A 59,397-nucleotide genomic window follows, 5' to 3' on the forward strand; every position below is an offset into this window, starting at 1 on the left:
ACTCCTCAGCAGTTCGCGCTCCATTTCCCACAGAAATCGCGCTTCACAGAAACCGTTGAGAGACTCAAGATGGTACCAAACATGGATGGAAAAACAAGGATTGCTGGGATGTGAAGCGATGCATCCTGGGGCGTAGGGACAGGAAGAAGAATGACTCGCACCATCCTCCCCCTTCCCACAACCCATGGCGCCAAAATGGGACGAGGCGCTCTGTGGGATAGCTGCCCATAATGCACCACTCCCAATACCACTGCAAATGTGGCCACGCTGCAAAGCTGTCAGTGTGGCCACACTCCAACACTTTCCCTACACAGCTGTATGAACACAGCTGTAATTGCCAGCGCTGCACACCTCCAAGTGTAGCCAAGCCCTGGGAGGGGGGATTGATCTAAGATACACAACTTCAGCTATGCTATTCGTGTAGCTGAAGTTGAAGTATCTTAGTTTGACTTACCTGGCCATCCTCACAGCAGCGAGTCGACTGCCACGGCTCGACACTGCTTACTCCTTCTGCTGAGGTGGAGTACGGGCGTCGATTTGCAGATCGATTTATTGCATCTACACGAGATGCGATGAATTGATCCCCGATGGATTGATTACTACCCGGATTGATTAGTACCCACCGATCCGGCAGGTAGTATAGATGTACCCTTAGTAAAGACCAAACTAAAATCCGCTTTTGATCAAGTTTCCTATCAAACACAGGTCTCTTGCATTATGAGATTGTCTGAATGGTGCTAAAGACTTATTAAATATGAGATGCTTCTAAAAATGTCTCTAAATAAATCCCAGGTGAATAATTGGATTAACTGTCAATGGAATTTTTAGATCCACAAAACGTTTATCTGGTTAGAATACACACATTGTTCCTGGCTCTGTCACTGACTTGGCACGAGACCTTGTGCAAGATATGTAGCATGCAGAAGAAGGGCTTTGTGTGTTTGAATGGGGACACTGAATTAATAGATAAAGTCCTATATTAAAATATTTTGCAGTTATTATATGTAGTATTAATAGGTCATCATCCATTTTAGAAATGTTAGATGTTTTTGTTTCTCTTTTTCTTTTCAAACAGCCCTCAGGCATGCTTTCTGTTTTGGGATGATATTGTGTTACATTTTCTATAATAAAAAAATATTTGAAGATACTATCGAAACCTCATCAGCTCAAGACTGATGGTTTATTTGGCCTTTTCTTTGACAATACACATTAGGTCAATACAAAATCAAAATAACCAAATGAAAGTTTCTCAACAATAGTTGGATGGCTAACTGTGACCAACCCAGGAACTCTTTAGCTCCTCCTTCAAGAACTGCCACTATGGGAATCTTAAAGCAATTTAATAAACTTTAATAGCACAGAAATATTGAATATCCTTTGACTATTAAACCAAATATTGATAATACCAAAACAACACCAAAAATTAATGGCAGATCCAGATTGGGTCACCAGGCATTTACCTAGTCACTTTAGTGGATTGGTATGCTTCTACATGTGGTACAGAATGGCAGCACTTTGTGCTCCACTCTGTCTGCTCTTGTGTAACAGGCAGAGGGAGCGAAGCCCAGGTCAGAATTATCCCTTGCTCGCTATGCTTCATGTATGATGCTCAAAACCCCTGGACTGAAAGCCTTTCTAGTGCCTTAACAGAGGAAAAAGCTTTACACTTGGAGAGTAGTAGAAAGATAGTCCTTGATGCTCCTGTTTCCTTCCCTTTATCAGTAGCAGCAGCTGCCCCTTTTCAAAGACTGGGGGAAAGAATCCCATAGCTTTGTTGCTTTTGTCCATTGTGCTATAGAACCAGAAAATAATTTGCTGGTGGTGCTAATCATGTCAGCTGCATTAGAGAATGGGAGGCAAGGAACACACTCCCAACGGTGCTGCCCTTCCATGATGATAGGGTGTGGATTCTTTTGGACCACAATTTCAAATAGGTATATGCACAAATATTCTGATACGTGCATAAATTAAGATTGTGGGCATAAACAGAGTATTTAGTGGAGTGCAAAGCTATCTACTGTACTATGAGCTATAAAAGTAATATGTCAGAAATCAAAGTGAAAACTACGCAAAGAAATATAAAGAAAATAGTTTCAACGTAATCAATGATTTTGTAAAACACATTAGAAATGTTCTGCCTTTTCATTAGTGTGATGATGTGTTGGGGTTTTACATCTGTCAGTATCTTTCATTCCATTTCAGGATTGTTCTTGAAGAGATATTCTGCCTATAGACAAAAGATTGACAAAAAGTAATGTTAACAGTGTTACAGACTCTTAAGTGTTAAATTTTAAACTTCCCCAAATTAACAGAAGTTTAGAGGATGACACCACTTTAAATAAAACCAAAGCAGCTATTATGTAGGTCCAAGATGGTAAAGCTGTAAGCCCTGATAGATATGCCATCAATTTCTATAAGACATTTTTTAATATTATCACCCCTCTTTACACAAAGTGTACAATTACTTCAAGCAAACAAAGATTGTACCACCTATTACTGAGGCCACATTGTCTTTCCCCATAAAGATAAAAATCCAGGAATGCGTACATCTTATCTCCCATTTTTTTTTCCTGAATGTAGATCATAATTCTTGCCAAGATGTTAATAGACTGAGAGCCCTCCCTGCCCCCTACAGATGCATATCATTCTGGTTCTGTACATCACTGGGCAGTGAGCAACAATGTAAGGACATTATATACTGCCCACAGTAGCACAAAACAGAACTCTTGTCATACAGTAGCACAAAATGTCACATAAGGGTGTGGAAAATTCACACCCCTGAGTAATGCAGTTATATTGACCAAACTCCCAGTGTAGACAGTGCTGTCTTGATAGGAGGGCTTCTCCCATCAATATAGCTTCACTAAGGGCTGGTCTACACTGCTGGGAGTGAGGAGGCGATCGATTTAAGATACGCAACTTCAGCTACAAGAACAGCGTAGCTGAAGTCGATGTATCTTATTTCGACTTACCTCCCGTCCTCACAGCGCGAGATCAATGGCTGTGGCTCCCCCATTGACTCTGCTTCTGCCTCTTGCCCTGGTGGAGTTCCAGAATCGACGGGGAGCGCAGCGGGGATCAATTTATCGCATCTAGATGAGGTGCAATAAATCGATCCCCAATAGATCAATTGCTACCCACCAATCCAGCAGGTAGTGTGGACATACCCTAAGGCATAGAGTGGCTACACTAGTGAGCTTACAGTGGTGTAGCTGTACCAATGCAACCTGTCTAGTGTAAACATTGCATAAGGGCATGGCTACACTTGCAGATGTAGAGTGCTGTGAGTTAAACCCATCTTCATACAGCACAGTAGGGAAAGTGCTGCAGTCTGTCCACACTGACAGCTTCAAGTGCACTGGTGTGGCCACATTTGCGGCACTTGCAGCATCATTGGGAGCATTGCATTATGGGCAGCTATCCTAGCATGCAAGTGACTGCAACATGCTTTTCCAAGGGGGGGAAGGAGGAGTGTGTATGTGGGGGGAGAGAGTGTTCAGCATGCTATCTTGTAAGTTCAGACCCCTCTCTCTGCCCCCCTGCCTCTCTCTCACTCACTCAAAGCAAACAGTAAATGTTTGCTTTTCTTGGAGCTGATAAGCAGCCAGCTTCTCCAAAACGGAGCTTTGAAAGGGCATTTCCACATTCCTGCAGCCGATTTCACAATGACAAGAGTGGCCACTTGACTTAAGGGGATTATGGGACATTTCCGGAGGCTGATCAGAATGCAGTAATGCAACACCTTGTTCACACTGGCGCCACGGCGCTCCAGTGGGGGCGCAGCAAATGTTATTCCATTCGCCAAGGTGGAGCACCACTGTAGCTGCAGAGTCAGGGTGCTCTGCATGCCTTGCCAGTGTGGATGAGGAGTGAGCAAGGGTGCCTAGGGCTGCTTTATTGCGCTGTAATTCGCAAGTGTAGCCAAGGCCATAGTATTACAAGGGTGCAGCTGCAGCGCTCTTAAGTGTAGAGAAGCCCGTAGAGAAAGCATCTGTTAATATTTCCCCTTTGCTCCATGCAAATATTTTTTTATTTATGGTTTTACATGAAAATTAGGTAAGATCACAAGGATGGCAGTAATTCTGCTCATCCTCTTTTATGGCTCACTTGGGAGCTAGGCTGTGTGTTTGTGCAGGGTGTTAAGGGGGCATAAGGTGCCTCCTTATTTCCCTGTGTGAGCAACCTGCTTTGGAGATCCTGTGTGGTGGGTGGAGAGTGGGAAGGCAGTAGAGGCCCAGCCTCCCATCCCAGTATATTAGCCAGTGCAGCTCAGCTGGCACAGAGGGTGAGCCAGGACCAAATTGTGAGTGTCCCTACCATACTCCTGGGCAGTGCAGCTACATTCCATCCCTTAGTTGGGCTATTTCTAAGGTGTCAATCCAATCCAAAAAGATTAGGTTTCTGTATACTCTACTTTTCATAACAACTCTTGGTCTCCTGAACAGTAGCAATTTGAGTTTGGGCCTGCTTCTGCTGCTGTTTAAGTTAATGGGAATTTGCCAGTGGTGTCAACTGGAAGAGAACTGGGCTCTTTCTTTGATTTCATAAGCCTTTGCTATCAAAGAGATGCTACTGTTTTAGTGCATTTTTCCTTTGAGCCATGTCAAAGGTATCTGAGAAAACATAATAATTATCTTACCAGGAAGTCAACTGGATCATCAGGCCTGATCTTGCAACATTCATTCAGCCCTTGCATAAGTGTTGGCATGACATTCTTCATTAAGTAGTTCCTTAGAGGAATGGACTGGGCTTCAAGTAATTCCTGTTCCTGCCTCTTCACTTCCTCTAGACGTTTATTCTAGAAGTAATAATTAAAAAAAAATTCAATCTTCTATTAAATAGCATTTGCCAAAATCTAGAATGGTGGCTTGTAGGAAAAACACGATGAGTTAGAAATACTGGTCATTCCTTTAAAATGTATGAACAATTTCTACCTGTGGTTCTTGCATTTGAAGGATGGGGTGCAAGGATGGGAGGGGAGGAGGAGAGAAGAAAAGGACTCAGTCCAGTGAAGAATGAGACCATCTCTCTTCTACTGTTTCTTTTGATTTTCCTCTCTATCATCTAAGGTTGGCTGAGTCTGAAGATGTTTTCCACTGCTCCTATTGCCAAAAGGTGAAAACATTTGCAAGTCCTAGTAAAAAAAAAACCAGTAATTTTTGCACGTGCCAGAAACTTCTTGAGCCCTTTTTGGGCACTGTTTTGAACTTCACAGAGAACTCTTTGATCTTACTGGATGGTTCTACAAAACAGCTCATACAATTTGTTTTTTTAAGTGCCAGTGGAGTTTCACCTTCTTACAGCTGCTGAAGTTGGCCTTAAGTTTGTTATAGTCCTTTCTTTCCCAGCAGTAACCTGGGTTATTGGTGGATATAGCAAACAGTACAAACTCTGGAGAACTCAGCGGACAGCTCTTTCACATTAAAAAGCTGGCGCAAGAGTTAGGTTCAAACAGTAGTGGCTGCTGAATGGGTGAGAGGAGGTCTAGGTGGCTGCCTTCCAAATCGAAGCAGATACTTCAGCTTTCCAAGTCCACATGGAGTTTGCCGTGTTGCAGCAGTGTTGGTCCCAGCATATATGAGAGACATAGTGGGTGAAAATACCTTTTAGTGCACCAACTCCTTTTGGTGAAAGAGACACGCTTTCAAGCTTACACAGACTCTTCGGGTCACAAAAGAGCTCTGTGAAAGCTTGTCTTTCACCAACAGAATTTGGTCTACTAAGATATCACCTCACCCACCTTGCCTGTAATAGCTCAGAAGTGACATTTGACAAACTTTGGATGTGGTTTGTGAGCATGGACACAGATAGCATGTGAACCTTTACCCAGAGGGAAATGGAGGTCTTGGATATAGCCTTCTTCTTGTTACTGTCCTTAGAGCAGATGGATAGTTATTTAGATTTCCAAAGTGCTTTTGTATTAAGATGTGGAGAAATTGGAGAGGGTCCAGAGAAGAGCAACAAGAATGATTAAAGGTCTTGAGAACATGACCTATGAAGGAAGGCTGAAAGAATTGGGTTTATTTAGTTTGGAAAAGAGAAGACTGAGAGGGGACATGATAGCAGTTTTCAGGTATCTAAAAGGGTGTCATCAGGAGGAGGGAGAAAACTTGTTCACCTTAGCCTCTAATGATAGAAACTGCAGCAAGGAAGATTTAGGTTGGACATTAGGAAAAAGTTCCTAACTATCAGGGTAGTTAAACACTGGAATAAATTGCCTAGGGAGGTTGTGGAATCTCCATCTCTGGAGATATTTAAGAGTAAGTTAGATAAATGTCTATCAGGGATGGTCTAGACAGTATTTGGTTCTGCCATGAGGGCAGGGGACTGGACTCCATGACCTCTCGAGGTCCCTTCCAGTTCTAGAGTCTATGAATCTATGAATTATATAGGTTAAACCTGATCACTCACTTTATATTCAGTGTGGAGTTTTCACTCCTGAGTGGTTGAAGCCTTTAGACAGTGCATAGATAAGACAATGGATTCATTAATATAAGAGTCCACATTGTGCTTTTAGATAAACTCTAGGAGAAAGCAAAACACTGCTTAATCCTCAAAAAAAAAAAAAAAAGATGATGTGTGGAGAGAGAGCAAGGGCTCTACTTGGTGCTCCTATATTTCAAACTAGAGTTACAGCAACTACAAATGCTACGTTAAAAGTGAGTAGTTTTGGGGCATTCTCTCAAAGATTCATAAGCACATTCAAAAGTGGAATTATTGGCCTGTATTTATATTATAAAAAATATAAGAGCTGCTTTCTGGGATATAATATCCCAACTCTACAGAGGACCAAAAAAATTGCTGGGGCATGCACTTACAGGTTATTCACCTAAGATCATTTGTGAGTCCTACCAACCGAAACCTGAGAGCGTGCTGAAGTAAACAGAAATAAATGTCAATGTGATTTTTTTGTACCTACTAGGGAAGACAACCCTGATTCCATAGTATGTACTAAAAGTGGACTTCTGATTGCATCATATACTTTACACTGTCCACTGAAAAGCCTTTCTATAGCTATCAGAGATGCTTATCTTTATAGGCTGTTAGATGGTCTGGACTGCAGTATTGAATGGATCTTTGGGTTAGATTTAAAGATCTTGTCTGAAGGTTATGTTCTATAAATAAAGACAGCCCACTCGTGATGTCAGAGAATGAAGGATGTCAAGGACAACTGGGCAAAAACAAAATTACATCCTGCCTGACTTTCCATAGTATCTTGGGAATCTGAAGAATGGGTGGGTGAGGAGCAGCCCAGCTCCATGCTCCAATCCTCGGATATTCTAGGTAATTTGCCAAAATCTGGGGCATTTAATTCACCTGGTTTGTCTCTAATAAGATATCAAAAAAGACGGTTACTCACCTTTGTAACTGTTGTTCTTCGAGATGTGTTGCTCATATCCATTCCAATTAGGTGTGCGCGCACCACGTGCACATTTGTCGGTAGATTTTTACCCTAGCAACACTCGGTGGGTCGGCTGGGCATCCCCTGGAGTGGCGCCGCTATGGCGCCGGATATATACCCCTGCCGACCCAACCACTCCTCAGTTCCTTCTTGCCGGCTACTCCGACAGTGGGGAAGGAGGGCGGGTTTGGAATGGATATGAGCAACACATCTCAAAGAACAACAGTTATAAAGGTGAGTAACTGTCTTTTCTTCTTCCAGTGCTTGCTCATATCGATTCCAATTAGGTGATTCCCAAGCCTTACCTAGGCGGTGGGGTCAGACTGAGATGTTGAAGAATGCAGAACTGCTGAGCCAAAGGCTGCATCATCTCTGGACTGTTGACCCAGAGCATAATGTGAAGCAAAGGTGTGGACTGAAGACCAGGTAGCTGCGCGACATATCTCCTGGATAGGAGATACACGAGCCAGGAAGGCGGCAGATGAAGCCTGAGCCCTGGTAGAATGCACGGTAATGTGGCTTTGAGAAATATGAGCCAAATCATAACAAGTGCGGATGCACGCCGTCACCCAAGAGGAGATCCTCTGAGAGGAAACAGATAGGCCTTTCATTTGGTCTGCTACCGCAAGAAAGAGTTGGGGCATTTTACAAAAGGGTTTTGTCCGGTCAATATAAAATGTGAGTGCTCTATGGACGTCCAGGGAGTGCAATTGTTGCTCCCGTCACGTTGAGTGTGGCTTTGGGAAGAAGACCGGGAGAAATATGTCCTGGTTAACATGAAATGCCGAAACCACCTTAGGGAGGAATGCTGGGTGTGGTCGCAACTGCACCTTGTCCCTGTGGAACACAGTGTTCAGCGGATCCACCGTAAGAGCCCTAAGCTCGGAGACTCGTCTGGCCAATGTAATGGCTATGAGGAAAGCTGTCTTCCAAGACAGTTAGAGTAGCGAGCAGGTTGCTAACGGCTCGAATGGGGAAGACATAAGTCTGGTTAAAACCAGGTTGAGGTCCCAGGTCGGGGCTGGGCGGCGTACTTAGGGATATAAGTGCTCCAAGCCCTTGAGGAACCTCGAAACAATAGGGTGTGAGAACACAGAGCAGCCACCTTCCCCTGGGGGGAAGGTAGAGATGGCTGCCAAGTTTACCCTCAGTGATGATACTGCTAGGCCCTGCTGTTTGAGAGACCAGAAGTAGTCCAAAATAGAGGGAATTGGGACCTCAGTGGGAGTAAGATTATGCATTTCGCACCAGCAGGAGAAACGCTTCCACTTGGCCAGATACGTTGACTGGGTGGAAGGTTTCCTGCTAACCCAGGAGAACTTGTCTTACTGATGCACAGCAATGTAACTCTGACTGGTTTAGCCATGCAGCAGCCACACCGTGAGGTGAAGGGCCTGCAGGTCTGGGTGGCGAAGTCTGCCTTGGTCCTGAGTTATGAGGTCTGGGTGAAGTGGCAGGGTAATTGGGTTGGCTATCGACAGGTCGAGCAACATGGTGCACCAGTGCTGCCTGGGCCACGCTGGAGCGATCATGATGATGCGCGCTCTGTCCCTGTGGAGTTTTAGCAGGACCTTGTGAACCAGCGGGAACGGTGGGAAGGCATAAAGCAGCTGGCTCTTCCACGGCATCAGGAAAGCGTCCGAGATTGATCCTGGGGAGAGACCTTGGAAGGATCAGAACATCTGGCATTTCCTGTTCATGCGGGAAGCAAACAGGTCTATATGGGGAAATCCCCACTTCTGGAAAACAGAATGAATAACGTCCGGGCGGATTGACCACTCGTGAGACAGGAAGGACCTGCTGAGTTGATCCACCAGAGTGTTTCGAACCCCTGGGAGAAAGGACGCTACCAGGTCTATCGAGTGGGCTATGCGAAAGTCCCAGAGTTGGATGGCCTCCTGACAAAAGGGGGAAGATCGTGTCCCTCCCTGCTTGTTTATGTAGTACATGGCTGTTGTGTTGTCTGTAAACACTGAGACACAACGGCCTTGTAAATATTGCTGGAACGCCTGGCAAGCCAGGTGGACTGCTCTCAGTTCTCGGATATTTATGTGTAGTGCCAGCTCCTGAGATGACCAGAGGCCTTGAGTACAAAGGTGTCCGAGGTGAACACCCCAGCCAAGAGATGACGTGTCCGTCATCAGGGACATTGAGGGTTGGGGCGGATGGAACGGCAGCCCTGTACACACCAGGGAGGGAGTCAGCCACCAGTCTAGGGAGCCTAGGGTGCTCAGGGAAATGGTGACTATCATGTCTATTGGTTCCCTGCCTGGGCGGTATACTGAGTTGAGCCAAGCTTGGAGAGGATGGAGGCGGAGCCTGGTGTATTTGGTCACGAACGTGCAGGCAGCCATGTGACCCAGGAGACCGAGACAAGTGCGAGCCGAGGTCGTCGGGAAATTCTGTAGACCTCAGATGATTGTTGCCATTGCCTGAAACCGCGGCTGTGGCAAGCAGGCCCTGGCTAGATTGGAGTCCAGGATAGCTCCTATGAAGTCTAACCTCTGTGTGGAAACCAGAGTGGATTTTTCTATATTGATCATCAGGCCTAGACGTGTGAATAGGTCCTTGACGATGCCCACATGCTGGGTGACTTGTGTCTCGGAGGCCCCTCGGACGAGCCAATCGTCCAGATATGGAAAAACGTGTATCCGACGTCGGCGGAGATAGGTGGCAACTACAGCCATACACTTTGTAAATACCCTTGGGGCTGCAGAAATGCCAAACGGCAGGACCATAAACTGGAAATGCTGACAGTTGGCTACGAAGCAGAGGTACCTCCTGTGCAGAGGAAAAATGGCGATGTGAAAGTACGCGTTCTTCATGTCGAGGGCGGCATACCAGTCTCCAAGATCCAAGGACGGGATAATGGTCCCCAGGGATACCATGCGGAACTTCAACTTTATCATAAACTGGTTGAGTCCTCTCAGGTCTAGGATAGGTCTGAGATCTCCCTTCGACTTGGGGATTAGGAAATAACGGGAGTAAAACCCCTTGCCCCTTTCGTCCTTTGGTACCTCCTCTATAGCTCCCATGGCGAGGAGCGTCCGCACCTCTTGCATGAGGAATTGCTTGTGAGAGGGGTCCCTGAAGAGGAATGGGATTGGAGAGTGGGAGGGTGGGGCTGAAATAAATTGAAGATGGTACCCATACTCCACCGTGCGTAGGACCCAGCGATCTGAAGTTAACTGGGACCATGCCGGGAGGAAGTAGGAGAGACGGTTGGAGAAGGGAGGAGAAGGATCCTGGCCTGTAACTGGTACGCCGCCCTCGGGCGCACCTTCAAAAGTTCGTCTTTGGTCCCGCTGGTGGTTTCGAGGGACCTTGATTTTGGCCCCCTTGGGGTCCTGTCGTCTACGACCACCTCAGCCGCACCGCCTACCAAAATCCTGTCTTTGTCTAGGCGCAGAGTACAGGCAGTGAGGCTGGGGACAGAAAGGCCTGCATTGGGTCACCGGCGTACGCATTCCGAGAGAGCGTATTATGACCCTGTTGTCCTTTAGGCTTTGCAGCCTGGGGTCAGTGTTTTCCGAGAAGATACCTTTACCATCAAACAGCAAGTCCTGAATGGTATACTGGAGCTCTGGTGGGAGGCTTGAAACCTGAAGCCATGAGATGCGCCTCATGGCAACACCCGAGGCCAGAGTCCTGGCTGCTGAGTCGGCTGCATCCAATGAAGCCTGGAGGGAAGTTCTGGCCACCTTTTCCCCTTTCTCCAAGAGGGCAGCGAACTCTTGGCAGGAGTCTTGAGGGAGTAGCTCCGTAAACTTCCCCTCCGCCGCCCAAGTGTTATAATTATAGCAGCTAAGCAGGGCTTGTTGATTTGCCACCCGGAGCTGTAGGGCACCTGCTGAGTACACTTTGCAGCTGAGTAAGTCCATTCGCCTAGCCTCCTTCGATTTCGGGGCTGGCGCCTGCTGGTCATGGCGTTCCCTCTCATTAACAGATTGGGCGACTACTGAGCAGGGAGAAGGATGGACATACAAGTACTCGTACCCTTTAGAGGGCACCATGTATTTACGCTCAACTCCCCTGGCTGCAGGAGGGATAGAGGCTGGAGACTGCCATATAGTATCAGCATTGGCCTGGATGGTCCGAATAAATGGTAGGGCCACTCTGGTGGGGGCATCCGCCGACAGAATGTCCACTACCGGGTCCTCTACCTCTGGGACCTCCTTCACCTGGAGGTTCATATTGAGTGCTACCCTCCTCAGGAGGTCCTGATGGACTCTCAGGTCGACTGGAGGAGGGCCCAAGGAGGATGTTCCTGCAACTGCCTCATCTGGAGAAGAGGAAGAGGAGATGCCAGAGACGAGCGGGTCCTGTGTGGCCTCTTGCTCTTGGGCGACCTCCTGCTCCAGTGGAACCTGGGAGTCCGGTGGGTGAACTAGGGCTTTCTCTGTAGCAGTCAGAGGGGGACGGCTAACTGTTGCCACTGGCACTCGGTGCTCTGATAGGATAGAGTGGGACAGAACTACTGGTATGCCTTGGGCCTGGTGGTACGCCGAAGGTGTCCAGAATGACCACTGATGGGGGCCTTGGTCCTGGGCCTGGGCCTCTTAGAAGACTCTGGTGGGCACATCGGAATCGCGGTCCTGTGCATAAGAGCTGTCCGCATGGGACGACACTGATGTGTGTCTGGATGGCCATGGAGGGGCTGAAAAGCCCTGGGCAGAGTCTCTGTCTCTAGCAGATCTTGCTCTACTCAGCACCGGGGACTGGTACTGGGAGGCATACCGGTACCAGGAACGAGATCAGGACCTGTGACCGGAGCAGTGCCGGGAGGTCAACCGAGATCTCGAGGCTCGACGTCGGGAGTGGCTACGGGAGTCACGGTGCCTGGAGCGGTGCCGGGAGCTGGAGTGGTGCCGAGAGTAGCGGGCCGGCGAACGCGATACTGAACAGTGCCGCGAGTGTAACCGCTACCAAGGAGGAGAACGATGCTGGGACTGTGAGCGGTGCCGGGAGCAGGATCGCCGACGGGACCTAGAACATCTGCAGGGCCGTGATCATGAACAGTGACACTCTGCTGTGCTGACAGAGGACGGTCTTATCAAGGCAGGCTTGCTGATAGACTGTATTACCCGCACAGGCAGTGCCGGGGGTTGAGGCAGCGTCGACTCCGTCATGGCAATCAGATCCCTCGCCATTGAGAATGTCTCCGGCGTGGATGGAATAGTAAGTTCAACCACGGCTCGCGACAGGCACTGGACTCGACGGCCCTTGTGGGACCGGAATCGATGCTGCCGATGTCGTCGGTGCCGTGGCAGGTGTCGGTGCTGGGCGATCCAACTTAGACGAGCTCTCTGGCTGCAATGCAGGTGGCACAGAACCAGCAGGAGTCTTAGGCTCTCTCGACATCGGGGAGAGGGAGCGGTGCCGAGTCAACTTTGGTGCCAGCGACGGCCAGTGCCGAGAGGCCTTGGCAGTACCGGCGCAGTCCGGTGCTGAGGAGGCGCTTCTGCCCGCAGATTGTCCAGCGCTTGGACATGAGGAGCTGTTTTAGCCTCCATGAGGAGCTGTTTTAGCCGAAAGTCCTGCTCCTTTTTTGTTCTCGGCTTAAAGGCCTTGCAAATGCGACACTTGTCTGCCAGGTGAGATTCCCCAAGGCACTTAAAACAGGAGTCGTGTGGATCTCCTGTCGGCATTGGCATGTGACAGGCCAAGCACAGGTTGAAACCCGGTGAACCGCGCATGGGGCCCGGCACCAGGTGCGGGGAAGGGGCTAATCCCCAAACCCCTCTTAACTATAACACTAACTATGAATGATAAGAATTAACTATAACTATATAACTTTGAACTATATACACAAAAAGTAACTAGAGAACTACGAGTAGCTAGGGAGGTGGAGGTCAGTAAAACCGCACTCCACAGTTCCAACGACCAACACGGGCGGTAAGAAGGAACTGAGGGGCGGTTGCGTCGGCAGGGGTATATATCTGGCGCCATAGCGGCGCCACTCCAGGGGGCGCCCAGCCGACCCACCGAGTGTTGTTAGGGTAACAATCTTCCGATGAACGTGCACGTGGCGCGCACACACCTAATTGGAATCAATATGAGCAAGCACTCGAAGAAGAATTCGCAGATACTTCAACTGCAGTGTGCTGGGGATGCAAACATTGTTTCAAAATATGGGATGCTTTGCTAAGTCCAACTTTTGAGACATTCTTCTTGCCCCTGACGATGATTGCTATAAGGAAAGCAATAAGAGCCCAAACACAGAAGGCTTCTGACAGGAGTTGAGGGCTGTGAGTGCCCCTTGCCAGTTTACATATGCCACTGGAGCTTGTTAGTCACACTGTGTTGGGCTAGCAGTGGTTCCCAGGCAAGAAGAGCTAAGCATATTACCAGTAACTCCAGTACATTCAAGCACTAACAGAGTGCCCAAACGGACACCTCAGCCTGAAATAGTGGCATCCAAGATTATGCAGATAAGGCAAGAGAGGAAGGGGAAAAAGATAAAAGCCAAGACCTGCTAAAAATTTAGTGGTGAGGAAAGCGATCATAGCAGGATCTTTCAAGTTCTGTGGGATAGAGAAAAGATTTCCTCCAAGAAGGAAAGTGTGCAATCTTCTGGAGCAGAAAAGTCTCAAATGGATGGAGATTAAATCAAGGGCACCAAATACAAAGCCTACAAAACAGAGAGCTGGAGAATATGCCTGGCCAGATATGATTACTGTCCCCCAGTTGGGGGAACCGCTGCACTGGGGCACTTGAAGCAGCTGAGCAGAGTGTGCTGTTAGTCAGGGCATGTCTACACTTGCCATGGATCGACACTGTGATGATCGACACACCGGGAGTTGATTGAGTGTGTCTAGGGAAGAGCCGCTAAATCAACCACAGATCGCTCTCCAGTGGACTCCGGTACTCCACCAGAACGAGAAGCATAAGGTAAGTCGACAGGAGAGTTTCTCCCGTCGACCCAGTATGGTGTAGACACTGCAATAAGTCGACCTAAGCTACGTCAACTCCAGCTACGTTATTCACGTAGCTGGAGTTGCGTAACTTAGGTCAACTTAACCCCATAGTGTAGATCTGCCCTCACAAGAGACCAACAAAGTCAGTCAACATAAGGAGAAGGAATAAAAAAGAGTCTTAACACTAGCATAAATACCCATCTTCTGAGAGAAGAGGTTACTCAATGGTTAGCCAATCACGCAACCTCTGAAAAGTGGTGAACTGCCTCTGGTATTCAGTCTAATGAGGCCAGAAGGGAGGAATTATTCTCTTTGATGCTGCCGTTTTTGACCCTGGCTTTCTTTTTTTCTTTCCCCAAACACTTTCTTTGCCCTCGTTTTCTCTTTGTTTGATCTTCCTTGCCTGCTTCATTCCATTTTGCTAGAAAAATAAAGGGGGAGGAAGGACTAAGGTAACTGCTGTTCCTTGCTTATTGCATGTAGTAGGCACACAAACACAAAAAAAAGGAAAGAAAAGAAAAGAGAGGAAATAAGGCTGGATGGACTGAAAAGGGGATGCTACGGTAGGTACACTACAGAGGGGAGAGAATTAAATTACAAGGTGTCAAATTCAAAACTAATAAAAGGAAATACTATTTTAATTCAACACAGTTTAGCCTGCAAAACTCTGGACCACAAGGCATCACGGAGGCCAAGCGCTGAGCAGGATTCTAAAAATTATTAAACCTATGTAGATAACATGAACATCAGGGTTATAAAAGTAAATATTAAATATTAAGCAAAAAACAAACAAGGGCTCTGGAAGGGATTTAAGTCCTTAAAATGAGGGCATAATCCAACATCTAACTCTTGAGAGTTATAAGGAAACGTTCCCCGGGGGGCAGAGCGTCCCATAATTGCCTGCTAAAGGGTTTATTTTCCTGAAGCATTTAGTACTGGCCACTGTCAGACCCAGGGTGCTACATAGGACCACTGATCTGATGCAGTATGGCAATTCCTATGTTTCTATAGACAGAGTTAAGTACTGCAGATAGTTGACAAATGTTGAATCCTTATCAGTGGAGGCATAAAGATGACAATCAAGACTTTAGCAGACAGGATGAGAGAAGAAAGTAAACTGGAAAGTTCCTGGCAGGATGGAGGAGGAGGAGAAGGAGGAGGAAAAAAATGCTCATATTATAGTAGACAATTACAATGGCAAGATAAAGCAGCTTATTAATGCTACTGTTTGGCTCCACAAAAGGATTTCCCTCCGTTTTGTCAGATCATTTCAGCAGCTGCAAGATATGACATAATGGTAATTAATTTTGATTTCACAGGCTCAATAAGGTGACTGAAAAGTTGGTAAGAAGGAATCTTTGGGCTGTCCTGGGTTCTGCCACTTTCAATGTCTGAAACTTGCAGAACCACCCAGAAAGTCCACGTGGAGACCATTTATAGCAGCACAAGATAGCTGGAATCTTTATGCCTACTGTGTGAGCAAAGATAACCAAAAAGGGAGCATGGACAATGCACACAGGAGATGTGTTGATTCAGTGAATCTCCTTGAAAGCTTCATCTGGTGCAGCTCCAATGGTGCAGTAGTTTTTGCCCATCTGTGGCAGAATCCCCAGAGAAGGGGTAAGGTGATGGTTTAACTCACTGTGGCACACTTGTGTAAGGGCTAATAAAGCCCTTTTTCTTCAGTTTCTTCCTCTGGAGTGTTCCAATCAATATCTGAAATCTCACTGGACATTTATAGGGAGTTAGGAGGAGGAAGGTCATCAAACTTGTTTTAAGGGTATGTTGGTAATGACACACAAAAGCTTCTCTTGTACCTTTATTAATATTTGAATTCTTTAACAAGGGTCTCAAAATACACCTTATGAAGGAAATATGAGAACAAATATGCAACTTGGTATAGGAAACTACAGAGCAAATACCACGCTTTTGAAATGGAACGACACTGCATAGCTCTGACCCAACCATCACATGTATGCCCAAGTCAAACATTTTTGTATAAGGATGTCAAATGATAAGACGCTGGATGTCCCATAATTGCTATTTTCTAAAACAGGTATATAACTAGGTTTGTGCAGAACTTTATTAACTTACCCACTCTTCCCAGTTTGCCAACTTTTCAGCCCTTTCCTCAGTTTCTTTACGCTCCTGTTCAGCATTTTCTTCTGCTTCTTTGGCAAGGCGTGCCTCGGCTGCTTTGCGTTCTAATTCTTCCTTTTCTTCATCTGTCAAACCATAATTTCGAGGTTCTCCAGTTTCTTTGATGATCTCTTTTACAATAAATCTGTTCTCAGGATCCTCAAACTTTGCTACATCTTTTAAAGATAAGAACAAAGAACATAAGTATCCTCATTAATTACGGGGGACAGAGAATTCAGTTATTATTGTGAGACCTTTACAATATATTTGATATATTAGTTAAGGTTGGTCAACACTTTCCATTATAAAGAATCCGTTTTCAGTTGTAAACTGTGTCAAACTTTAACCATCTTGGCTGAAGTTTTCTATGCCAGGTGTCTGCTCGGGCTGACACAACATTTCAGCTAAAATGACTGTCATTTCTGAGAATGATATAGGAAAAAATATTGTTTTGCCCACTACTAAACAAATTCTTACAACCATTTTGTTGAGAAATTCTAGCACTCCCATACCTTGAAGCAGGGGCTTGAAATTTGGCAAAGCGGTGGTCTGCTATCAGGATTGTACGTTTTACCATCCCTGCAAAAGTTCATCCATATTTGGCCAAGTGATGAGACTCGGAGGGAAAAATGCAGTTCAGATTTAGGAGAAACTTGTTAACAAGTTTGGCATCTAAGTTCTCAAAGATGCCATCCCCACACAAATCCTATCTGTGAGTAGACTGTACATGCACAATCCCCATAGAGTGATTCATTGTGTATGCTGCAACAAGACCACAGCGACTGAGCAAGGTGCCTTGTAATCGCTCTTCCACTCTGGCTGGGGTTGCTGTGGCAGTGGACACTGGCCTTGAGAGCAGGGTGACTGTCTCTGTGCTCTCAACACTGCCTCTATTGGTGCCCAGGCAACATGGAGGAGCCTGACATGAATGCAAGGGGGTGAGGGCCAGGAGGCAGAAGGAGTGGCAGGAGGTGAATAGAAGCAGGGAGGAGAGTGGGTTGCAGGAGCTGGAGGGTCCAGGCAAGCAGGATTTTTTTTTATGGGGGGGTGTTAAATAAGCACCGAGGGGGATGAGGGCTGGTGCAAAGGAACTGGGAAGGGTTTGGATAGGGGGAGGGGGAGAGTAAGAAGGACAAGCCAGGGGCACAAGGGTTTATAAATACTAGAATACATCCAGAACCTGGAATGGAACCCAGGAGTCCCGAGTCTCTGTTTTCCTCTGCTGTCATACCTACAAGCAAAGTGTGTGTGTCTCATCCCCATCTATTGGTTAGTCCATATAGAAGATAACAGCATACTACTGCTGACAGTTACTCTATTACCTCAACTAGTAGAGGGCTTTTTAACCCTGATCTAGAGGTCCAAACCCTGCTGATGACCCAGGATTGGGTCAATATGATACCACAGGATGGAATTTCTCCTTTTTCAGTTTTTTAAATAATAAATTCCATTTAAAAAATTAAAATAATAAATTTACAAAGTAAAGAAACTCCAGAACTAAAGTTGTCTACAATCTTAATTTACCGCTTGTGTACATGAGTGATGACAGTCTTTAATTAGATGTTCACATACTATTTTTCCCCACAGGACCCCTAACAACAATACTGTACTAATAACCACGGATAGAAACTTCAGTATCACATGGTCTCCAGTTCTGCTATTCATCTATCCTTCAAAAGCAGGGGTAGGCAACCTGCGGCACGCGTGCTGATTTTCAGTGGCACTCACTGCCCAGGTCCTGGCCACTGGTCCAGGGGGCTTTGCATTTTAATTTAATTTTAAATGAAGCTTCTTAAACATTTTAAAAAACGTATTTACTTTACATACAACAATAGTTTAATTATATATTATAGACTTATTAGAGTGAATAAATGAAGACTCGGCACACCGCTTCTGAAAGGTTGCCGACCCCTGTTCTAAAGTATTTCTAAGACCTCTATCAGCATGGTATCTAAGTATTTCTCAGCAAAGATTTTTCTCAAATGGTGAACCATTAAGACTGCAGTACAAATGCTACAGAAGTCATACTTAACTGCATAGCCTCAGAAATATACTTGTCTTTTTAAATAAGAGCTGAGATTAACACTGACACAGAAGATACATCTACACAGCCCACAGCAGTGAGCCTCTGAGCCCAGGTAAGCAGACTCTAGCTTGTGGGGCTCATGCTAGTGCTCTAAAAATAGAAGCCCACCACCCTCTCAAGGCTTCAGAGCCTGAGCTCAGCCCAAGCTGCAACTTCAAGCACCATCTACACAGCTGTTTTTAGAGGGCTAGCATGAGCCCTACAACCCCAAGTCCTTCAACAGGGGCTGCAAGGATCATTGCCCTAGCCTGTGCAGGTGCACCCTTAAGGGGTCACAAAAACTAGGGAACCCACAACTGAGGTCTTAAAATGCAAGCGCTGTTAAAAGGATAACATTGCTTTTCATTGAAAGAAGATCTTTTATCAGTGATCTCAGCCACTGACTAAGCCTCCCCAGCTTCCTGAGTTATCCCCAATTTGCAGATGGCAAAGCAGACAGAAGTTAAGTGCTTTATACAACTTGTGCAGAGAGAAGAATCCAGACAACTTGATACTTTCCTGTTTAAACCACAGTGCAGACATAAAAAAGCCAGCTCAGAAGGCCACACTTTTAACAGCTGAATGTCTTCTAAAATCTTTGATGATAGTAAAATCATAAAATTCAAATATTTGGATCAATATTAAGAAAAATCCACACATCAAAAAAAATTCCTACTCCACAACAAAATTATATCTTCCTTGTGATTGGGTCAGCCACTTCCCATAAACTCCCTCATGGCCTAGAGTCAAATTACAGGCAGCCTGCCTCAGTTTCCCATCCTGGACTATTAATGTGAATTTCACTTCAGGTTTTTTCTTGGTCAAAAGATATCCCCCCTTGGGGACTGGGTTTATTAATATAGAATACATGATAAAACTTAAAACAAAGTCCCTTCACAAGTCCACACAGCCAAAGGTTTCTCCTCTTCTTCCCTGGCCTTCCTACCTGAGCCCTTTACAATCCCTCCCCTGCTTGGACTGGCCTCCCTGCCTAGTACATTTTCTACACACTCTACAACAACTTTTTGAAAATTTCCCCATTCATTGCAACTTCCTGCTCCTTTTATACTGGACCTGATTCCTATCAGGTGAAGTTCATGCTGTATTCAGAGTTGGCTTAGCCACAGGCTCTTCAGCCCATGGGGCAAGCCCCTCCTTGTTACATTCCCACTAAACCCAATATACCCAATCAGCTTCCTGCAGAAGAAGTGTGAGAAAACAATAAGGTTTTCTGTTTGATCTTCAGGTCACTAAATCTGGGCTCTGATAGACCTACTGGGGCATGAGATTTAGAGTAAATCTCAGGAAAAACTTCCTAACTGTAAGAACAGTAGGACAGACTGCCTAGGGAGGTTGTGGAAGCTCCTTCACTGGAGGTTTTCAAAAGGAGGCTCGATAGCCATCTGTCTTGGATGGTTTAGTCACAGCAAATCCTGCATCTTGGCAGGGGGTTAGACTAGATGACCTGTGTGGTCCCGTCTAACCCCATGATTCTATGAGGTAGGATGGAGAGAAGTGAGTCGCAAAGCTAAAGAGCCCTCACTGAAGTTATTCTTGCCATAAGTCATCTTTTTGCACCAGAAAGCTGTAACTTGCACACTTTAGTTTATTGCAGCCTCAAGGATTGAAGCAGTTTTGAAGGTAACCAGGACCTAAGCTTGATGCTTTCAAGATGAAAGTCAAAATCTTAAACTGAATATGGAAATCAGCTGGAAGCTGGTGAAGACTGTGAAACATGGGTGTGATGTCCCTGTAAGAAGCACCACCAGACAAGGTAGGATGCCTCCTTTGGCACTAGCTAGTTTCAGAATAGTTTTCAGGTGTAGCCCAAGGCAGAGGACAATGTAGTAATCTAACCATGAAGTAAGTCTACATCAAAAAGAAAAAAAATCAATCCTCTTATGAAGCACAAATTAAAAAACATAGAAACCTATTCTAGGAAAGTGCTACTACCTAGACTTCCAGATGAATGTGTGTGAATGTAACTAAATGGGCAAACCCCCTCAATCAAGAAAGCAGAAATAATTACCACTTCTTCAATTTGCTTCCCCTGTCTAATAGCATAACCTTGGTCTTCCCTGAACTGAGACTCTGGCCTTGTCTACACTGGCAAGATTCTGCACAGTAAAGCAGCTTTCTGCAGTGTAAGTGCCAAGGTGTACACGCTGGCAAGCCACTTTGTGCACAGAAACTTCTCAGTTGCAGTGTTGCAAAAAAAAAACAACACCTAGACGAGAGTCGTAAGCCTTATAGCACAGAGGCTCCAGTGCTGTATTGGCAATGTAAACACATTACAGCGCAGAAAGCAATCAGTTGGCCTCTGGAAGTGTCCCATAATGCCTCAAGTGGCCGCTCTGTTCATTGGCTGGCTGCTTTGAAGGCATGTGCCCTTCTCCTTTCAAAGCTCCACTTCTGACAAGAGCTGGGGATGGAGACAGGGGCTGATGTCGGGGTTTCCCTCTCCCCCTGCCTCAAGACTGGTTGCTTCCTGACACTGTCTGAACTTACAAGATAGTATGCTGACACACTCTCTGTCTCCCAAAACACACTTTTTCCTGCCCCCTACATACACACACGCACACTGTCACAAACTCCACACACCCCACCTCCCGCACTTCAGTTGAAAAGCAGCTGGCAATGTATTAAGATGCCCATAGAACAATGGGATTGGTAAACCAGCATCATGTGACGCTGTGCCTGCCCCATGAGGCATTGCAAACCCTTCCCAAAGCACCTTGTGGCCAGTTTCACAGTGGGATAGCTACTTCAATGCACTGTTCTCTTTGCCCTTGTAAGAGCTGCTAATGTGGATGCACTCCATTGTCACAAGGAGCACAGTGTGAACACACAATAGCAGTTTAATTCCAGCGCTTTAATAAAAGTGGTATAACTTATTGCACAGAAACTTGCCAGTGTAGACATACCCTTAGCTAGCTAACCTGCATCCAACCCGCACTTTAGTAAAACATTGAGGTAAGTCAATCAGCTTCACCATCTGGATCTGATAAGGAATGTTGTGGAGCCAGTTGCATCTGCATACTAGAGGCACCAGAGCTCAAATATTTTATTTCCCCATGTGCCCTCTTATACACTTTGAATGGGAGGGACAATAGAATTGATGCTTCTGAAATACAAGAACCCTCAGGACACATAAAAAATTACCTAATATTACCCTCTGAGACTTCTTAGGGGAAAAAAGGAATGGAATCCCTCATTAGCAACTCTACCTATGCTTTCAAAGATCCAAAAATATGTCAACTACACTTCATGGTCAGTGTGACAGATCTGAAAGGATCAACATGGACACATGGTCTTTGTCCTTTGCCAGAAGCTTTTCTACCAATACAAGTAGCACAATCTCTATACCATATTTATAGAATTATAGAACTGGAAGGGACCTGTAGAAGGTCTCCTCAAGGACTGAATGGAAGAAAAAAACATCTGGAGGCTCCAGGTATCACCAGTATTGTTTCACTATAATGTTCTCATAATCTGAGTCCACAAAAGGGACATTCAAGACAGGATGATAATTAGTGTGATTATCCATATCAAGGTATAGCTTTTTTGTGCACAGGCTGAAAATAGCTTCTTTAAGCAATGCTGGCATCCGGCTCTCACTTTGTTTCTGAAATCAGGCTAGATTCACCAATCCCAAGAGTTCCAATGATCAGGTTTTGTGGATGGTATGTTGGAAGAATTTTTTGGGTGGTGGAGGTGGGGGGGGGGATTTCAAAAATTCCATATGTCATAGTCAGTCAGAAACATTACAAGATTTCCCTCCCCAGTGCCCTAGCCATCTTCATGCTTTGTCTGTTGCAGATCATTTATATATAATCATGACTTGTGAGAACAAAGCTGAGGAAAAGGTTTATTGGAAGCCATGATATTGAAAATCAAGGACTGGATATTACTGTACTAATTCACCAGACCATCAAAGTGGGGTCTGTGTTCTCATTATAAAAGGATAGTTCACTTAGCCTCCAAAAGTGGACCTTTAAAATGGGTACATTGTATGAGCCAAAGGCACTTAGATGTACATTTCCCCAAATTATAAGAGTAAACAAACACTCCTGCAGTAGTGCAAGCACGTTCTTAGATTTGTACTCCAGTGACCATTAAAATGTGCCATTTTATCTTTGTAAAAATATTGTATTATTTCCATAGAAGAAAAATATACTATTTTTCTAATGGTTTATATAAAAGTTTGTTTTTATTCCATACCAATAAACTGTGGATGTATTTCAAGTTCATCAAAATAGTTGAGAACAGTCTCATCTTCAGTATTTAACTCCCTGAAGAGACTGAGAGTTCTCAAGAACCGGTCCTGAGTATAATGAGTTCCAGCTACAACACTCTCTGGAAGATTCATTACTCGGTTTTTTAGGAATTCATCTGAGGCATTCAACGAAATAACATATTCTGTGGGAAAAACACATTTTTGAGAGTTAGATGCAATGTCATAATTTTTGTTTTATTTTTCTGCTATCGCTATTTATCATCTATGAATAACAAATTCCAAATTACTAGTGAATAGAAACAGATGTCAAATCTTTAAATCTCTCCATACAAAATGACATTACAGAATGCTCTGTCTCCAACTGTACACCTGTAGCAATTCACCAATATTTAACAGTAAACAAAAGTGCTTTGGAAAGAACCCTGATGTGCCAAAGTTATCTCAATTAAAAACTGTAAAGTTTAACTCAAAACTATGGATTACATCCTACCACCCTTACTTATTGAACTCATTGGGACTATTTGCAAGGTAAGGGACTACTCAACATGAGTAACAGTGGCAGAATCTAGTCCTAAAGCTGCAAGGAAAGCTACTATACACAACAGTCAAAATGTTTTAAATAGTAAAATCTGAAAAGATCTTTGTGAATTGTGTGGTCAAAGTAGTAAATAGGACTGGAGAACTCAATAACTCATCTATTCAAAAGACCTCAAGGACTGGATTACTATAGACTGGAATTTCTAATCTCATAAATAAATGTACCTATGCTCAAGTAAACTATCATGCACCCAAGTAGTACATAAAAATAAAATATGCCAGATGCAATATAATTTAGTATCACTGTTATCTGTAGTACAGTGGTAGGGAAAAATACTGGAAGGACATATGAAAACATTTTACTTTGTATTAGTTTAACAGTCTCAAATTTTTATTCTTTATAAAATAAAAATCTTTATTCATATCTTTATTCAGCTTCAGTGAAAATGCTACCTACGCTGACAGGTTGGCTTCTCCTGTCGGTGTAGGTTATCCACCTCCCTGAGAGGCAGTAGCTACGTTGACAGGAGAAGCCCTCCCATTGACATCACACTGTCTACACCAGGAGGTAATCAGTATACCTGTGTTGCTAGGAGTGTGGATTTTCCATGCCCTTGAGCAACATAGTTATACTGACATAAGTTGCTAGTGTAGACTTAGGGCAGCGCTTTAACGTGGCTTGTGCACTCTCTACACTGGTGCTTTACAGCGCTGAAACTTGCTGCACTTAGGAGGATGTTTTTTCACACCCTTGAGCGAGAAAGTTGCAGCGCTGTAAATTGCAAGTGTAGACAAGCCCTAAGCCTCAGATAAAAGTGCCATTAAAGTCAAAGGAAATAAGGACAAATTTATCTACTTTTATACATCCTATTGTAAATTGGTGACGCAGTTTAGCAAAGTCAGGCAGTCACTTCTCTTTTCTCAGGGAGAAATGTATAGAACCAGGTACAGCATAACAATTAGTAAAACTCAGAAAATGAACAAAAATGCTCCCCAGCTCAGCACAGCCATGAGTTGAGATTGCAACCTTCTCTCATACAGTCACTCTTCTTTCCTTGGAACAGCTGTGTTTTTAGACCTACCCTGCAGATCCTGTTGCCAGGGTCAGCATAGTGCATCACAATGATTACAATGATTTATTTGTGTTTTCACTTTAAAAATGTGGACTGCAAGTGGCTCAATTTATGACTAGAAGAAGCTGCTTGATTCAGAAGTTAGTGCTTCATCATATGTTGCTGTCTGTCTAGAGAGAGGTCTGGACCAAATCTTTGTTCCAATGAGATTAGGGCCATTATATGCTTAGATCCAGCACCAGAAAAAGTGCTTGTTAATGGTGAGAATATTCTTTATGCCCTTCGTAGTATAGTAAACTTACCAGGAGTGATTAATTTATCATAGCGAGGCACTTTGCTTCTTGTCTCTTCTTCTTCCGCCTCATCTTCAACTAAAATAAAAGTACAATATAATGAACACTAACACCTGAAGAAATCATATTACTAACGTTAATTAAAGAGGTGCTAGTAACATTACCTGTCCCTTATGTAGTACCAGTTCTTTCTATGGTCAAATGACACTAACTCATGAATCCTGACAGCACCATTTGAGGTGGGTAAATAATTCAGAAAAAAAGTTTAGATACTTCTAAATAAGCAGCACTAATTATGATAGATCTTCATGATTCAGAAGAGTCAAAAGAGTTATATTGTTTAAAATTAGCTTGGTGCATTCTCTCTCTCTCTCTCTCTCTCTGTATATTTTGCACATAGCTATGGTATATGAACATCTTCTGACAGAAATCTGCCAGTCACTGCAGGATTCTGCTATGAGACACACTTCTACTTCTCTGTGCAGGAGCAGCATGCACATCCGCCATCTGCTGGCCAACTCCTGCTCTTGGCAAGAGAACATATACTAGCTGTTTTGGGGAGCTGGAGTGGACATGCCTCCTAATGATGGAGATTCCAGGCAATTTATTCCAGTGCTTAACCACCCTGGCAGTTAGGAAGTTTTTCCTAATGTCCAACCTAAACCACCCTTTCTGCAATTTAAGCCAATTTAATCGCAAGCTGAGGAATGTGCTGGCTGCTGCTTCCCATTGGCCTGGGACGGCGAACCGCGGCCAGTGGGAGCCGCGATCAGCCAAACCTGCGGATGCAGCAGGTAAATAAGCCGTCCTGGTCTGCCAGGGTGCTTATCCTGGCGAGCTGCGTGCAAAAGGTTGCCGATCCTGTCCTAGGCAGTCATTTCCCATTTTGTATGTGTGCAACTGATTGTTCCTTTCTAAATGGAGTACTTTCCATTTGTTCTTATTGAATTTCATCCTATTTACTTCAGATCATTTCTCCAGTTTGTCCATATCATTTTGAATTTTAATCCTATCCTCCAAAGTGGCTGCAACCTCTCTCAGCTTGGTATTGTCCACAAACTTTATAAGTGTACTCTCTATGACATTATCTAAATCATTGATGAAGATATTGAACAGAACCAGATCCAGAACTGATCCCTGGGGGGGACCCCACTCATTATGCTCTTCCAGCATGACTGTGATCCACTGACAACTACTCTCTGGGAACAGTTTTCCAACCACTTTTACACCTATCTTATAGTAGCTCCATCTAGGGTGCATTTCCCTAGTTAGTTTATGAGAACGCCATGTGAGACAGTATCAAAAGCTTTACTAAAGTTAGGATAGACCATGTCTACCACTTCCTCCCATCAACGAGGCTTGTTACTCTGTTAAATAAAGCTATCAAGTTGGTTTGACATGATTTGTTTTTGACAATTCTATGCTGACTGGTACTTATCACCTTATTATCTTCTAGATGTTTGCAAATTGATTGCTTAATTATTTGCTCCATTATCTTTCTGGGTACAGAAGTTAAGCTGACTGGTCTGTAATTCCCTGGGTTGTCCTTATTTTCCTTTTTATAGATTGGCACTTTATTTGCCCTTTTCCAGTCTTCATACATACACAACAAATACAGCAGAACTCTGTAACTTACGATTAAATAGATCTTTTGCCTGGTCATAGGTCTTTGGAAACCCATCCAAAATATATCCTTGATTCTTGCAAGGCATAGACTTTAGCTTTTCTTTCATGAATTTAATCACATACTGATCATCTAGACGACCTGAAAATTTAACATATGCATTCAAATAGAGTTAACCTATATATGGTTTACGTGGAAGATGAACATCTGAAAGATTTTACTAACATTTTTATTCACCTGTCAGAGAGTCTTCGAGTTAAGATCTTAGAATGCCTAATTATCTGCTTGAGATCACTATTTGATAATTGTTCAGCATCACCTATGGTACTCAGGGCCGGCTCCAGGCCCCAATGCGCCAAGCGCATGCTTGGGGCGGCATACCGCGGGGGGCGCTCTGCCAGTTGCCGGGAGGGCGGTAGACAGCTCTGGTGGACCTCCCACAGGCATGCCTACGGAGGGTCAACTGGTCCCGCGACTCCAGTGGACCTCCCACAGGCATCCCTGCGGGAGGTCCACCGGAGCCACGGGACCAGCAGACCCTCCGCAGGGACGCCTGCGGGAGGTCCACCAGAGCCGCGGGACCGGTGAGCGGCAGAGTGCCCCCCGCAGCATGCCGCCGTGCTTGGGGCAGTGAAATGGCTAGAGCCGGCCCTGATGGTAATACGTATTGATATGTTTTAGACAGGGCCGGCTCTAGCCATTTCGCTGCCCCAAGCATGGCGGAACGCCACGGGGGGGGCTCTGCCGCTGGCCGGTCCCGTGGCTCCAGTGGACCTCCTGCAGGCGTTCCTGAGGAGGGTCCGCTGGTCCCGCGCCTCCGGTGGATCGCCGCGGGCGTGCCTGTGGATGCTCTACCGGAGCCGCGGGACCAGCGGACCCTCCGCAGGCACGCCTGCGGGAGGTCCACCGGAGCCGCCTGCCGCCCTCCCGGCAACCGACAGAGCGCCCCCTGCGGCATGCCGCCCCAAGCACATGCTTGGTGTGTTGGGGCCTGGAGCCGGCCCTGGTTTCAGAGCCTTCAGAGTACCACAAAATTATCAGGTATAAAATGAAAGTCTTCTTTCATAAAACTGTTTATGTTTGACGAGTTTAACTATTATCCTGAGATCAAAGGAGTAATATAAATAAATGAGACATAGTAGTATAACATACTGGTAACCCCCAGGGACTTGCAGTGTCTCCTGAAGCATCTAAAATTAATTTCTGAGTTTACTTGACAAAACAAAAAAACATTTAGCAAGAGGAATGTAGCAGAACAGTTAAGCTTGCAAAATGTTGGATTTTACTAAGGGCCTCAAACAGATTTACAAACACATATTCAATTTGTTATTAAAACACTTAGCAAAACCCATGTGAGACAGGTATTATGCTCACTCAGATGGGTAAACTGAGGCCCAAAGTAGTTTTAGTGCTTTGGCCCAGGTCATTGAATAAACGTTACAATAAAACCCCAGTGTCCTGGGAATAAAACTCAGATTCTTACTCCTTTTGTAATCATGACTCCAACTCCTTCCCCTTCCCTTTGCTTCATTTTTAGAAAGTCTTAATTAAAATCATATAAGCCACTATAATCAAAATATTTTTATTGTAAAAGGTTTCATTGTTTTAACAATAAAGCAAAGCCACACAAGAGATGAAGCAGCAGCGTTCATTACTGTGCTCCCTGGGTGAGCTACAAGCATATGACTTTGCAGACAAAGCATGCATTAATTAGGCAAAAAGATGCATCATACAGTGCTTTTTTATGGGAAATCACTGCAGACCTCAGTAGTGTTAAGAAGCACAAGGCCAAAAGCACACATGACTTTAGCCACAAATAATAATTAAAACACTTACATGGCACTTTTTCTATTCACAGGCCTTAAAGTATTTTACAAACATAGGAAAGCATTATTTACCCTTCACCAAAGGGGGTGGGGGAACAAAGAACAAAAAGTTAATTTTTTTTGTTTTTCCCAAGGTTAGTTGCAATCAAGAACCTCAGTAAGACCTGGCGAGCTTTTTATTTTAAGAGACATTAATTAGGCTCTCACATCTGAAAGGTAAGCATGATATAATTAATTAGAAAATATTCTCACCAAGAATCTAGAGAGACTGAATATAGAGCTGTAAGTAAAACGTCAGTTTGTAGTGTCAAAAGGGCTGCATAAAAATATAAATAGAAAACAACAAAACATCAAGAAAGAATTGTTACTATTATAATAGCTTTCCAGTGTTTAAAAATGTATATGACTTTTAACAGGCACTTTAGGTCAAATTCTGCCCCATTACTCTCATACAACCCCAATCATTTCAGTCGAATTGCACAAAGGTAAGTGAGGTTAAGATTCATAACGCTGCACAGGACATGATGCTTGCCTTCAATGGGAGCTACAAGGTCTAAAGGAACATGCACAAATCAATTTCCTGATTTTTCTTTTGTATAAAAGTTACATCTATTAACTAAAATCCAGGCTTCCATTATCAATCCTTTCATGCCTTACCTCCATTCTGCTCCATGTTTTCCTTGACTCCATCTAAAAGTTCTTGTGCCTCTTCTATACTGTCCCCTTCTTCTTCTTCTTCATCTTCTCCCTCCTCACCCATCTCTTCAGTTTCCACTGTTTCTTTAGGAGCAATAATTTTCTCCTATATACAAAAAAAAAAAAAAAGCTTCAAAAATAGTTTGGCTAAATTCTGCCTTTGGTATTAGACAGGTATAATTACGGACAACATTTGGGCCACTGTCTGGCATCTTAGTTTCAGACTAGTAGCTGAAAGCCTGTGCTGTCACACTAGTGTAATTCATAAAGTTATGTATGTAAAAAAGCCAATAATGGCTCAGAACTTAACAGGTAGATGGTAATAGACCATGAATCCCAATGATGATTGAATCTGGTGATATTTTAAACAAAAAGCGCTCTCAACCATGCTTGTAGCTGTTTCCATTGTTTCACATTGATTCAACAGACATTCTAGACTTAAGAGTGATGTTTGGGGTTACTGTGTGTGCTGATTGTGTTGATTTGTGTGTGGGGAGTGTTATGTGGATTTGTGCGGGTAGCAAACAAAGGGAATGCGCCACAGTGACAGTCTATGTGTATTTGGGGTTTTGTGTATGTTGGTTGTGTTGTGGAGGGGAGGCAGTGTTATGTGTAGTGGGAGTTGTGCAGACTCCTTCATACAACCAATGAAATTTTTCCATGCAAAATAACTGTAGACTAAGGTGATTGGGCTGATATCACAATGGTCTAGGACCCTTGGCATGGCATAGATACATTCCTTACTATAGGTGTACACAATATGGGTGTAACTCATAAAGTCAAAATGGCCGAGAACTTAAAAAATAGATGGTAACCGTCTCCGAATCCTAGTGATGATTGAACCTGGTGATATTCTGAACAAAAAGAGCTTTCAACTGTACTTGTAGCTTTTTCTAGCTTCACATTGACTCAGACATTTAAGCTTCAGAGCGACACACATAAGAACATAAGACACACAGAGTGACAATCCTGGAATCTTATTATATAGATATGCAGCTCATCTAAGGCCCTAAGCTGTGAGGTGCTGAGCCATCTTCACTAATTACAATCAGTTAAAATAAGGAGTGCTCAATACTCAGCATGTCACAAGATCATGCCTTTACAGCCTAGGTTAAATAAAACATGTTTTGGCTTTTGCAGATATTGAAAAATGGAAACAGCTACAGTTGGGCATCTACAATGGAGTTGGATATTTTTAATTCCTCATTGCATTCTACTAGAAGAAAGTTATTTCCTATGGTCATTCTTCAACTTCTAAATCATAGTTTTCTAACTAATTCTTAACTGATTTCAAACATTTTACATTTTAAAACTATGAAAACCAAAATAATAAATTCTAAAGAAGAGTTACCCACATACCAGATTTTCTATTGCTTCAGAAATTACATCGTTTATTTTAATATGATGTAGCCTGTAGTGTTTGCAGAGTTCTTCAGCAATGGTAGATTTCCCAACTGCAGGAGGACCAAGAACACAAATTTTGACTGGCTGAAAGAAAATGAAGATAAAAAGGAATTAAGCAAGAGTGTGATTTTTGTTTTAAATGACAGGTCTTTCCCCTAGGATCAGTAGAAAATATATGAACAAACAAATTAACATAAAATTGGATACCTGTTTTAGATGAACTTTCAGTGTATAAATTCTGCCCTTGGATGTCCTCCTATTTCTGGAGCTCAGTGTCTCCTACAATTTCTTGACATCTGGGCAGCTCTCCTCTCTCTGCAGCTCACAGAGATGGATCAGAGTTTTGGAGCCACTTGGTCTGGCCATGCTTCCTCAGCTCCTGCTTTCCTCCAGTTTCTCTGACTCTCACATGTGTGGACAGCGGTTTTTAAAGCTCCCACATTGACATCTACCTACGGTTTGTGGGCTGGGTGGGAGGAGAGTGTCAAAATTTGGGGCAGTGGTGAGCAGCAATCGTCCTCCCAACCTCTCTTCCCCCATTGGCCAGTTTTTTAGCAGGGTGTTGGAACCCCCTGGAGCCTGAGCTCAGTGCATCCTGCTGGCACTTCTGCACCTTCTGGATATGGCAAAGCACCCTAAAAATCAACAAATGAAATCCAAATGGTGCTCCATCTGTGAGACTGCCTTCCAAGGCTCAGCAGACAGTGACGTGTGCCCAGCCTGCACTCAGTCTTCTATCCCCAATTGTTAGGTCCCAGCGCTATGAGTCAGGCAGGCAATTCTCCCCACAGGCCCTCATTCCCCTACACTCCTCCTCTGAGAAAGTCATTAGGGATGAATTGGACAAGCCAGACAAAGGTAAGCACACTGACAGAACTGATGTTGGGTTCTACAGGATCCAGGAACCAAAAGTCCCAGTTACTGAGATATTGAAGGTTGATGCAGCTGTAGTATATCTAACTAAAGATATGGTTCAGAAGCAGAGTTCTAACCTAAGGTCTTCATGGATAGAAAAATAGAGGCCATTCTCAAAAAAGACTGTGAGGTCTCCTCAGCCTCCTTCAGGGTGTCCCTAGCAACTACATGATTTGCAGAGCATCTCTCTCCTGACTGGAAGATCAAGAGAGAGATGCCCTGCATCTCTCTGTGGAGAAATAAGTGGTTCAGCACTATTTAGAAAAGCTGGACAAGCACAAGTCCAGGGTGCCGGATGCACTGCATCTGAGAGTGCTAAAGGAATTGGTTGATGTGATTGCAGAGCTATTAGCCATTATCTTTGAAAACTCATGGTGATCAGGAGAGGTTCCGGATGACTTGAAAAAGGCTAATGTAGCGCACATCTTTAAAAAAGGGAAGGAGGAGGATCCGGGGAACTACAGGCCAGTCAGCCTAACCTCAGTCCCTAGAAAAATCATGGAGCAGGTCTTCAAGGAATCAATTCTGAAGCACTTAGAGGAGAGGAAAGTGATCAGGAACAGTTAGCATGTATTCACCAAGGGCAAGTCATGCCTGACTAACCTAATTGCCTTCTATGATGAGATAACTGGCTCTGTGGATGAGTGGAAAACAGTGGACATATTATTCCTCGATTTTAGCAAAGCTTTTGATACTGTCTCCCACAGTATTCTTGCCAGCAAGTTAAAAAAGTATGAGCTGGATGAATGGACTATAAGGTGGATAGAAAGCTGGCTAGACCATCAAGCTCAATGGGTAGCGATCAATGGCTCCATGTCTTGATGGCAACCAGTATCAAGCGGAATGCCCCAAGGGTCGGTCCTGGGGATGGTTTTGTTCAGTATCTTCATTAATTATCTGGAGGATGGCATGGACTGCACCCTCAGCAAGTTTGCAGATAACACTAAACTAGGAGGAGTGGTAGATATGCTGGAGGGTAGGGATAGGATACAGAGGGACCTAGACATATTAGAGGATTGGGCCAAAAGAAATCTAATGAGGTTCAGCAAGGACAAGTGTAGAGTCCTGCACTTAGGATGGAAGAATCCCATGCACTGCTACAGACTAGGGACTGAGTGGCTAGGCAGCAGAAAAGGACGTGGGGGTTACAGTGGACAAGAAGCTGGATGTGAGTTAACAATGTGCCCTTGTTGCCAAGAAGGCTAATGGCATTTTGGGCTGTATAAGTAGGGGCATTGCCAGCAGATCGAGGGACGTAATCATTCCCCTCTATTCGGCATTGGTGAGGCCTCATCTGGAGTACTGTATCCAGTTTTGGGCCCCACACTACAAGAAGGATGTGGAAAATTGGAAAGAGTCCAGCGAAGGGCAACAAAAATGATTAGGGGGCTTGAGCACATGATTTATGAGGAGAGGCTGAAGGAACTAGGATTATTTAATCTGCAGAAGAGAAGAATGAGAGGGGATTTGGCAGCTGCTTTCAACTACCTGAAAGAGGGTTCCAAAGAGGATGGATCTAGATTGTTCTCAGTGGTAGCAGATGACAGAACAAGGAGTAATGGTCTCAAGTTGCAGTGGGGGTGGTCTAGGTTAGATATTAGGAAAATCTTTTTCACTAGGAGGGTGGTGAAGTACTGGAATGGGTTACCTAGGGAGGTTGTGGAATCTCCTTCCTTAGAGGTTTTTAAGGTCTGGTTTGACAAAGCCCTGGCTGGAATGATTTAGTTGGGGATTGATCCTGCTTTGAGCAGGGGGTTGGACTAGATAACCTCTTGAGGTCCCTTCCAACCCTGATATTCTATGATTCTATGATCTCAGAGCCCTCAAGGATAGAGATCACTCTGATACTGATTCTATTTTAAAGAAAGTTGCCCTGGCAACAGCATTTGCTGCTGACGCCTCAATGGACACTATGAGATTATGGTTGTGACGTTATTGATATAAACTGAGACCATATAAAACATGGTTTGCAACCAAGGTCCTGTAGTAGCACCAAATCCTATGTAAAGGGGGTCATATAAGGTGTCTAAGACCAGGTTATGGGTTACTGGTTATGATTATGCTGTCTGTATCATTATGTAGTTGAAGTTATAAGTATTGGCTGTATACTGTCTGTATTTCAAATTGGTGCTGCAGTTCTGGGAAACACCCCAGACAAGTTGGTGTTAGCTCTGCTTAGCCTGCTTGATGGCCCATTAAGGACCATCAGCTACACAACTTACCCATTGAGAGGGGGCAGATACGCCTTGTAACTCAGCAAAGTATGCAGGGACTTGCCCATGTGACTCCAAACTCCATTTTGCTGTAATTTTCCACAGTAAGAACAAAAAAGTGTTCTTACACCTGGAAGAGCCTATATAAGGCTGATGCCTCATCTCCATCTTGTCTTCAATCCTGCTTCCTACCTCTGGAGGGACTTTGCTACAAACTGAGGCTCTACACAAAGGACTGATGACCATCCCAGTGGGGGATGTACTCCAGAGACTTGATTTGAACTTGCAGTTTACTCCATCACTGTTACAAGACTGAACTAAGAACTTTGCCATTACTGTATGTAGTTGATTCCATTTAACCAATTCTAGCTCTCATCTCTATCTTTTTCCTTTTATGAATAAACCTTTAGATTTTAGATTCTAAAGGATTGGCAACAGCGTGATTTGTGGGTGAGATCTGATGTGTATATTGACCTGGGTCTGGGGCTTGGTCCTTTGGGATCGAGAGAACCTTTTTCTTTTACTGGGGTGTTGGTTTTCATAACCATTCATCCCCAGGATGGGTGGCACTGGTGGTGATACTGGGAGACTGGAGTGTCTAAGGAAATTGCTTGTGTGACTTGTGGTTAGCCAGTGGGGAGAAACCGAAGTCATTTTTGTCTGGCTGGTTTGGTTTGCCTTAGAGGTGGAAAAACGCTAGCCTTGGGCTGTGACTGCCCTGTTTGAGCAACTGGTTCTGAATTGGCACTCTCAGTTGGGGCCCGCCGCCACTGTGACAATGCGGTTCTGGGCCATCAAGCAGGCTAAGCAGAGCTAACACCAACTTGTCTAGGGTGTTTCCCAGAACTGCAGCACCAATTTGAAATACAGACAGTATACAGCCAATACTTATAACTTCAACTACATAATGATACAGACATACAGACAGCATAATCATAACCAGTAACCCATAACCTGGTCTTAGACACCTTATATGACCCCCTTTACATAGGATTTGATGCCACTACAGGACCTTGGTTGCAAACCATGTTCTATATGGTCCCAGTTTATATCAATAACGTTACAATGGTATATCACATGAGAGAGCTAATTCCAGAGCCACAGCCCTCAGCTTATTTCACCTGCAGGATTTCATTTCTAGGGACAACAGGAAAAGTATTTCTTCTCCTTAGCTCTTCAGTCCTTCTTTCAGTTTTAGTTCCCGAATATATTGTATTTGTCCGTTTATTTTGCATCTCTTAACAGCATTGCAAATATTGTCACTTAATGTATATTTATACATTCCTCTTAGAAAAATATCAGAGCACTTCAAAACAGCATCTAGGAAATAATTACCAGTAATCCCCGACTTTGCTTGTATTCTTTGAGGACTTGCCCAATATTCTCCACTAGTCCTGTCTGAGCAACCCATTTAATGTTGAAGTTCTCCTTCAAGAATACAGCTTCCATCCGCAGGCTCACAAGTAACATATCCAAATGGGTTTGCTAAAGGAGCAAAAGTACATTTAATTGCACAGAGAGTTCCCTGTTTGATATTAAAGGGACACTGCCAAGTAGGCTAACCCCAAGATGTAGGTCTTATTTAAAAAAAAAAATGGAGGAGGCTGGGGGAGAGGGGGCTGCTTTATAAATTCAAAAATTCATATTTTCAAGATTAACAACTTAAATGAAAACAGGTTTTATTTTTCATTTAACTATTCCCATGAAGTATTGGAAATCGAGCCACTATACCACTGGCTTATGGTCGTGCATGAAAACCAGAAAGTGGAACTTTCATTTTCTAAACAGAGTGAAGGGCAAAAAGTAAACAAAGGCCCCTAATCTAAAGTCAATGGAATGACTCCCACTGACTTTAGTGGGCTATGATTCAGGCCTAAAGACAATAATTCAATTTTAAAATTTATTTTAGTTTTAATAATCTAGTTTGTTATTAATGACAAAGAGTTAAGGAAACAATTATGATTTTTATCTTGATAGTCTCTCTCCCAGACCTAACTCCATGCTGCGAAGACTACAATCTGTGGGCATTTTGTTACTGTAACCAGTGAAGCAGCAGTCATTAATTCCATCTCTCTTAACTCCTGAATCTATTCTTATTCACAGATTTTAAGGCTAGAAGGACCTGTATAGCACAGGCCATATTCACCCAATTATTCGTGCACGGAAATATTAAAGGGACACATTCTAAAGTGCCTTTGACAATTCATACCTTGTTTACTCCAAGCTGCTTGCAAGAATACAGAAACAATTCACATCTGCCACATCTTATTGACTAATCAGAATAAAAAAATTTGTAGCTCACTATTTACATCTTATTTCCTCTGTGCAGGCCTCCTGTGAGGTGCTCAGCATCAACTCACATCAACTCCAATACATCACTGGAGAGCCTCAGGATCAGGCTCTACATACTAGCAAAAACTCCTCATAATTCTCTGTAATGTGGTTTATAATCTGCTTCTTCATTTACTTTATTTATCTAAATATAGTTCATGCATTTTGTTGACATAATTTTTTGTGTCATATCTTTGTGCAGATGTAAACAATAAGAAAAGAGTACATTGCATAGTATTTATATTTTCATCTCACATCCCTTCCTTAAAGAATATATTCAAAAAAGGAAACAAAATACTAACCGTTAAGTCTTTGCTTAAGAAAGCGTCTTCTCTTGGAATCTTTTGGATTTTTCCTGGTCCAACATTTTTGCTAATGCACTGTCAGAAAACAATATTATACACATATTAAATTGGGTATTCATCTAATCCATACTTTTGACTTGCACAGCAATCTGAAGAACATGTGTGTACTAGTTCAAGTTTAGAGACATAGTAGAATACCTCTGCTGGGATGTATGCTAAAAAAGGAGTGTTGCAAGCTTTCTATTTTATGGACCACGTCGTAAAGCCAAGAGCCAATCATGGACCTGCTTTCTTTCCCAACACTCTCACTACATGATTCTCAAAATATTTCATTCTGCAGACTACCATCGAAGTCTCTGCAGTCCATGGATTACCATCGGAGAATCTCTGTTCCAGTATGTTCAATTTTCAATGTCAGTAGGCAAATACATTGCCAATTACTTCGAAAGCACTTTTAAATAATAGAGTTAAAATCACCAGATTGCAACTTCACAGCAGCTTCCAGGTTACTTTGCTGGATTTTGCTTCAAGGCATGTGATTAAACAAAGGAACAAACTATATTCCTACAATTCAATGGGAAAAAGAATTTCAAAAAAGACATTGACTGCCTAATTACAGTATATGAACTGGATGAAAACAAAGTCTAATCCATCAGCCCTTTATCATAGGCAAAACCCCTTTTGAAACTAATAATTTTGCCTGAATATGGACTGCAGGACTGGGCCCACTTTTGCATTTTGTTTAAAAGAAGTACACACTATAGGATTTCAAGACTAGTTTTTATAAAATTGTTGTACGGAAGATTCAGGGACTTTTAACAGAGCGAAGACTAAGGATTTACAGGACTAAAAAGATAACTAGACAAAGAAACAAAATCTTAAGCTGTTTTACCTTAACTATGGCCTGAAGAGTATGTATAGATTCATCCACTGCCACAATGTAGTGAGTCCTTGGCCTATGGTCAGCTATGTTTTGTAACACCCTGCAATATAGCAAATGCAATCAATGTCCATTACTGGAAGGAAAAATATTATGTCTTTAACATGAAATATAATATAGAAGCAACGCCAAGGCAAAGGGTATGAGGAGACCCTGAATATTCCAAACCATGCTATTTTTGTGTTGATTTTTATTCACAAAATAATATAATTAGATATCTGAGTTTGGCCAAGACAGTTCAGGAATATGGAGCAATGTCTCTAAAAAAGATACACCAAGTTGCTACTTGTCCTTTCTATTCTGGTTTCAAAAACTGTGTTGCGGTTCCATTTGGTTTACTGATACTATGTTTTGGACATGGCACTTCTAGGAATTTCTTGAAAGCATGTCCTCAATCTGACTGTAAGTTATTACTTCCAGAAGGCCTATTTCATGTTGGAAATATTTAAATCTTCATGTGCCTGAAAATGATGTGTCAAAGTCAACTGCAGTCCATTTAATTTTTTTTTTTTTTTAATATGGTAGCAGCTGTCTGAAATCTCCACTGGTAGGTATGGTTTTGGTACATACATGGATCCTAAGCATTTCCAGGGATGGCCATCCCTAAAAAGCATACTTACGCTGCTAAATCAACAACATGAATGGTTGGAAGAAAATTGTTTCCATCACCAAAAACTGGTATTGCAGGAGTCTCACCGAGCCAAGCTGTCTGAAAATAAATACAAATGAAGCAGGAGAGTTATATTTAATTAGAGTTGCAAAAAGAAACATATGTACGATTGGTGAAACTAGATACATCCTGGATTTTAATGTTCAGTTTCTTGGATGTGAGTATGAGCCACAGCTGAGTAATCAATTCTGCGAGCTGTTGACTGTCAGCCTACAAAGAGCCTACAAAGTTAGTGGCATTTTTGACAAAACTGCTCAGTTTGGGAAAAGCTTTATTATTATTATTTTATATCCCAAAGGAACAAACTATGAAAACAGAAATAAAGAAAGCTTTTGGGGAAAAAAATCACACTATACTGAAAAAAACATTGTTGACCTAATCCCCAACAGGCAGGCTGCATACTCCATTGAGGCTCCATAATAGGTATGCCCTTACCAACATAGAATATACTGTGATATAGTTAAAAAACTGTGTAATGACTGAATATGTTTTAAACTAAAAATCTGCTAAATGACTCAATGTGGCCATGTCCACACTACAGAGCCTATGCTGGCATAGCTGTTTTTATTGGCTGGGAAGAATTTGATTTTTTAAAATATATAATTTCAAGGAATAATATCAATGTTTATTTTAAGCATTTTTTCTTTCACTACTGATTGAAATAGTCACAGTTGTGGGAAATTAGAGGGCGGGGTCAGACAATTACTTAATGGCAGTCTCTAATAGGTTCTCAAGCAGCAACCTAATTTCCTTTTTTACAGGGTTACTGGCCTACTGGATGGGAGGAAGCTGTAGAACTGATATATCTTGATTTTAGTAAGGCTTTTGACACAGCCCCACATGACAATCTCATAAACAAACAACGGAGTTGTGGTCCAGATGGAATTACAATAAGGTGGGAGGGTGTATCTAGTGGGGTCCTACGGGGGGGTCTATCCTGCATCTGATACTATTCAATGTTAATTAATGACTTTGATAATGAAGTGTAGAGTATGCATATAAAAGTTGAAGGTGACACCAAGCTGGGAGGGGTTGCTGACCCTTTTTAGGACATGATTAGAATTCAGAAAGACCTTAAACTAGAGAACTGGTCTGAAATCAAGTTGAAGTTCAATAAAGACAAGTGCAAAGTACTCCACTTAGGAAGGAAAAATCAGCTGTACAAATACAAAATTGGGAATAACTGGCTAGACCAGGGGTAGGCAACCTATGGCACGAGTGCTGAAGTCGGCACACGAGCTGATTTTCAGTGCATGCACACTGCCCGGGTCCTGGCCACTGGTCCAGGGGGCTCTGCATTTTAATTTAATTTTAAATGAAGCTTCTTACACATTGTAAAAGCCTTATTTACTTTACATACAACAATAGTTTAGTTATATATTATAGACTTATAGAAAGAGACCTTCTAAAAATGCTAAAATGCATTACTAGCATGTGAAACCTTAAATTAGAGTGAATAAATGAAGATTCAGCACATCACTTCTGAAAGGCTGCCGACCCCTGGGCTAGACAGTAGTACTGCTCAAAAGGATCACAAATTGAATATGAGCCAACAATGTGATTCAGTTGCAAAAGAAGCTAATATTCTGAGATAACAGGAACATTGTATGTAAGATACTAGAAGAAATTGACCTGATGTATTTGGCATCGATGAGGCCTCAGCTGGGTCTGGTTTTAGGCACCACACTTTCAGAAAGATGTGGACAAATTAGAGAGAGTTCAGAGGAGGGCGACAAAAATGAAAAAAGGTATAGAAAAACTGACGTGTGGAAAGGCTAAAAAAACTGGGTATATTAGTTTTGAGAAAAGAAGACTGAGGCTGGACCTGATAAGAGTCTTCAAATATGTTAAGGAGTTTTATAAAGAGGATGCTAGTCAGATGTTCTTCATGTCCATTGAAGATCAGACAACAAGTAAAGGGCTTAATCTGCAGCAGGTGAGATTTGAGTCAGTTATTAAGAAAAACTTTCTAACTATAAGGATAGTTAAATACTAGAATAAGTTTCAAGGGAGGCTGTGCAATCCTAGTCCATGGAGATTTTTAAGAACAGTTTAAACACACACCTGTCAAGGATGGTCTAGATTTACTTGGTCCTGCTTCAGCACAGGGGGCTGGACTAGATAACCTCTCAAGGTCCCTTCTAGTCTTGAATTTCTATGATTCCATATTGGCATAGCTATGCCAGTATAGACCCCAGTGTAGACACAGCATGTGCTGTCAGAATGAAGAGTTATTCCAGCATAGTAATACCATCTTCACAAACAACATTAGTTATGTCAACAAAAGTATTTTGCTATCGGTATAGTTGTCTCTCTAATGGGGGTTTTGCCAAAATAACTATGTTAGCTAGTGTGTGTATTTTTTTCACATTCCTAGTCGAAATAGTTATGCTGATATAACTTTTAGGTGCAGGCCATGGGAATGGACTTAAAGAGGCATTGGAACAGGTCCTCTGCCCTGTTAGTAGAGATATTCAGCATACAGTAATACTGCTGTTGTTAAATTCCTTTTTAATTTACCTTTAAGAACTGTGCAATATTAAACTAAAACTTCACCAGAATTGAAAATGTCTACCTTAAAAAAGCAGTGAAATATTCCTTCTTCCGCTCCATACTGAAGTCCTGAAGCAACAACATAGGTTGAAAATTTGTTTTTGTTCTGTGGAATAAAACAGGAAAGTTTTAGAAAACACTATGAACAATGTTATAAATTAAATTTTGTTGACTTACCCTGAAATTGCACTTTAATTCTATATATGGAATAGTTCACTTACATCACTTCAACATGGAAGTGAGATGAATTCCTATATAACTACTAATGGGGAAATAGGCCTTTTGCTAATACTGCCAGCAGAAACCAATAATGAAACTAACAAGCAGGGCTAGGAACTACCATTCCCCAAAGTATCCTGAATCCAAGTGAGATTCATCAAGAACAGACCGGCCACTCCTAATTAAATCTGCATGAAAATGATCTAAATGCAGCTCTTCTTTTGAATACAGAGGATGAGGAGAGAGGGGAATTAAGTATTTTATCAACATATTATATCCACTTTTTTGAGAGAAATTCTTTCAAGAGACTAAATTATTACATTCCCATCCAGCATATTTTATGACCTGAAAAATCAAAAGCAATTCTACTAAAAGTGGTAACATGGACAAATTGCTAAGGATGAATACAAAAGAATAGTGCAAAGTTTGCAGGGACAAAATCAGAAGGGCTAAAGTACAAAATAAGTTACACATCACAAGGAACATTAAAGGAAAAAAGTTCTATAAATACATTAGGAGCAAGAGAAAGATGAAGGTTCTCTTAATAGTGAGGACTTTCAAGTGTTTCCTTTAAACTAAGATAAGTTTTAAAAATTTCCAGGAGAAATAAAATCATTCTTAGTCATCTTCATGCTGTGAATATCCTAGACATCCTATCTATGGGTATGTCTACACTACACGCTGAATCGGTGGGTAGTGATCAATCTATTGGGGATCGATTTATCGTGTCTAGTGTAGACGCAATAAAATCGATCCCTGATTGCTCTGCTGTCGACTCTGGAACTCAACCGCAGCAAGAAGCAGAGTCGAAGGGGGAGCGGCAGCGGTCGATTTGCCGCCATCCTCATGGCCAGGTAAATTGACGATAGCTGAAGTTGCATATCTTAGGTCAACTCCCCCCCTAGTGTAGACGTAGTCTATGTGACTATAAAATAGCCTGCAATCATTACTAATGGAATAGAAGCAGAAGTGACAGTCTATTTTTTTCACTATGAGGATAATGTATTTCTTGAAAATACTTTTACAGCATTTCAGAAACATATAACTAAGACCATTGTCAGTCAATCTTTAACTTTATAGACAAAATATTACATAAAGGGAACCTGGTTTACATATTTAAATAATTAAAAGTTTACAGTAACAAACAGGAAATATTTCTCAGATCAGTTGACTCTAATAGCTTTTTAATAACACTGCTCTACAGCCAAAATGCTTCTGAAATAAATGTAGTCCAACTTTACTAATACTGGGTCACTGAGAACGAAAATGATGCTTAAAATTGTTGATTGGCTCTAGTTTTCAAGATATGCTATTGGGTCAGTATATACGACCCTTGACTTGGGAATGGCGGAGGATAAGTGAGTTATAAAGGGAAAGGATCTCAATTTAAACCAGAAATGACTAAAATACATCTTTGACTGGATCTATGAATAAATCTATGACTGGGTTTGGACAGTACTTGCTTTTTAGGCAAAACAATGAATGATGCAATCTGAAGCTGGTATTGCGTCATACATGATATGAATTGCATCGTGTTATTCCTAGAAGTCATGGATGATGCAATCAGAAAGAAGCTTACATCACTCTGCTGAACAAATTGCCCTATATCAGCTCTAGAAATCATACAGTATCCTGCTCTCTTATTTGTCAGTGTTTGATTTTGCAAAGGGACACATTTCTGTTTATCCAAAGTGAGCAGAGATGCCTCGTACTTGTGTGAACAGTGCAGATAACTTCTGCTATGTTTGTGGTGAAGTGACTTTTGCATCACAAAAGCACAGTATAACCACTATGGTTAAGAAAGCCTATCATCTTTCTTTTGGCTGCAAAATTGGAAATCAGGACAAGAGGTGGGCCCCACACATCTGCTGCAACACTTGTGCAACAAATCTTGGCCAGTGGTTGAACAGGAAAAGGAAATCTATGCCTTTTGCGGTGCCAATGATTTGAAGAGAGCCAACAGATCATACCAGCAATTGTTACTTCTGCATGGTGCCTCCAGTTGGGAAAAGTGTGTCAAAGAAGAAAAAGTGGACTGTGCATTATCCAAACATTCCATCAGCTATACGCCCAGTACCCCACGGAGAAGGACTGGCGGTTCCTGATGCACCAGAATCATTCTCACTTGAGTCAGACGAGGAAGAGGAAGAGGATGAAACTTCTGGTCCTGAACCACCAATGTCACAGGACCCACATTTTCTCCCATCCTCCTCCTCTGAACCATACCTCATAACACAAGGTGAACTGAATGACCTTGTCAGGGATTTGGAACTACCCAAGAGTAAGGCAGAGCTGTTGGGCTCCAGACTACAGCAGTGGAATCTCCTGGAGCCCATCAATGCTTGCAGACTATTGCTGGACAGTGACAAGAAATTCTCCATTTAATGAATACAAGAGACAAGCCAAGAAGCGCCGAGTAGACACTGAATAGGATTAAACTATGTACATAATAATTTTTTGCCTTTTGTTTCATAATACATTTTATTTATATAACCCTTTTGCTGATTTTTAAAGTGTTACATAAACAGGACAGGTGAAATATTATCATGTAAAGCAATCATAAACACATGAAAAGACCTAGGTTTACAATTTATGATTAAAACTCTACTATCTACACAATATACATAGACATAAAATGTAAAAACTTAAATATCTTAGAACAGTAGCCAGTTGTTTTAATTGTCATATTTGAATTCAGCACATCAAAATACATAATAAATAGCACATTTTATCTCTGAAGCAGACGACTTCTCAAAAATTGTAGACCAGTGTAATCACTGGAATAAAAAGATTAGAAGCAGGGGAGATTAAAGATGGAGTATTTACCGTAGACTATTGAAATATGAGCTAATGGGCCTTTGAAAGGATTCAGGACTCCTAAAAGTATCTTTTTAGTGCCATAAGTCATGTGCACGAGAATGTTTTACCCACGATTGCGACTATAAAATTTGTATTAACATTCTACATCAAGCTGTAATCTTGCAATGTAGGTCTGTTGGGATATATATATGTAGTGACGGACTCAAACCAGAAGGAGATAAGAGAGTGGGGGAAGGCAGGTGTATGAGCCTCAGGATGAGCAGGTTCCTGTTCCCTGGATAGTCAAAAGGGGCTGCTCCAGGCCAGTTGGGACACCTGGTGCCAATTAAACTGTTAAGGCCATTAGACAACTGGAACCAATCAAGATCCCATTCATATTGCTTAAAAGCTCTCCTTCCAGTTCCCACGGGGAGCTCTGGTGAAAGAAGCTAGAGGAGAGGAAGCATTGCTGAAGCCTGAGGTAAGGCTGAAGTGGCCCAAGGAATTGAAGCAGCTCCAGTGGTGATGGGGAATCTGCCAACAGCTGCTACCATTAGGGTTCCTGGGCTGGAACCTGAAGTGGGGGGGGGGGCTGGATCCCCCCATGCTCTACAGAGACCCCCATGAGAGGGGAAGCAGGCCTCTGTCCAGGCAGGAGGCCATACTGCACCTACTAGCTCAAAGGAGCAACAGAGACTGTGGGGTATCCCTCCTTCCCATCTTCCATACTGCCCTGTGATGAAAGTAGTTCGGTAGGCTGTGACCCTTGTCACTATACTCAGAAAACGAGGCCACACTGAGGGCCTTAGCAAGCTTCTGAGGCTACTGAATCTGCCTGAAAGCATGGGACCCACCAATACAGGCTCAGAGCTTTGTATACATTGTGATTCATATATTATGTAATATGTTCTAGGTCACTGAGGCTGATATGAATAACACATTCTTGACATGAATGTGTGTGTTGCAGTTGGCAACCGAAGCAAGAACTTAAGGTCAAAAACTATTAGAACTATTTGTGCAAAAACAATCTTGTTATGTTCTGAGAAAAAGATGGAGAATCAGCATAAAAGGAAACAACACCAGCTGGACTGATATAAAATTGTATAAAATATACAAATTGGAGGAAATGGCGTTCCTTGGATCATGGCAGCCCACCCAGGATTGTCTCTTTGGAATTGTGTGGGTAGAACGCCTACTAAACACAGGCAAAGAACCAATGACGTGATGAAATGGACTATAAATGGTTGCCTATGATTTCTGCAAATCAGAGTTGTTTATTGATCCAGAGCCTCGTGTGGATATAGATGTGGTTTTTGCTGGCTCCTCGCATCTTATGATCGGAAGAAATCTCAACTGATCATCGTGATCATTCTGACCTTTAGACTCTGGTATAGTATGTTTGGGGGGTGAATGTGGAGTGAGTAAGGTTTGTTTTGTAATAAATAAAAAGCATTTAAAATATTATATACCAACACTGTGTCCAGTATTTGCCTGCTCCCCATCCCATAGGGAGACCTCTATTGCAGATCTAACGTGGTGCAGAATGGGGAGGGGGAGGAGATATTAAGGAGTGCCGAATTTTGAGACAGGTTGTTGGCGGGGTCCTTATTTAAGACTAATAAGAGTGACTCCTTTTTTGTGAAATTTGTAAGGGGGAAAAATACCTGTGGGAAGATAGTGTGTGATGTTATTGTAATAATGTTTAAAACACTCTTTTGGAAGAGAAGTAAAGGGACAGAAGAGGCATTGCTGTGGACTAAAGTTAAAGCCCCTTCTCTGTTAGAGAAGGAGATTATTGCATTTGGGAGTGCCCTTGGATGGAAGGTGCAATGGAACCGGATGTAATATTTGATACCATAGAAAACATGTTTGAGAAATATGTACAGCTGTGTCATAAACAGATAGCTAAGGGTTAATGTCTCTTTCACCTGGAGCACCTGACCAGAGGACCAATCAGGAAACCGGATTTTTTCAACTTTGGGTGGAGGGAATTGTGTGTCTGAGGTCTTTGTTTTCTGGCTGCCTGCTTTCTCTGAGCTTTGGAGAAGTAGTTCTGTTTTCTAATCTTTTGTTTCTAAGTGTAAGGACAAAGAGATCAGATAGTAAGTTATATGGTTTCTTTTCTTTGGTATTTGCATGAATATAAGTGCTGGAGTGCTTTGATTTGTATTCTTTTTGAATAAGGCTGTTTATTCATATTTCTTTTAAGCAATTGACCCTGTATTGTATCATCTTAATACAGAGAGACCATTTGTATTTTTTCTTTCTTTTAAGATCTGTTGGAGTTTTTCTTTACTTCAGGGCAATTGAGTCTGTACTCACCAGGGAATTGGTGGGAGGAAGAAATCAGGGGAGATCTGTGTGTGTTGAAGTGGCTAGCCTGATTTTGCATTCCCTCTGGGTGAAGAGGAAAGTACTTTTTGTTCCAGGACTGGGAACAGAGAGGGGGAGTCACTCTGTTTGGATTCACAGAGCTTGTGTCTGTGTATCTCTCCAGGAGCACCTGGAGGGGGGAAGGGAAAAAGGATTATTTCCCTTTGTTGTGAGACTCAAGGGATTTGGGTCTTGGGGTCCCCAGGGAAGGTTTTTCAGGGGGACCAGAGTGCCCCAAAACACTCTAATTTTTTGGGTGGTGGTAGCAAGTACCAGGTCCAAGCTGGTAGCTAAGCTTGGAGGTTTTCATGCTAACCCCCATATTTTGGACGCTAAGGTCCAGATCTGGGAATAAGGTTATGATAAGCTGTACAAGCCTAATGCCAGAAAAAGCAAATAGCCATAGTATGGCTGTTGTGGCAAGCTGTAAAAAAGGCAATTGCATGTAAGGTGGAAGTCCGTGCAGAGTTACAAACATTACAAGAGAATTTTAAAACTTGCCAGGAACATTTGAAGCGGGAAGTAAGGCGGGCACAGATAATGCAAACTCAGTTAGAACAAATGGAGAAACAAAATAGGAAATTGGAGAAAAGAATGATGGATTGGGAAAAGATTAAAGGAGACAAAAATAAATTAGAGCATCAAGTAATAGAAATGAAACAGCTAATTCAAAATTCGACTAAGGAGAAAAGAGGAGATTGCAAGCGTTTCTCACAGCTTGTGCAAGAAAACTATAGAGCAGCATTGAAAAAGCATGTGAAAATACAGGAGCGGCAAGTCACAGCTGTGTGTCAAAAAGTGAGATTTGGATTCCAATGATATTTGGTATGGAGAGGACGTGCGAGGGGGTCAAGAGAGAAGGGAATTTGACCAACCTCGAGAGGGGCCTTATACTAAGTTGAGGAAAGAAATAAGAAACTGGCTGGGAGAGCCTAAACCAGAAAAGTCTATAGCAGTGATAAAATGGAGATCAACCGTTAAGAATGCAGCGGGGGAGATTAGTCAGAGCAGATGCAAATAATTCCTGCAAGTTCGTCAGATTTACAGTTGATGGTAAGGGTCATTAGGCCCAGTAAATATAAAAAAATTGGCTACTACAGTGGGCAGAGTTAGGAGGAACAGAATTGAAAAATGATTAAATCTTATAGGTTAATCAGGGCAGCTACCACTGGAGAGATTAGACAGGCAGTAGATTGAGTGAGTGAAAAATGCTCTGGACAGGCAGCCAGAAGCACACCAATTGATACCACGATTTATTATGTTGTTAGGGAAACAGATAGGTCAAAGACCCATCAAGGTGTTATCCAATGCAGATTACATGAAGCCTGGAAATTCACCCAGGGATTACCTGTTAAGGAGAATAACGTTGGGATTACTGGTTGAAGAAATACAACCGGTGACTAATCCCAGAGCGAAGGTTGCCAGACATGTCACAGCTGATTCTGTGATAGAAGTTGATTTGAATCAGAGGGAATTTTGAAATGATGTGTTTAAAGGATTTTTAAAGCAGCCCAGGATGAGAGGTTAACTGTTATGGATGCACTGGAGCACTGAATAGTATGCCAATGGATGATGAAAGGGTGAAGCCAGGTAAAAGGATTGAAACTCAGCATACCTTTTGTTGAAGCAAGAACATATTCAGATGAAAGTGCTTATAAATCAGGATACCGTAAAAAAAAGGAAGAAGTGGCTGTGGTAGAACACAAAACACCCCACTCCAAGAAGGTAGAGGGTGGAATAATCAAAATAAACCCTAAAAGAAAGTAGATGTAATTCGGAATATCACTTGAAGGTATTTAAAATTGAAGGGATATGAATATTTGGAATGGGAAACATACTAATAAATTGATCAAAGAAATGCAAAGGATGAAAGAAGAAATGTTTAAGGAGCAGAAAAAGGTTGCAGGCATGCAAGCTGAAGGTTCAGAGAAACTTGCTCTATAGGAAAGCCCCGATGACAAGTTGTTCTCACTGAAAATGAGCCTTCAGGAGTGAGAGATAATAATTAGATTAAAATGGAATTCAGATGGGATGCCTCGGACAACTGTCACTGTGGGAGATAATGAACCTCAAAATGCCTCATTGGATAGTGGGACTGGTGTAAATATTGTAAATAAAAGTTGTAATTTGACTCGATGTGTCAGATTATTACAGCAGCCTCCTTTATTGGGGAAGGAGTAACAGGAAAAATGTATCATTCAGTAGAAATAGCTATACCCAGAGAGAGAGTGGGGGATTTTTGTTGTAAAAAAACAAATGTTTCAGATCAGGCAACTGAGCCAGTAATACTAGGGACTCCTCTTCTGAAGAGGAATCGGTTAGTTTTGTATTTAACTAATGAAGTTCTGTGGCGTGTGCCTGGTTGGATGGAAAGTGTCCTTACTGTAGGGTGCATTCCAAGAATATATGCTGCAGAGACAGTGGAGAAAATTATACTGGACCAACAGGATGTGTGGGTAAAGACGCTTCCCAATGTATAAATTAAAAATAAAGCAGAATGTGGTAAAATAGAAGCATGTGTTAAAATCGTGGGGGACAAAGTGCCATGACTGATGTATGTATGTAAATTCTTGTGTGGCTCAGAACAGTAAATTATGAAAAATCAGAGAAAAAGGAATGCACAATTGCACCAAAAATGATCCTGCATGGACCTTGAATTTAAAATGTAAATAAGATGCTACAATTTTTTGTAATTGGCTAATTGCTTATGCTTGCTTTGCTTTGCAAAAATTGTGTATGTTATATTTTAGGGGAAAAAAATAAAGGTTAGTGTAAGTATTTAAAATAATAAGGCCAAAAGCATCGGACATTATTCCTATGGAATAATAGCCATGGCTTCAATATTAAGAATCCTAATAATTCAAAAAGGGTAAAAATATGGTTTCTGGCCTTTATGTTTTTTGAATACACTTCTACCTCAATATAACACTGTCCTTGGGAGCCAAAACATCTTACCATGTTATAGGTGAAACTGTGTTATATTGAACTTGCTTTGACCCACCACAGTGCGCAGTCCCCTCCCACCCCCAGCGCACTGCTTTATATCCAAATTCATGTTATATTGGGTGGTGTTATAGTGAGGAGCGGTGTATTTGAACAAATTTCAGGGTACATAAATATACATATGGAAGCATCTCTAAAATGAAGGTATGAATCAAAGGAGATAATACATTCAACTATTCCTGGAACAGAATAAAAAACCAGAACCAAACAAAACCAGATGAATAAAAAAACAAAAAGAAACCTTTTAAGGTAAAATTTAAAATATGGTGGAAAGATGGTAAAAATGTGACATATAAATATCTAAAGCCAAAACATTTAAAAAAGCAATACAGGTATTTGTACATACTAAGAGGGGAAGGTTGCCTAATGTTTAAATTTAGTTATAATAAGAAGAATCTAAATATAAGTACTCTGAACTGTACCTTTTAAACTTTAAAATTTGATGTAGTCGCCCTAAATGTGACTAATAAACAAAAATTGGCTAATACTCATGTAAAATAAAATAAGTGAATGGCTCTTAAATTATGAAAATATGGTGTAATGGGAAATCGTTCCATAATAAGATTAAGTTGCTTTAAAAAAATGGGAAAATATATTTTGGGAAATAAGTTTTGTTTGTTTATTAATCAAATACCAGTAAACAAGACTGCACCAAAAATCATGGCAGACGAGTACCCATATTAAAAAAAAAGTAATCAAAGCCCCTACTATTGTAAAATCAAACAAACAAACAATCTAGTTAAAAGATGTGCGAGTAAACATAACATCACAACATCCGGAGTGTATGCCATATGCCTTGCCTCTATTACAAGCATGGAAACAACAATGGGGAAACAGAACTACACAAAATTTAGAAAGTATAGGAAAATATATCGTAGGTAGTATTGGTGCAGAAGCTGAAGTTTTAAACTCATTTAATATTAAAATGTTAGAAGAAAAAATGTCAGCTTTGGGTAAAATTTTGGGGGCTATACAGACACGTGTAACACACACATTTAGCGCATTAGTGAAACAAAAAATTAAAAGTGTAAAACTCCAATTAAAACAAGCCCAAGCCTTAAAGTCTCTAATGTCAATCTATTTGGTGTGTCTAAGATTAACAATAAAACTGTACTAGCAATACAGCGGGTACAAATGCAAACTTACAAAATACAAATATGAAGTAAGTAAGATTTGTTTTATAATCAACAAAAAGCATTTATAATATGATAGACCAACACTGTGTCCAGTATCTGCCTGCTCCCCATCCCGTAGGAAGACCTCTATTACAGGTCTAACAGGTCTAGTCACTGACTGACAAATAGTGCCCTTCAACTTCTTTTGCAATATTCATTAAAACCACTAGATGTCACATTCTAGCTATTGCAAACCATTTCTGTGTTAGTATTTGTCTTGTTCTTTGTATTGAATATCCTAAGATGAATGTTGTCACAACAAAGACAAAGAGATTTCATGTGGCTATTTTTCAGACTAATTAACAAGAAAGTTTTCCTATTGCTGCAAAATAATAATGCCACAAGAAAGCTTTTCCACCTTCTTCTATGATGCATGCCCCTATTTAAAAGGCAATTATATACTAACACCTTTAATAGCCTGGTTAGGCAGAGATTTAGCACATACGAATGGCCACACTGATTCAGACCAGTGGTCCATCTATTCCAGTATTTTTTCTTCTCTTAAGGGCCAACGTCAGACACTTTGGAGGTCAGGTGTAACCTCATGCCCCATAATGGGTAATACTGTGCTGTGAGGGAAATTTCACAACATACATATCAGAGAAGTAAAGGCAATTTTTTTGGCTTGCCAGGTCACTTTATACAACATTGTTGATTGTCTTGTCATGCCATGGCTAATGTTCTGTATTGTCATTAACCATATGAGAACCAAGTAAGATTTCCATTGCCATTATCTGTATGCTATACAGAACAAGGGGTGACACATTTAATTCAGAGTAAAAATATTCATTTTTGGTGAGGTCCTTATCCCATCACCCCAGAAACTAGACTGATGTCCAAGCTCACGTACAGCCTAACTCTATAAGATACTGAGTTCCCCTACAAAGAGATGAATGCTTTCATGTCTCATGGTGCCCTAACCTAAATGCTCCTTGGAGGCTCTGAGCACCTTGCAAGGCCAGATCTACACAGAGTGAGTGGTTTTCCCTAGAGTACACACTTACATTTCCTGGTTTCCAGTTTTCTGCTCTAACCTCTACAATGCTCTAAGGAATTCAGTATGAGGTAGGAGAGCAGGAATTGCACTGCTGCTATTATTATTTATATGGAAATAGTGACCAAACATGAAGAGAGACACAGTGTCTTCCCCAAGAAGCTTAGCAATCTAAAAAAGACAAAGACTGATGAAGGGTGAGGGGAAATAGATATAGCATACATGCAAAGCGATCAGAGTGATGATATGAACACTAGGTGTTTGGGATGAGTCTGTGGCCCTGATTCTGCAATGGCCAGTAGGGCTCCATGCAGACACAGCAGTCTGGCAACACAGTCTATTGCAAGATCAGGGTCTATCTAGGTACTCACTGCTCAGAATTTATGTGCCCCATCGCCACACTATCTATCTGAGAACCTTCGAAGTATTTAAATTAGATGTAACAATAACTTAGTAACTAACCAGAATTTATTTACTGCTGTTCTTCTTTTCAAATTACACATACTGAATTCCCTTTTTCCCCCTACCCTTTCTTCATCATTCAGCATCCTTGTTTTTTTTCTATAAAAGCCCCAAGCTCCAATTCTGTTTCTAATATAACAAATACATGAACACATATTTTATGAAATAAGTAGGATTTATTCATTGATTAAAAAAGCATGAATTTGTAGTGGAAATAGGTTAATACAAAATAAACACACATTTAAATCTCTAAAGGGTTAATTCCCTTCTCAATATTTTTACACTGGCAGCTATTCACATTTATCAAGGATTAATATACGTGCAGAAATCTGTTAAAAATTGTAGACAACTTATATTATTAAGATAATATAAGATAAGATAAACTGAAGAATTATCTTATCTTAAGTAAAAAAGAACTGCATTCAAATAGGTTATTTTGAGATACTGTACTTACTGTTTTTCCAAGTTTGATAATCACTTTTTCAGCATTTATATGGTCCATAAAGTTAGGGTGAGGTTTTCTTCTGCGATAATCTTCTTCAGTAAAAGGAATTTCTGAATCATCCTATAGAGGAAAAAAACTCTAAGAAAAATGTCTTACATTCCTGAAAAAAACATTTAAAAAGTTCTACATGGCTTAAACCAAGATATTTTTTAAAAGTACACAGTCATTTTAAATTCAATTTACATTGTATATAAAAAGCCTCCATTTTTAAACATGTATAAAAAAGAAACTCTCAAAGTCTTTGCAGAGAAAAAAATATCAAATGATCAACGCTTTCAAAAATGTAGATGTATCAAAACTATTTAAAAGTAAAACAAGCATAACAAAATCGTGAAGTTTGCTCCTCACATCATTAACATATACAGTTTCAGAAAGACTTTAAATTTGTGAATTTCAAAAAGATGTTACAAAATGCCATACCTGGTTATCTATGGTTCCAATCCTGTAAATTTCACATGTAACTCCACACACACCTGAATAGTCCTATTTAATTAATTTATTATAAACTCAAAGTTTTGTAGTCAATAAAACAGGTGCAAAAATCAACAGTGAAAATAAGTTTGTTTGATGTTGATGTTCATTACAACTAGGGTACATGCTAAAAATATTTAACAGAAAAGAGAATATTCAGCAAAAATGAATATTACTTACTGGGTCAAGAGGTTTGCTTCGCGCCCATGTCATTATTGTTGAAACTAGGATAAATAACTTTGGTTTCTCAAAATGAAGTACCTCTCCATGTAGTGCTGTAAAATCAAAGCAAAGTGCTTATTTTACTGTAAGCAGCTTTACTTCTATTGTATTGTTTTCAAGTTAAAATGTTCCATAAAAACAGTTACTACAATGTTCAATGTGACATAACGTTTTTCCCCAAATAACTTTCATTAAGTTTCATATTAAACATATATTCTTATTGCTTAGCAAATTAAGCTAATATCATAGGATTAAACTGCCAGGAATTATCATCTCTTCCCTTAAGCTATCTGCTGTGAAAAAAAAATCACTTGTCAATAAAGATAAATCATTGTGATCTTGATAGCAAACTAAAATATGTATTGTTTTCATGGTTAGAATAGAAACATTATAGAATTATTCCAATAATGCAGCCCCCTTATTTTAATCCAGAGCTAAATAATATAATTAGGGTTAAGGTTTATTTGTTTTCCACTCAAATAACTATGATATGACATATATATATATACACATACATATATATACACATATATATACATACTCTGTAAACATGTAAGTATAATTTGTGTTAAATGCTGTATGAATACCTTCTTATTTTCACTGCAGGAATATTTTGTAAAGCAGCTAACGTGGGTTTTGTTGTCAGGTGTATAATAAAAAGTGATGGGTCATAATGGTTCTACTGAAGTTTCAAGTCAAAATATAGTTGAAATGTTTTGCAAAATACTCAGTGCCTTGCATGGTGTCAAGTATCAGGGGGTTGCCATGTTAGTCTGTATCCACAAAAACAACGAGGAGTCCGGTGGCACCTTAAAGACTAACAGATTTATTTAGGCATAAGCTTTCCCTCGTTGTTTTTGCAAAATACTGAATCTTGATTTTGATATGAATTGCAAAGGAGCAAATCTTCCACCCAGCTACCAACCCAAATAGATTAGCTGGGCAGTAGGCAGTTGTTTCGAGGAAATAAATGTCCCCTTTCAGGTCATGGAGTGGCTACGGAGCTATTCCATGGAGGCTATTCCAGCTCAAGAGGTAGAGAAGGCACCATGGCCCCTTAATCAGCCCAGATGAGAGGAGGATGAGAGGATCTAAATAGCTGCAGATTTCTTCCTGTGCCTTACCCTCCCACCTCTTTTCATACCCTCTACTTGCTGCATTGCAGTGTCCCCACAGAGTCCAAAACAAAGTTATACATGAGCAGCATTTATAAAGGATGCATTGTACTGTAAACAGAATTTAACAATTTCACATTTTAATTTCATATCCAAATTAATATGTGATCCAGATGCTGTAAAGATCTTGGTGGAAGATGCTCTCTTTGCTGCTAGGAAACAAACAAGCCTGAAATGGAAAGGAAGCTATCTTTCTGATAATGAGGTTTGAGATATCTTGTCAAAAGAGAGCAAAGCAAAATATGACCAGTAGGGTGAATGGAGAATTCTGATTTGATGGAGTTTTACATTTAGCGTCACAAATATGCTACCCTGTTCGTTGAGAATAAAATGTACACTGATTTAATCTTTCCCTTTAAAATACATTTGTATTTATTTTTGGCTGCCATTATCTTGTTACTTGATCAAAAGTTTACTGACTCCTTTGAAGTACAAATGTGCCCTACCCAATGCATGTTGCAGTAATTAAAGTTCACCCTTTCCCCATACTGCTCTTTCATTTACAAACCTGGTTTCATATCATAGCAAATAACAAATTTCAATTTATTTGACTAATTATCTGTTGCAAATTCTGATTGCTGCATAGCAGGCAGTTTTCTGTTCAGTTACTGATTATACTAACCAGAAGCGGCCCAAGTAGCTTCTTCAATTTGATTTGCATCTTCAGTGATGTTATAAATAATGACATCACACTCAAGTAGGTGACCTAGAAGTTCTTCTCGAGTAGAGATCTGGAGAGAAAAAACCCAACAATCCCATAATCTTTTATAGAAAGAATGAGTTCCCCTGCCCAAAATTCTTTTAACTTTCACTTCCCTGCTGCAAATCTAGGGTGCAGATTGCTGTAAAGCTGTGGTTCTCAAACTTTAAATCAAAATGAGGGTCCTCAGGATGCTAATTTTTTTCACAGACCCCCAAGCTCCCTGCTCAGACCCAGCCCCCACTCCACCCTTTTCCCCCAGATCCCAGCCCACCTCTTCCTGCTCCCGCTACACCTCTGCCTCTCCTCTTCCCACTCCCTTCCCCAAGCACGGCCCCTCCCCACTCCTCCCCCTCTCTCCCAGCATCATTGACTTCATTGGAAGCAAGGTCAAGACCTATGTGTTATTTTCTATTAACAGTTGGCTAGTTGACAGCCAACAGAAATCATTGTGTTCTTCTTCAGGTTGTAAAGATCTTTGATTCTATAACTAGAGGACTAATGTTCCAGGCTTAGTTCTGCAGTTGAGTGTTGTCTTATAAAGTGATAGTTCCTCTCTAACTAAAGTTGCAACCACTAAAAGGCTGATTTTTATCTTTTGTAATTCCAGAAAAATAAAAATGAAAAAGATAATCTTTTCATATTAAAGTTTAAAAAATTGCACCTATTTTGTAAAATAAGGTAACACAGCATTTCTGTAAAACATGTAACGTTCAAGACCCGCTATCTGTCTAGCTAAAGCACGTTCAGGCCCCAGTCCTGCAAGATATTCTGTGTGGGAACAGAGTTTGTTAAGGAGCAGTTTGCTGGATCAAGACCAAATCTAGGAACAAGAGCTTTAGTAACTTTCCAAAGATTCCATAGGAAATGCATGGTAGAACTAAGAGCAGAAATCAGATTACTGAGGAGACAGACCCTATAGTGAGGCACAGCTGAGCCCCTTTTGCTTCTGCCCCTGTTGCCCTCACCAAAACCAATCAGGGATGCTGCAAGTCAATGCAATCATCCATGCATTTTATTTATAGTTATTTCCCACCACCAACGTACTGGCTATGTACAGGGTTTCACAGCCAGCAACAAACCACAGCCACCAGTCCCTCTCAGCCTCTAGCCTCCCCCTCACACAGCCTTTATAGCCCCCTAATTAGGCTAGCAGCTGTTCTAGTTGCCAAGCAGGCAGAGCTATTCACTCAGCCCCAATCCATTCCCCTTGATTGGGGCTGGCATGGCAGGGGGCTGATTAAGCACTTCATGCCCAGCACCCTGTCACAGACTCTTATCGTCCACTATGCCACAATAAATGTTATAGCACAGTTTCAAATGTCTCTATTTAATTAGGCCAAATGTAAAGTGGGGCTAATAATGTTTACTAACTTTTAAAAATAGTTTGAGATCCACATATGAAAAAACACCTTAAAGGGGCCTTATTTTCCAAAAGTGACAAACATCCATGTTCTCCAGATCTGGTCATTTAGATGTCTCAAGTTGGGCACTCAACTATTGAGGCACCCAGAATAACAAGTCACTGCTGAAATCTTGGCTTCAGTGAATACTTAAGGCAATCATACACCTCACATTGCTCCCATCATAAACAAACACATCATTTCCAGGAAGTATAAAGAAATGGATAAAGGACTAGGGAGGGAAGACAAGGAGTTTAGTTTTGGCCGTGCTAAGGTTTAGGTGATGGAGAGACATACAGAAGAAGGTGTCAGACAGAGAGGCTGAGATATCTGATTGGACGCAGAAAGACAAGCTAGGAGTAGAAAAGTAGAGAGTTGAGTCCTCAGCATATAGATGTCAGTCTATCCATTGTGGACCTGATCCAAAGCACACTTAAATCAATGTGAGTCTTTCCATTAATTTCAATGTTCTGCGGATCAGGCCCCCTGTGAGTTGATGAGATCACAGACTCAGTATCACAGTATCACAGATCATTAGGGTTGGAAGGGACCTCAGGAGATCACCTAGTCCAACCCCCTGCTCTAGAAAGAGCCTGCACAGGGACGAAGGAGAATAAAATACAAATGTAGTACTTCTGAAAGGACATGTAGAAAATAATTTTAGAAATATATAAATCATACCGACATGTCTACAATATATATTATTTGTATATTTATTATTTTATGGTTTAGAATAATCCAAAGTTTGTCTTAAAGGTGAACTAAAAAGACAAATATTTATTTACTGACAATTTAACAAGACTGTTACTCACTGTGTAAGTTTCCTGAGCAAAATCTGGTTTCATACTCTGTGCCTTAGAAAGAGTCCCCACTATTTGGTAGGCTCCCTCCTTTGGTTTACTGAGAGTAACATCTATAGCTGACATAATTTCAACTTCTTCTTCTTCCTCTTCCTCTCCGACCTCTTCAAGTGATGCTCCAACAACACAGTTAGATAAATACTACAACACAAAATACAGAAAAAATGATCTATAAATAAAAGGAGACTCAGTTTAATATCTGTACACCTTGTAAACAATTTTCCTCTTCAATATCAATGCACAATTTGTGTTTATTTCAGGTACATTAGATACAGGGGTTCTCACAACAAAAATTTTGGAGGACTCAGAGTGCAGCCACCAACTCTTGCTGGTGGCCACACTGATAATTTTTCTTAAAATTCTTAATTAACTTTAGGAAAAATAAATAAATATGCACATAAATACACATGTCCAAATCATTATAATTTATTGAATCTTTTTGCAGACTCAATAATAAAAATAATGTACAGTTGTCTCTATTCTTTACTGGACCAGAATAGAAACACAAATAAGGTGCTCTGAAGGTTCTTGTCTTTTTTTGTTTCTTTTGCTTTTTTAAAAAGATCTGCTTTAAGATCTGCTTAGTAAGTCTGCTGCTGTAAAAGTGATATTAACAAACATAAATATAACTTTTCACAGCAGGAGACTTACTCAGTCCTGGCAAGCCCAGGGACAAATTAAGTCTTGGATGGGGAGGTCGATGGGGGAAACTGGGAGATGGCGAGATGCATGGTGGGCCAGGCGGAGGTAGCAGAGACCGGGGTAATGTGGGGGAAGACCCCACAGCTGGAGTTTGGAGCTCCATGGCCAGAGCCTGCTGCCTGCCACCCCAAGACTAGAGCCAAACCCTACTGTCCCCAGGAAGGAGGGGAACTCACTAGCTGCTTGCTCCTCCACCATTTGTGTCTCGGGAGTGGGGTAGAAAGGTCCAATCCCTGCTGGTGACCCTGGGGGAGGAACCACTGCTTTATCCCCCCCCAACCACTGCCCAGGAGGCTGTGGTCGCAAGAAAAGCCCCTGATGGCCGCATGCATTTGAGAAATGCTACACAGAACCTCAGCATTACAAAGTGACCAGTCAACCACATGCCTTCTCTTCCTAGAGTTACCAGGTGGTTTTGGGGGTACAGAAATGTTGCAAAATATATATGCACAATAAAAAGTTAGGAAGGTGTGGAGGGCAAAGAATGACTTATCCTAGTACCATTGAAAAGGAAGCTGCCATCATGAATACACCTTACGATGGAGTCAAACATCTTGCTGGGAAAAATAGGTTGCTCTATGTGCCACTGGGCACAGGAGAGATTTTAAGATTAAGTAAATCTATTAACCTTGCACCTCTGCATATGGTTTCCATTTGGGAGGACTGGTGGGGAGCACCCCATAGTGCTCGTTATAGCCTTGTAGACCAGCAAGCCTTTGCTGACGATGGGGGTATTAAAGAGATCCTATGGTTCTCGTGATGTTGCCTGCATCATAGCTAAGTAAGCGTGTGTCTTTCTATTGGGGGTGCCCAGGGAAGCATGTGGGCTGGGAAAGGTGCCCTGGCACCAGCATGTGGCTCCAGGAGGAGTGTTGCCAGGGAGAGTGCTCTTGGTGATGGCTAGCACCTTGGGCTGGGGCGCGGGGCCGCTCTCTAGTCCCGGCTCTGGCATCCGCCACACGCCAGCAGGCTGTTCACGCCGTGGGGCCGGCCAGCGATGGGGCTGTATCCCAGCTCGGAGAGATCCTGCGGCCCAGCCCCCTCCCAGGGTCCCCCACCCCGCGGTCACCTTCCCGATGCTGCTGCCGCTGTAGGAGTCCAAATGGTTTAGAAAGACCCTCTGGCTGCGAACGGCCACTTCGGCCGCGGCCACCGCCTCCTCCTCCGCCATGGCGCTCGCCGGAGAAGCCGTGCCGTTGCTAAGCGACCAAGCCAAGCGGCAGGGTCCTTCTGTGCACCGGCCCAGCAGCCACAGCGGCGGGCAGGGGGCGAGGCTGGTGCCAGGCCGCCTCGGGGGAAGGGAGGCTCCCGCTGTCTGGGAGGAGAGAGACCGCTACCAGGGGAGGCAGAGACCGAGTCGAACGGAAGGGAAAAGGACAGGAACCTAGAACCGTCCCCTAAAAGAGGGACGAAGATCTACAGAGTCAGAGGAGGAGACAGCGATAGCGGAGGCCGTTCAGGAACAAGAAGGGAGAGACTCATGATAGAGGCGGAGTTTGGCTTTTTAAAATAGCCCATGCTATCATCTTGAGTTGGTTGTACTCTATGGTTCCAGGTAGGTAAGGTACCTGCACAATTCTGACCTGAGTTAGGGGAGGGAGGACGCATTTATATTCACAGGGATTTGTGTGCTTTTTAAATAAGAGAGTCAGTAGTTATAGGCATTTTCACTAATATGGTAGCACCCCTATTTTATGAACTAGCAGGGGCGTGAAGTTCATAAAATTGAGTATCTCACAGTTACAGTAGATTACAGTACCAGAGTTGCAGTATAGGGCACTATATTGCTTTCTACTTATCCTCAAACACTGCAAAGCGGTTTCCATTACACAGAAAACAGTAGGTTATCAATTTTATTATATGATTTTTTTTCCTGTTGGGGAAAATAGTTCATAAAACTAGTTGCTCATAAGACTAATGTTTGAAAAATTAAGGTTCTAGCAGGTGCAAATTTGCAGATGAATGAAGTGGAAGATAAAGGCTGGCAGGAAGTTCCTCAACCCTGCACTTTTTACACACCTCCATCCTAAGAAAAAAGGGGAGAAGAGGAACAGTGATAAGCACAGAGCAGCTTTACCTATCAGACAATTGGTTACTACCATTACATGTTTCAGAAGTAATGGTCAGACAAATATGTAGTCCTCCTTTAGGACAGGGGATGGTCTATGCGACCGCTTGAGGTCCCTTCAACCTT

The 59,397-nt window shown here is 42.0% G+C and overlaps 1 protein-coding gene across 1 annotated transcript; it reads right to left on the minus strand.

Moving 5' to 3' along the window:
* Positions 1 to 424: 424 nt before the first annotated feature.
* Positions 425 to 58,380, minus strand: AK7 (adenylate kinase 7). The gene is made up of 18 exons (XM_030558800.1): positions 58,273 to 58,380; positions 56,454 to 56,642; positions 54,161 to 54,269; positions 52,322 to 52,416; positions 51,620 to 51,730; positions 40,163 to 40,246; positions 37,538 to 37,626; positions 36,870 to 36,960; positions 35,975 to 36,052; positions 34,677 to 34,826; positions 30,169 to 30,297; positions 28,771 to 28,915; positions 26,300 to 26,428; positions 24,673 to 24,741; positions 22,745 to 22,942; positions 16,414 to 16,634; positions 4,640 to 4,798; positions 425 to 2,227 (listed from the first exon to the last, which is right to left on the minus strand). Exons 1-18 carry the CDS (start codon positions 58,372 to 58,374, stop codon positions 2,189 to 2,191), a joined length of 2,187 nt encoding a protein of 728 aa, XP_030414660.1. The 5' UTR covers positions 58,375 to 58,380; the 3' UTR covers positions 425 to 2,188.
* Positions 58,381 to 59,397: the final 1,017 nt, after the last annotated feature.

This window comes from Gopherus evgoodei, chromosome 4, assembly GCF_007399415.2.
Source record: "Gopherus evgoodei ecotype Sinaloan lineage chromosome 4, rGopEvg1_v1.p, whole genome shotgun sequence".
NCBI classification, from domain to species: Eukaryota; Metazoa; Chordata; order Testudines; family Testudinidae; genus Gopherus; species Gopherus evgoodei.

Excerpts from the sequence above, each read along its gene's own strand:
- AK7 (XM_030558800.1), bottom strand. The coding sequence starts at position 58,374 with ATGGCGGAGGAGGAGGCGGTGGCCGCGGCCGAAGTGGCCGTTCGCAGC. Across the intron at positions 36,053-36,869 it reads CTCTTCAGGCCATAGTTAAG|TGCATTAGCAAAAATGTTGG; the intron begins GTAAAACAGCTT and ends GTTTTCTGACAG. Across the intron at positions 16,635-22,744 it reads AATACATCCACAGTTTATTG|ATGTAGCAAAGTTTGAGGAT; the intron begins GTATGGAATAAA and ends TATCTTTAAAAG.